At 33.2% G+C, this 66,632-nt stretch overlaps 1 protein-coding gene across 2 annotated transcripts; it reads right to left on the reverse strand.

The window, feature by feature from the left end:
* Positions 1–26,477: 26,477 nt before the first annotated feature.
* On the reverse strand, positions 26,478–59,056 carry LOC134708410 (caspase-3-like). Of its 2 annotated transcripts, XM_063568924.1 has the most exons (8): positions 58,889–59,056; positions 41,609–41,825; positions 37,672–37,968; positions 34,638–34,949; positions 32,588–32,884; positions 31,393–31,551; positions 29,898–30,007; positions 26,478–26,777 (listed from the first exon to the last, which is right to left on the reverse strand). In XM_063568924.1, exons 5-8 carry the CDS (start codon positions 32,772–32,774, stop codon positions 26,631–26,633), a joined length of 603 nt encoding a protein of 200 aa, XP_063424994.1. In that variant the 5' UTR covers positions 32,775–32,884; positions 34,638–34,949; positions 37,672–37,968; positions 41,609–41,825; positions 58,889–59,056; the 3' UTR covers positions 26,478–26,630. The 2 variants fall into 2 exon arrangements, with proteins under 2 accessions (XP_063424994.1, XP_063424986.1); XM_063568916.1 differs by lacking the exons at positions 26,478–26,777; positions 29,898–30,007; positions 31,393–31,551; positions 32,588–32,884 and having other exon boundaries at positions 34,647–34,949.
* Positions 59,057–66,632: the final 7,576 nt, after the last annotated feature.

The following is a 66,632-nucleotide window of genomic DNA, read 5'->3' on the forward strand; positions in this document are numbered from 1 at the left end:
GATGACAGCTACGCAATATTTAAACACAAGGGGACTTCAAAATTTTGTCTACATCAATTAAGAGTGCCATGCTGTCCTCTTTGTATCCATAATACTAAACCGTCACTAAACTATTCAACGGAATCATCCAAAACGGACATGACTGATTCATTTCCTTTATAATTATGAGTATGTGAAGTTCTCTTCTTGGAATAGTATACTGTTAAAATATTTTGTATGTGGACTTATTCTGTTTATAGCCTTATGTCCAGTGGCAAATATTTCATTCATGTTCAGATCGAGTTATTTTTTTCAGACGTCCAAGATATCATTTATAATCGTTTTGGATAAGTCGGTCTAAAATGACAAGATGGTGCAAATGTACATACTTATACAACACTTTATTAATATCCCTGTATAATTTAGCATATTGTAGTATTTGGAGGGTTAGTTTTAGGTAAACAATATTCGCACAATTGTGACATCAAACCAGTCTGTGTTTAATAAAGGTGGAAAGATTAATAGCAATTTAATATATCTAACGCCATCATCCGAGGAAAATTGTGCCAACAAACTTGTCGGATCACCTATCACGACTCTCGTAACACCGAGAATATGTGTTAAACCAAAATTGAATCAAACATCATCAAATCATCGAAAAATACCGAGAACGATCTACAGTAATTCGTTTAATAAACTTTCTCTTATTTCGTTAAATGTCCACTCAGTGAAGAACAAATCGACTTCAATCTGAGATTTTATGCAATCTAACAACGCCGACCTACTTGCACTTACGGAAACGTGGCTATGAAGCGCAATAGACAATTCGGTCATATCAGAAATTACTCCTGATGGATACCAAATCTTTCATATACCACGGGAGAATAAGCTAGGCGGTGGCCTTGCTCTGATCCATAGGAGCAATATCGATGTAAAACGTTCTAAACATTTACAAGCTTACTCACATTTTGAAATGCTAGGATGCAATGTTGTCGTACTGAAGAATTGTTTTCGTCTTTGTGTAATATATCATCCTCCTCCATCTAGAACAAATAAACTCAAAAACTCTACGTTCTTTGAGGAGTGGAGTGAGTTCCTCGGCCGTCTAATAGTCTCACCGGAAGAGTTGGTTATCACAGGAGATCTTAATTTTCATCTCGAGTATAAAAACAATTGTGATACCCGAAAATTTCAAGAGACACTTTGAGACCATGGTCTTGTACAACATGTACGAGGTCCAACACATAACCATGGTCATACACTTGACGTGGTACTTACAAGGCAAACCAGTTTAATACGTAAGACAGTACCATCCGTCCAAGATCCTTTCTTGTGCGATCGGAAAGGAAATCCATCCGGTGATCACTTAGCATTATTTTCAGCGTTGAAAATATCGAAACCTCCAAGAGAACGCAAAGAAGTGACTTATCGAAAACTGCGTAATATCAGTACAGATGATATAATTCACGATTTGGTCAATTCGGAAATTTTTCAGAATCAAGAAAGACCTCTCGAAGACATGGTGAACTTATATTCTACTGAGCTTAGTTCCATACTTGATAAACATGCACCATTAATATCTAAAAACTTATTAATACGACCTAATACCGAGTGGTATACAGACGACCTCCGTGTCGCTAAAAGAAACCGCCGCAAAGCAGAACGACGTATGCGGAAAACGAAACAGACTATTCATCGTCAAATGTTCCGACAGTCTTGCATTACAACAAACAAATGCAACTTCTTATAAAATGCAAGAAAGACTATTTCTCCAGTAAAGTTTCCGAAATTGGACACGACCAAAAACAACTGCATCGCTTGACTAATGATTTGATGGGAAATAAAAGAGAAATAGTTCTACCCGAGCATGAGGATGACAAGTTACTTGCCGACAAGTTTTGTGAATTCTTTGTTGGGAAGATTAGTATAATTCGTGACAGCCTGTAAACAACAAACACCTCCTCAAGTGACAGTAATCCTATGGGAGCTGACATTAAATTTGAAGGTAATCAACTAACATCACTGTCATCAGCATCCAATGAAGAAATACGGAAAATAATTCTAGCGTCTCCAACAAAGTCATGTGAACTCGATCCATTACCAACCCAACTTCTAAAACAGTGCTTGGACTACTTGTTACCAGCTATTACAAGTATAGGCAACAGATCGATATCGGAAATGTGTGTTCTAACGCCTTTTAAACAAGCGGTGGTGAGACTACTATAAATAATTGAAAAGAACGAGTTTAGACAAAGAAGTGTTAAAAAACTATTGGCCGGTCTCAAATTTACCATTCATATCCAAGATAAATGAGAAAGTCGTTGCCACTCGTTTTGAGAATCACATCACGTCTTATTCTCTCTATGATCATGTTCAGTCAGCGTATCGTGCCAGCCATTCTACGGAAACCGCTCTCTTGCGCGTCCATAATGATATTGTGTGCGCACTTGATAATAACTGTTGTGTCGTCTTGCTTATGCTTGACTTATCTGCTGCATTTGACACTATCGACCATACAATACTTCTCAATCGTTTAGAGTTTTCATTTGGGATAACTGATGAGGCACTAGTACTGTTGTGGTTGAAATCATATTTGACAGATAGAACTCAGCGTGTTTCTATCGGATCGGTACAATCGGATGATATCAAACTCGGCTTTGGTGTACCACAATGCTCTGTGTTGGGACCAAAACTATTCTGGATGTTTGCCAAACCAGTCGGAGAAATTTGCAGGCGACATGGGATGTCTTACCATTCATACGCTGACGACACGCAAGTGTATCAAGTCATTACACCTCTTGGAGACTGAACAGACCTCTCCAATCGTCTTGAGAACTGTTTGTCGGATATCAGTACATGTATGAGTATCAACATGCTTAAATTAAACCAAGACAAAACCGAATTAACTGTGTTTGCACCAAAACAACAACTAATGCAACAATCCAGTTTCCAACTAACATTCGATGGAACTATATTGACTGATGCTTCTTGTGTGAAAAATCTTGGGTTTTGTTTTGACAAAACACTCAGCATGGAACAACAAGCTAGTGCAACCACAAAAGCATGTTTTCATCAGATTCGAAATATTGGTCGCATTGGATCCCTGATTACAGATGAGGCATGAAAGACTCTAGTGCGCTCACTCGTTACATCACGACTGATTATGGTAATGCGCTGTTATATGGAACAAATAGCTGTGTAATAACAAAACTACAGCGTGTGCAAAATACAGCAGCACGGCTAATAACGCGCAAGAGAAAATACGATTCAATAACACCTGTTCTCATTTCATTGCACTGGTTACCGGTTCATTTTCGTTGTCAGTACAAACTCCTGCTGTACATTTTTAAAACAATTCATGGCAAGGCACCATCATACCTACAGGAATTAGTTGAACATTACAAACGTGGTAGAGCCTTGCGATCGGAGAAAAGCATGCTGTTACGACTACCAAACGATGTCAGGACAAAACGCTATGGTGAACGACGGTTCGATATTGCCGCACCAACTCTTTGGAACAGCTTACCTTCATCCTCACGAAATGAACAATCTCTTGACGTTTTTAAAAAGGATCTTAAGACATATTTTTTCCGAAGTGCTTTCATTGATTTTTTGTAAATTTTGAAATTTATGAACAATTTGTTTTACCAGTTGATTGTATTGTGAACTTTTACTTAATAATTTTTAATACTTGAGTCACTGTGGTTTAATGCTAATCATTATTTTAAATTTATACAGAGGAAATTTTAAATCATATTTTACAAAAGTACCAGGATTATAATTTTATACGCCAGACGCGCGTTTCGTCTACATAAGACTCATCAGTGACGCTCAAATCAAAAAAGTTAAAAAGCCAAACAAATACAAAGTTGAAGAGCATTGAGGACCCAAAATTCCAAAAAGTTGTGCCAAATACGGCTAAGGTAATCTACTCCTGGGGTAAGAAAATCCTTAGTTTTTCGAAAAATTCAAAGTTTTGTAAACAGAAAATTTATAAAATGACCATATAATTGATATTCATGTCAACACCGAAGTGCTGACTACTGGGCTGGTGATACCCTCGGGGACGAAACGTCCACCAGCAGTGGCATCGACCCAGTGGTGTAAATAGTTATCAAAAGTACCAAGATTATAATTTTATACGCCAGCCGCGCGTTTCGTCTACATAAGACTCATCAGTGACGCTCAAATCAAAAAAGTTAAAAAGCCAAACAAATACAAAGTTGAAGAGCATTGAGGACCCAAAATACCAAAAAGTTGTGCCAAATACGGCTAAGGTAATCTACTCCTGGGGTAAGAAAATCCTTAGTTTTTCGAAAAAATCACAGTTTTGTAAACAGAAAATTTATAAAATGACCATATAATTGATATTCATGTCAACACCGAAGTGCTGACTACTGGGCTGGTGATACCCTCGGGGACGAAACGTCCACCAGCAGTGGCATCGACCCAGTGGTGTAAATAGTTATCAAAAGTACCAGGATTATAATTTCATACGCCAGACGCGCGTTTCGTCTACATAAGACTCATCAGTGACGCTCAAATCAAAAAAAGTTAAAAACCCAGTGGTGTAAATAGTTGAAATTTTACTTTTCTTTCATTTTGATTAATTTTAAATTTTTGATATTTTTTGTGTGGGTTGTACATTCTTTTATATTATTCTATTTAACCGACAATCAATGTTTTCATTTTACACGCCACTGCTCAGAAATTGTATTTATGTGATTGTATATTTTGCTTTTACCTTATGTAGCTTATTTTTTTATTCATGTAAAGCGCTTAGGGTAATTTTTCAAATTATATAATGCGCTATATAAATATTGTATAATAATAATAATCAGACAGACCATCTAGAGATGTCCGAAGCACTTCCCAGAAAGCATCCGGTTGAAACTATTAATGGCTACAGACGATAATATTCACTAGAAGAGCTATCGACCGTTTCTGACTGCAGGAACGACCAATCAAGGTATATATTGTTTTTAAGATATACTCGGGATCACAACATTGGCGCTGCGAGCAATTAGCGGGCAGTGTAATTGCTTGAAGGGATATTTTTATGTTTTTGTCGTGCAGGTTGTGAACGGCAAAAATAGTAAGACAAGAGGGGAAAGTGATTTGGTTTATTCCAGCGAGGGAATAAGTCATTTCAGGCACACGTGGAGTATTTTTGAGGAAAACTTCACGGTTGTTTAGGAGTAAGGATTGTTCAAGTAGACGTCAGGTTACCTTGCTGACCCTGAAGGGACAGCTGGGTACCAGTCATCGATAATCGCAGACCAAAAGGACGGTTAGCAGTCGTTGTTTTATTGTTTGTTTTTTTTTTGTTTTGTTCACTTCGGTAACCGCAGACCAGAAGGACGGGTTACCCGTATTTGTTATTAGATAAAAGAAAACTTGTGGCATATTAAATGTGTTGTTTTTTGTTTATTAGTTAAATAATTAAACTTTGTTATAAATTGTTGTTCAGTGATTTACAGTTACAAATGTCGGTTGTAAACCTAAACACTTTTAACTTTCAAGAGTTATTCCAGCTCCCAGGTATAGGCGTAAAACTGGGGAGCAAAAAATTGACATTAGGGAGAGCAACGGCTTTGTGACCGAGTCGGACTTTACCACAATCTCCCACTTACGAGTAACAAGGAGCCTCTTATCCAGGCTGGACTTCAGCTCAAATGGAGGTGGCCAAAATATTGGGCCACCTCCTCAGGCCCAAGGCAGGCATGGTGAGATGTAAAAAAAGGGCACACATTGCCCCACAGGGCACACCATCCCAAGTACAAGGCCGATCTGCATTTAGGCAAGAAGCATGGCACCAGGGGCAAAGTCCCGGGCCCTTGAAAGGGCCCACCCAGATGGACTCTGCCTTCCTTGAAGATCCAAACTAAGGAAGTCCCCCTCACCACACGTACAAGGGTAGTATTGGGAACAAACCGTATTGGCCAGGTAAATACAGTACGTGGGAAAAACTTACCCCAAACTATTGGGGCACACCTTCACATCCCATGGGCCATGCATGCGACTATGCAGGTCAGGGGTCAGCACCCTGTACCCAAACAGCTTACACTGGTGGGGGACAGTATGAGATGGCCTGCAGTAAGTATGACAAGAAGCAAGATAATAGGTGTGCGGACACTAGACAATTCCCACCTCATGACTATAGGGATAGGCAACACAAGAACCAGTATAACCAAGGGTATACAGCGGTGCCTCCGCAAGGGGTCACAGCAGGAGTGAGCTATGGACAACAGGCCTACCCAGTACCATATAATGAGGATAGGCCTATGGAAAACCCAAGGGGACCTGACAAAAGAGATGGGGCACGAGGAACTTTAGGTCGCGTCCCTTAAGTTACCAATGCCCCAAAAAATATGAAGTAAGACGGGAAGGGCAACTGGCAGTCCTTTTTCACATAATTTGCAAGGTACACAGAGGTTTGTGAATGGGATCCCCAGGAATGCAACTTTGCTGGTGCATTGAGGGAATTCGAAAGGCCAGCGAATATTATGCCCTCATAACAGAAAGAGACAGGGAGGTGGGTAAGAGAAGCTTCACAAGCGCTTTAGTTTCAAGGCACTCTCTAAGACCGCCCGGGTCCAGTTTAACAATGCCCGACAAGCCCCTGAGGAGGCTCTCGGGGACTGGGCTGATCGGGTGTTGTCCTTGGCCACCAGGGCATTTTGAAACCTCCCTGACGACTATATATATGAGCAAGCCGTTATGCGGCTGTGCCAGGGTATTGAAAACAAACAGTTGGTAGTGCAAATTTCTAACCTTCAACCCCAAAGTATTGAGGAGGCCATAGATAAAATACGGCTATTCCAACACAACACACAGGCAATATATGGCAAGTCAAATAGGCGTGAGGTTAGGCAAGTAACTGATGGGCAGTATGAATCCCACCATGAGGCCTTCCGTGAGTATCAGGGGCACCATGTAAGGGATACAAGGGCCCTCAAGGGGGCCCCGGACGTCAGTACATGGAAAGTGAAGTTAGAGAAGTCTAATAAGAAATTTGAAAACAAACTTGGTCAAGTCAAAAATTAGATAACATGATGAACCAATTCAAGCAACTTCTCACAAGCCCCATTTCAGGAAGTTGCTCACCTAGCAGACAGCTGACAGGGACAGAAAGTTGCCACCAAAATGGAATGCCCAAACTTGAGAGGTAAGTGTCTTAAGCCTGGACCAATTAAAAAGGACTGTCTGGATTTACAGGGGAGGGAAAGAACTGTTACCTCCACAATTCAGCCAAACAGAACTGCAACAGGACCATTAAACTTAAATGGGACTACTCAGGAGGCCGGAGTGAGTCCCCGCAAATGATGTCAGGCCTCTCAATAGTTAAATCTGTACCCAAAGCCAGAGTAATTGAGGCAGCTATAGTGGCCCCAGGGGTAGGGGCCAATGACAGAGATTGGAACAGAGAACCCAGTGTGTCGGATAAGGATATATCAGAAATTGAGTCAGAGCAATGCTCCAATTCTGACAAAGAGGCAGCTCCTGCGGGCGGATTGGACTGCTACTTATTAAAATGTCTCGCGAACATATTGAGGCATGAGAGATAACTTTTGCAATTGATGAGAAGGCCCAAGAAAGTTGGGACTTCACCTCAGACAATGAGGCAGATGCCACTGTGGTAGACGGGGCCAGTAATAAGAAGATCACAGTTTGCTCACAATACCCGGATTCAACGTGTCCTACTCCTGTTGTTGACGGGAAAATGACTGAAAATACTAAAAAAGGTCAAACACCCATCTCTTTTGTGGACCCTCTCTCAACTGGAGAAAGGTCATAGTGTCTTCAACGGGAAAAATTGACAGAAAGGCCACAACTGAAAATAACAGTCAACAAAGGAACAGTCATTAGTGTAGAATCTTTAGGTGACAAGGAATCTGCATCCGTTAATCCAGAAAATCTAACTTTAAGTTTGGGGTCACTCATTTAAAAAGGGCATACGATACAGTAGAGATCCCTCGTTGATTTTTTCTTAAAATTTTAATAGAAGGTCAATTTCAATGTGTACTTTTCAAATATGCAAAGAAAAAAGTACCTTCATGACTTAGTTTTTGAGATAATTTGGTTTGAAATTTGCATATTTGGAAGAAAATCCCTGAAATTTCATAGATTATGACTTTTAAAGAAAGTAACAATACTTTTGAACGAAAAGTCATAACTTAACCGGGTTTTTTGTAAAATGTTCCCTTGATCCATGACATCAACATACTGAAACAAGTTTAAGGTTTAATCAACTCAACATGTTCCGGAATTAGATTGCTATATCCGAAATAAAGAAATTGATCATATTTTTGCGTCTTTTCGGAAGTGCAGAAACAAATTTATCGTTGATTTTTTTCTGAAATTTTGGCGGAGTGTTCTTGAAACAGTACTTGATTGATTGCAAAAGAAAAAAAATGGGGTCCATGTGCTTGTTTTTTCAATAAAAGCCATATACCATAATTCTTTACGATGTCTGTCAGTATGGCGCTACATTACATTAAATTCAGTTTTAATCGCAACAACGTCGTGTAATCATTCCCGCCGTACACGAGTTCGCTGTCGGGTATATGCAGGTGTTTTTCAAAGCGTTGATACTTATCATAAAAATTTATAAGATGGTTAATCATAAAATGGAAAAAGGATTCTAGCAGATTGTTTTGTCAGATGTATTAAAGGTGCATCTCCGTCCGACATTAGTTCTAAATTGCTTCATGTACTGTAAGACTTAGAGGATAGACAACATTATTGACATGACAAAATGTAAACCAACTACAAATTAAGTGAGGCGATAACATAAATTGACAACAGTATAACCTTCAACAATGACAAAACCGATACCGTATCGTCAACTTTAAAAGGTCCCGACGTACTTTGATTTTTTTTTACAGTCAAAAGATAACCATCTTTCAAATTCAAATTTTAAGCAGTACTTTTTGTTTTATAATAAGAGCTATTTTGTGGAATTTAACTCATGTCATTATTGCCTCAATCGACCGAAAATGAAGTTGCAATATAATATTTCATAGGAAGTACAGCAGCCGGTATAAGAGAATAATATTGAACGATGTCTTTATCAATAGATAAGTTACATAACCTTTTTTTACGGCGTATACGTAGGAATATTGGCGTGAAAGAAGTAGAGCTATATTGAAAACACTTTATTCGTCTGTCCGATAGTCTACCTATACGACGAGTTTTAACGTGTGTACACTTTCTGATCTGTCTGTCTGCAATTAAAGTGTACATTTGCCGATACTTCAATTTTATTTCTCAATACATTGAATTACAATCTGGACATGATAATACAAATAAAAAGAAGTGGTATGATTACCAATGAGGCAAATCTCAATCAGAGACCAAATGGCTCAACGACTATAGGACATCGGACAGCCTTCAACAATGAGTAAAACCCATACCGCATAGTAAGCCATGAAAGACTCCTACATGACAAATGCAAAACAACTCAAACGGGAAACTAAGGCCTGAACAAAAAAAATGAACAAAATACAAATAGGATGAACAATACCAAACGACACCATTTAATTACAAGCCCTTTTAAGAGCATGTGAACGGGCGTTTTCTTGTTTTGGTCTATTCATACATCCAGTTTCATATACAAAAAGAATACAACCAATTAAACAAACTAACGTGTGACAATTCTACATCTATTGGTAATACTTTGCTTAAATTCAAACAAAAAACGACACCAATATATTTTTTGGAAATCTTTTTAACGGACTTTTATTGACAGTTTTTCTACATACACATACAATATTATATGTTTTTAAAAACATCAATTAAAATCGGCATTTTTTTTTATGTACCAATTTCAAGTCCAGAACAGGATGAGACACTCTCTTTATTTATTATTTTATTGATAAATAGGTGTGTTATATACGACCTTGTCCACCAATGAGGGTCTCGCACATGCAGTCGGTTTTGTTATTTCATTGATGGTCTGTTAAATTCGGCCTTACAATGACAATTCTCCGTAAAATTTGGAAGCTGCCAAATGCTAAACAAGAAAAGAAAAAAAGACACAACCTTAACTATTTTGATTCTGATGTTTTTCAATTCAAGATAGTATTATTTACTTCGAATTCATTATTAATAAATGAAAATAACTGTTCTCGTCATGAAAAATATTGCACAGCTGTACAACACGCCGTAGTAGTGACTTTTGTGTATGGATTTCAACTTTTGACCCGATTCGGGTTTTGTTAAATTTTTCTCATTAATCATTGGTTCTTACGTTTTCTCATTTCTTTAAGTTTCATTAAAATTGCATTTAGATGTCATAAATGTGCAATTAAATATTTGCCGCTGGACGTTAAGCAGCTAACAATACTCATAATTACATGTAGCTATTGCAGGTCTTTTTGTTCCGAATTGTGTTATTGGTAAAATGTTTTTCAGCATGTTGCAGTTTAAGCAACGAATAGTAAGATAGACCCCACATCCTTGCAATTTTCCTTTCTCTACGTTGAGCAGTTTTCGCTGGGCCGTGAAGTTTTGGCAGTTATTCAGTGCCAGACTAAAAAGCTCCACAATTCTTCTTCCGTCTTTCCATGCATGTTGTACTGTCAGTAATCTCTTCTGTGTCTATCCCCATTTCTTCAATTTCGTCATGCAAAATTGTATTTGATTTATTTTTGTACATCTCAAGTATTTCCTTTAATCTCACTGCTTTTCGGTGGATTTCTCCGTCTTTTAGAAACGGCATGGCCACTTTTTTAGCAGGTACTTTTTTGAAATTCGCGCAACCAAAATTAATGACGTCAGTGAATATTCTGCGAAATATGACTTCTTTTAAAGCGACGTCGCGAAATGTTAACGTTCTTTTTAGAAACATCGCGAAATTACAACGTTCTGGTAACCAACGTCGCGAAAACATCACGAACAGTTTTGAAAACGTTATTATCTGCCCCTGCTACTGTATCGTATTCCCTTAAGCAGATACTGTGGGCACTAGGTATTGTAATCTGCAAACCCCTGCAGTAGACAGTGTGACAACAGTCTCGTGCGTGTGACCATTGCCACAGTTAGACGGGTCCCGACAGAAGACAGTGGGAGCCTGGAATTCCTGTCCTGAAAGGTATAAAGCCAATACAAGTAAAGAAGGAGAATGAAGGTGGATCAGCACAATATCCTTGGTCCAACAAGGACTTGCTGCCCTTAAGCGTCAAGGGCTTAGTTAATTTAATGGAGAGTGGAAGTTGGTGTATGATCCAGAGAAGAACAATTCACAGGTGGCTGGGTTCCCATTTTGTCGGGAACCCATTGTACTAACTTTTAGGGTATCATGATCAGTAGACCCATGAATACAAAGGTTCAGTTTGGGGGGATAGGTTGTATACTTTTTTAAGGGCTAAGTTAATTTCATGGAGAGTGGAAGTTGGTGTATGATCCAGAGAAGAACAATTCACAGGTGGCTGAGTTCCCATTTTGTTGGGAACTCATTGTAATAACTTTTAGGGTATCATGATCAGTAGACCCATGAATACAAAGGGTATGTTCGGGGGGATAAGTTGTATACTTTTTTTAAATTGTTAGGGGGATAGTGTATATACTTTTTTTTAAATTGATGCATATTTTCTCTAAACTTGGTATTATTTCCGTATTTTAATGATTTTGGTCGAAAATCACAAGGCCCCCATCAGTAGAGGTGGCATTATTAATAAAACTATGGGGAGTGTAGTATTCGGAGGGTTAGTTTTAGGTAATCAGACAGACCATCTAGAGATGTCCGAAGCACTTCCCAGAAAGCATCCTCTTCCGGTTGAAACTATTAATGGTTACAGACGATAATATTCACTAGAAGAGCAATCGGCCGTTCCTGACTGCAGGAATGACAATCCAAGGTATGTATTGGTCTTAAGATATACTCGGGATCACAACAATATTAATCTTATGTAAAACAAAAATCATAATATTTAATAAAATTTGTAAATTTAGCTAACAAAGTCTCTATTAGATAAGATTAGATATTGTTATTCCAATTAAAGGGCCCCATAAAGAGCAAAGCAATTTAATACAATGATTTTTATAATTGTTACAGTTATATTTGTATAAAGTAACATTCCTTTATAGTGGAAAATGATTTTAACGTTAAAAAAGCTACAATTAAAAATTGGTTGTTAGTCCCTATCTGTGATTAGTATAAGATAACTCTGGTTAATATCCCAAATCAATCTGTCATGAAGGGGAGATAAGTAATTCCACTTTCAATTATAGTCCTTTTCAAAACTGATGAACGATTCTTTATATTGGTATGCACTTTTTAAACGTTTTAAATTTAGGAAATTATATTCGTACATCAATGTTCTTCATACATCAATAACAAAAAATGAAATATATTAAATTGTAAATTTGGTTATTATTTAAAATTATATCATAAACCTATACTTAATTATAAAATAATGAACCTGTTAACGGGAGACAATACTCGCAAAACTTTTTCGAATCGGCACATAATACAAAGGAATGTCACTCTTGCATACAAATGGCACATCGATATAATTAATTAACTGTTCATTCGTGCTCTACCTTCAATGAAGATTATAAATTAGAAATATAACCAAAAGTTGTTAATCTATAGGATAGTGAAGACTAATGAAAGCTTACCCACTCTAAAAAAAAACTTTCTTTGAAATTTTTTAAAACTTCATCAGAAAAATGCTTGAGCCACTTGACTTTCATAGTTCATAATTGACATTTTTGGACAATATTTTAATAAAGTAGTTAACGATTATTTGCTTCTCAAAGTGTAAGACGCAATAAAAATCGTATGCTTGTATTATCTTTCCCAAACACAGATTAAATTAAGTCCTGAACATTTCGACATTTGTTTGTTTATTTTTAAATTAAACCGGGTTTTATAGCGCTTACCCTCTCACTTTGATGACAGTCTCATCAAATTCCGTTATATTTACAATGATGCGTTAACTAAACAGACACAATGAATAAAATAGTCAAAATATGAGTACAGCAGTCATCATCGTGTAACAATTTTAAAAGGAACAATTTAACAGAACACAAAAACATCTGTCTACAAACGCATTCTTTGATTTGCGAGTCTGACTTCAGAAAATTTTATACGTCACATATAGTTGTTTCAATTTTTAAAATTTCACATAGACAATGTTAGCATACAGGGTTAAAAAATCAGAAGTATGTAAGAATAAATTTCAAAAATAGACCAAGATTTATAACAGTCCAAAAGATATATAGAATTTATAAGAATCCACAAATAGTTAATTCCACTACGCGATTGAATGATTTTGACGTTTGTGGTTCAACGTATTTTACAATTCATAATAAAAATATATCATAATGACATAAAACAGAACAATATCATACAGACGGGATCTTTTAAATTACAGAGTCACGTTGTAAGAACCACAGAAAAGTCGCATATACAAAACACACAATAAAAAAATTAAAGAAAATACAAACACATTGACGGGATGTATACGTACCGAGCCACGTTAAACGGATATCACATAAAACAACTCAACAGTAAAAGAAATATTAATAATAAAACAAAAACAAACGAAAGAACAAAAAAACACGTTGTAAAGATAATAAACAGCATCAGTACGCAGAATCTATACATCAAGACTATCATGTTTTATTTGTGAAGTTGATACGGAATATTTAACAACAAGGTCTTTGTACCTTCCGATGAACTTTATTTTTAGAAAAAGGACGAGACGTTCTTTGACATTACTGGAACTGATTTTTGGTAATTTAATGAAAGTTAATATTTCTAATTAAAGAGTGAGTTTGAAGTGTCCTTGTTTGAAACACATACACGTAAAATATTAAGATAAAAGTTGTTTTGATAAAATTAATGCATGTACAAATGAACACGAAATTTATTTCTTAATTTACACAATCAGTTAACGCGAAAAGTAAACGTGCTTTTATTTTCAAATGTACGTAAAAATATACACATAACAACTGAAATATGTAGTAAACGCTAGTTTACTTTTAAGTGCACGTAAACATAAAATTGTAAAATCTGAAGTAAACGCCCGTTCACTACTGACAAAACGGACACAGAGTAAACACCCGTTTACTCGGGTAGACATTAGAAATGTTCATTTTGACCGCGTTAACGTAATAACTTAACGCGAATATTGAAGTTAACAATGTAGTTCAATATGTGCATGTTGCGTTAACTTGCGTTTTCTTTATGTAATGTTTGGTCTGAACCATACGGTACATGTATAGTTAGAAATTCAAAAAATGGTTTAAACTTAACATTAATCGAAATTCGTAACCGTCAATATCTATCAAAAAGTTAGGAAACTGGATAGGAATCGCCAACTACGGGCATTTCAATAACCTTATAAAAGAAAGACTTGTAAAGATTGGTCGATCGATCTCCGAGCGCGTCAGAAGGTCTGGCATTGAAATTTTAAGAATAACTTTATACGTTTTTCACATCTGAGAGGAAATATCAAATGTGGAATGAAAGTGCATGAGACAACAATCAATATTAAAAAAACACAAAACCAATATAAAATCACAAGCTCGTGTATCAAGCTACATTTTTAACTCTTATTTATTTTCACCTGTATTACTATTAACTCAGTTATTACGACAACAAACAGTAAACCATAAGAACAATCTGTTATATATTGAAGAATGAGTACAATATTTTTATTCAGTAGATAAATTCACCGGCTTTCGCCTGTGACTTCTTAAAGAGTGTGACAACAGTCTAACTTTCCCATGATTCTTTTGTCAAATAGGTTAAAATATTCATGACGAAAAGGTGACTTAGATTGCTTCTTAGCGACATAGAAGAAATCGACCACACTTTCTGTGTGCAAAATTTCGATATGTTTATGTCGATAATTCAAATAAATTTTATTGACATGGTTTATATTATAGCATTGTGTTGACATCTTTTATATCGATAACTTAACTTGTTTATGACAAGTCAATATAATCATATCGACATGAAATTTAAATTTTATTTCTTCAAAGAAAATCGCCATTAATCGATATAACTGATGTTAACACCAATCATTGCTGTAAACATTACGACATAAATAATGTCGTAAAATCTACATATATTTCGTTTTAGTGCATATGATTTTTAGTCGAGTTGTTGCGAAACAAAATATTATTTCGACAAAAATATGTTGTTTTATGTCGACAAACAAAACACATAGATATCATAGATACGTTTCCATAATATGTCAAAGATACGTTTCCATTTTAGAGTTTCGTATACATTATCATGGGTAGCAAGGTCGTCATATCGAGAAGCGTTTAGTACAGTGATTGTGTCATTGTTTGGTTAAGTTGGACATGGTTGTACTATGTTTGTTTTTATTTACAAACAATGACACGATATACACATTTATCTTTTCGCCTAATGAAACTGTAAATATAGATTCAAGCTGGTAAGCAACTTGTTTTTGACTAAAATATTAGTACATTAACGTTTTTTTCATATAGTTATAGTTTGACACAGGATAAATTTTGCGTATGTCAAAATTTATAAGTTGTTGTTCGTTTCTTATGCGTAAAATACAGTGATTTCTTCACTGTCTGTTATATCACATACGTATATCGTTATGGTAGAAATCATTTATAAAATGACCTACATTTGCACACAATTTAAGATTACAGGAAATTTGATGTCATGGTTTGGTTCATTAGTGTCAAGGTTCAGTTGTGTGATTCCTGTCGTGAATGATAAAAGTGTAACGATCAAAATAAACAGACATTTTATCGTGTGTTTTTCTATGTTGTGATGTTATGCTATTGTTTCAGAAAAAGGGAGATGGTTTGGTACCTTTAAAACGTTTAATCCCGCTGCAAATTTTTTCACTTGTCCTAGGTCAGGAATCTGATGTACAGTAGTTGTCGTTGGTTTATGTAATTTATACGTGTTTTTCGTTTCTCGTTTTTTTTTATATAGATAAGACCGTTGGTTTTCCCGTTTGAATGGTTTTACATTAATTTTGGGGCCCTTTATAACTTGTTGTTCGGTGTGAGCCAAGGCTCCGTGTCGAAGGACGTACATTGACTTATAATGGTTAACTTTTATTGGCACATCTTCCTATATCTATATCATGTACAACAGTACTATGAAAATGCTGTAATTCAATATTTTGGCTGATATGTTTTTGTGTTTAACTCATATTTTGAGGCAAAAACCTTGTCGCAATTTTCTTATGTTGTTGTTTTGTTCCAAGACAAGTAGGTCTGAGTTTTACATATTATTGATGATTTTCAACTCGCAAAAATACATCGCTCGAGAAAAAAAGTCGCCTACATTAAATCTAAGATATTATTATTGTTATCATAATTATAGAACAAGCACGTAAATAGAGATCACTAAAGTATATTTAAATGCATTTCAATTATTAAAATAGCAGTATTCTTTAAAAAGTGTAGTATTCGGAATACAACATGACCTAAGAAAACACTTAGTTTTATATAATTAATAAATGCAGTACAGTTTGACTTCCAATAAGATAACTATCCACCCTACACCAAATGACGTAAATGTTAGGTCACAGTAATGCCATTGGCGATTAACAAAACTCATACATCTTTGCAAGTAATTAAAGGTTCCGGCATCGTCAAAGGTAAAGCAATTCAAATAAGAAAACTAACAGCCTGATTTATGTTCACAACAATAAGCAAAAAAGAAATATGATGTTCAAGAAAAAAAGGCAGCAAGTGCATTACAGACCGTAGTCTGTATACAAGGTCAGACAGAAGGAGGCGTGGTTTAAATGTTTGCGGGTTCTCAACCTCTCCTTGTCCTAACCTGGACATGTGTGATTTCTTGTCGTGTAAACAATGAGGTGTATATTGGAAAGACGCCACTTATCATTTCTCAAGATAATAAAACACGATAGAGTTCATCATGGACGTATGGAGAAAGGATTCTAGGTGAAACAGAAGCAATGCTCTCTGATTTTGTATTCTTTTAATACCGAATGTCAGTTATAAAAGCAGTTGCTACATATATATTATATTATTTTGTTCTAATTTCTTCCCGGTTGTCCAAATCTCATGTATCTAAGGTACAAGGGCAGTTACTAAAAGAAAAGTCCGTTAAATCGTTTAAAATCGTTTAATACTATATTAACAGAAATGGAGGCTTCAGGGTAAAACAATGTGAATTCCGTTATAATTTATATTTTCAAGGGATATAACTCATTAACAAGATTTTGAAAAAGTGTCAAAAACATTGCTGGAAAAAACCTTCGATATACACCTGCATAAAATTCTGACAATTACTGTACACATAAGAGCAATAGCATTTTTATTTCTAATATAATCAATATTTTTAAGTGCATAAGTCTTCATTGATCGGTACTGATTTTGAAATCTTTTTAATAAAGATGATACAAAAATCGTGCAAGACTGGTATACATTAAAGCGCTGATATGGCAATTTTCCAAATGATTAATAGTCCCAAGGGGCATTACTCTTTTGAAAACACTGAATTTCGAACTAACACAAAAAGAAAAGTAGGATATTAGTTTTATAACAAATATGTCAAAAATTGTACATGTGCGACCTCGCAATACATTACGCAGGGTACAAAAGTATATAAACGTACCATTTGCCGATTAAGCTCACCAAATTTGGTAAAAAAGCTTTCTTTCTCTTAAGTCAATTAGTTAAAAGTACTACTTTAATTTTTTACAATCGACTCCAAACAAACTATCAATATTTTAATATGTCACAAATATGTATTTGTTTTCATCTAAACCATGACAAATATAATAAAAAGCATGACGAATTTCTAGACTCTTAACTAAACCATGTCAATCGTTTAACCAATTTCGATATTTTGGTTGTCCTGCGTTAATTTTTGAAAACAACACTTTTAATTTAGATCGTTTGACTAACAATATAGATGCAAACATAAAAATTGCTTTGTATGTGCCCATTTGAAGAGATCTGAGGCAATTGTTTTGGGAAGTAACTTTACTGATCCATGACCAACTTAACCAAACTATGACAAAATCACAGTACTACACGCTGCTCGATATGACTTCCTTACTTTCATGTTGTTTTAAATCAACCGATTGTGTGATAGACCTATCGTAACTGCACAGTATATAGTATGTAAATATTGAAGAATTTAAATATCTAAAATGCAATAAAAATAAACACAATATTTTTCTAAACAAACTAGATGTATTAAACTTCTGTCTATTCAGGTGAAATTAGACAAAGAAACATTTGCAACTCCTTGTTCATTTTGTCAATAATATCTGATCTTGCGGCGTAATAATTAAAGATGATGCTAAGACAATAACAATAAAAAACAGTGAGTAAACAAAGACTTACAAAACAAAAGGACATTAACATCAACAGTTATAAATTAAAATTAAGAAACAACACGAACTCCACTAAAAAAAGGGAGTGAAATCAGGAGCTCCTGAAGGGTAAACATTTAAGTTATTCAGTTTGATTTACGAAATATGTGGCTGAATGAGGTATAAATCAACATAAAACACCTCTGACATTCGTTACCCGGCAGAAACAATGAAAAAGTTGTCACTTTTTGCAAAATAACTGTTGATTCTGGTGTTAAACTATCACAGACTGTCTCCTCACAAGAAATTTTTGCTCACAGAAACTCCATTTTCAGGAAGTTACTCAAATTATATACACATGGACAATAGTATTGAAACACCTTGATTTTTTAAACCTCGAAAAATCAGCCTAATATTTTGGATTGCATATGATAAAATAATGAGACATAGTTAGTGATAACATTGGCATCAAAAAAACGAAATGAAATGTATCCAAACAAAAGTTTTATCTAACCACTGTTTTGATAACAACATGAAACTTTTTTTGTACAAAAAAATGCAATTTACAACTTTTACTGTAGTCGAACTTTACAATGTCAGACATTTCAAAATTAATTTTAGGATGATTGTTGACATCATGCATATGGTTAATCGTCATACGTCAGTGAATTCGTACTGTATGCAGCCTCCGTTCAAACGGTCAACTGCCTCTTAACATCTTCTGATTCGAGCGCCAACAATCGACTAATTTGTGATTGAGTTAACTGCAACCACTGCTGATGACGGGCATTGTTTATTTCATGATATGTTTGAACTAGGGGTGTCCGTTCGAGCATTTTGCGCCAAATAGTGTCCCATATATGCTCGATATGGTTCAAATTCGGGGTACCATCGGACCAAGGAAGATGAACCAAATTCCATTCCATTCTACGATTTATTTCTAGCTTTGGCGAGCTCTGCACTACATTAAATATGGACCACTTGATGTCTGTTTGCATGCAAAGGTACCCGAAATGGTCTTATCGCACGATAACCAGTGGCGGTAAGTCGAACTTGAGCAATTCTTGTTTTAAGTGTCCTGTATTGCAACCACTTTCTCTTTAGGATTGTAATGTTTGCAATTGGTTTCCTTCTGAGTAACCTTATTTATGCTTGATAAACCCTAGCATATGTTATAGGGGGTCTTTTTGATCTAGGAAGGTCTGTAACATCGGTTGTTGCCTGATTTGTATTCTCAAAACGACTTATAGTGGAATAGTGATAATCAATAATACGAGCAACTGTCACAGCGACATACCTGCTTCTCTCTGCCGATAATCTGCCATCTTGTTGCATTTGAAGACCGGGGATGACCTAGAAAATCTTACACCCCTACAGCAATTAAACCTATTTGGATATGGGCGGTCTTTAGATAGATAATAAATGTAATAAACAGCTGATGGTGATAATGTAAACAATAACACATGTTGAATAGACAAGAAATAAATGTAAATAAAATATTTTACTGTACACATTATTTACATATCTGATAACCAGATTAAATATATATATAAAAAATAAAAATAAACAATTAAATAAAATTAATCAACTTTCTTTATTTTTTGTCATAACTCCAATTTTGTTTGTCATACAATTTCATATTTTATGTAGTATTTTATAGTTTAGAAAACTGTCATGTCTATCAAAATTGTGGTCACAGATACATGGAGTCTATTTGTCTTTTCCATATATTGTTCCTATAAGAGTAAGATGGAGGTTTATAATTTTTGTTTCCTTTCGTGCTTCTTGGTGCATTTCTCCTTTCAGGATTCCAAATAGATGTAAAGCCTCTGTCCACATTTTCATTCCAGTGACAGACAGCTAAACAGGCTCGTGCATTATAATTTGCATCACTAAACACAATTCTCTTATCCTGAAACATGTTCATTGTATTGTTAAAACTTTCTACATATGATGTATCACGTGCAAGAACGAAATGATCTGGACTTTTGAAAACTACAGATTTATGGATTACACTTAGAAGTAGTTTTTCTGCTATTGCTTTATTGATGGTTGACCTTTTAGGTCCATAATTTACATCCCTTTTACATCTGGAGTCTGGGTGACATTTAGTATGGTTGTTTTTGTAATGTTCCACAACATTAATCAATAGGTCCTTCAGCTCTTTTGGATTTTGTTCGCAATTACGAATTGCCCAATGAAAGTGGGTGGCTACTGAATCTACCTTGTCCTCAAGCTGTTCAGACCACGTTTTACCTTGTAAATATTTAGGTCCAGAGGACACTTTTTTCATTGCACTTTTCACTGCTTTTATTCCATGCCATGAATCATTCTGGTTTACTACTCCAGATTCACGTACCAACTTGTTTATACTCATGTTCCTGTCATGCGAATGAATACCAACTTTAACATCATTATCATCTAAGTACTGGTATATTCTTTGAGTTCCAAGTTTTTCGTGTCTCTGTGATACAAAGTCGTCTGCTTTAGTAATATGTTCGCATTTCAGAACTTTGTGCATTTTCTCGCCTATGGCTACAACACTTGAATCCTTAGCATTTTTCCTCCAGCCATGTCGGGCATCAGTCATAATGTCAATACTTGTTAAGTCTTCATACATGCCAACTTCTTCCATCAATGCAGTCTCAATGCTGTCGTTGTATATTTTCGTCTACAAACCGTTTATATTTATCAAACATGTAACTTTGTTTAGACTTATTGATATGTCCAATATTGGCCCCTGTGAAAATCGGTTGTAATGTACCGGTAACATTCCACTACATTCATATCCGTGAAAGATTCTCGAATTAGCCATATATTCTCCATTTGTCAAATACGGAGATGATGACCAAAGTACAGAGTGATGCTTATCCTTGTCACATGTAAATCTAATCGCGGCTACATGTCCTTTTAGAGTTCGTTTTTTTAATTTAAAGTGACCTGTACAAAATGATGAATGATTTTCGGAAACACTGACCAATTTCTGCAATGAAGGTTCAGCTATCACAAAAAGTTGCTGATCAACATCTTTTTTCTCCACCTGAATATATGTGTTTAAATTCATATTTTCCATTTTGGTCTACACTGTAGGTAGAAATAAATTCATCCAGTACTTTCTCCAAAATGTAAGCATTATTTACAGGGCGGTTCATCTATTTCACTATAATACTTCGTACATGTTGTAGTTCGGAGGACGTGTTTTTCAACAGACTTTCGGCATCCCAATGGGAACAAACTGTGCCCCTCTACTTGCTGACTTGTTTCTTTATTATTATGAGGCTGACTTCATGCAGGAACTTCTTAGGAAGAAAGATAAGAAGTTAGCAATATCCTTTAACTCTACTTTCCGCTATATAGATGACGTTCTTTCACTAAACAATTCAAAATTTGGTGACTATGTGGATCGCATCTATCCCATCGAATTGGAGATAAAGGATACTACAGATACAGTTAAGTCGGCTTCATATCTTGACTTACATCTAGAAATTGACAATGAGGGTTGGTTGAAGACAAAACTTTACGACAAAATAGATGATTTCAGCTTTCCAATTGTGAACTTTCCATTTCTAAGTAGCAACATTCCAGCAGCACCTGCGTACGGGGTATATATCTCCCAATTGATACGATATTCCCGTGCTTGCATTTTCTTAATAGAGGGTTACTGCTCACAAGGAAGCTATTAAACCAAGAGTTCCAAATGGTGAAGTTGAAATCCTCCCTTCGTAAATTGTACGGACGCCATCACGAGTTGGTTGACCGTTATGGAATAACCTTTTCACAAACGATATCGGATATGTTCCTTACGTCGTAACTACAATCCCCGTCCCTTTCATGAATTTGACCTACCGAATTAAACTATTTACCGGATTTGTAATCACATAAGAAACACGACGGGTGCCGCATGTGAAGCAAGATCTGCTTACCCTTCCGGAGCACCTGATATCACCCCTAGTTTTTGGTGGGGTTCGTGATATTTATCTTTAGTTTTCTATGTTGTGTCATGTGTACTGTTGTTTTTCTGTTTGTCTTTTTCATTTTTAGCCATGGCGTTGTCAGTTTGTTTTGATTTACGAGTTTGACTGTCCCTTTGGTATCTTTCGTCCCTCTTTTATCCAATACATCTTTTTTCTTACTATCATCACCAGGTACAGATATTTTAAAACAAGGAGGTCTTTTAGATTCTTTTTCCATCATTTAGGTATAAACAAATTGCACAAAATGGATCTAAGTCCAAGAGGGGAAGTTGATACCTGCATGATGCGTGAGCCTGTATCATCAGGTGTTCTGTAATCTCATATAAAAATGACCTTATATACTTATTGAAATTTATTTTTTTAACTTTCCCTCTATCTTTAAATAAAAAGAATATGAATTATAATTGTAATATTAAGAATTTATGAACTATTTGAAGAAAAAGATAAAAGAACAGAAATAACTAATTAATTTATCCTGTACTGACCCCTAGGTAAAATGCTACATAAAAATAGCTGCAGGAATCTCAGCATGACAGAACCTATTATTTGTCTTTTAAATTGGTTGATTAATTTCTTCATGTAAAAGTTACAGATAAATGTCTGATTTTTATTATGTGTGGGGAATATCAGCTGTTCTATACGGTGGCAGAATGCGGCCATGAAAGAAGTAAAAATTATGTCGTTCCCTCAAGGTACTATGTCGTTCCCTCAAGATTCTATGTCGTTCCCACAAGATAGCTATCTTGTTCCCTCAAGATACTATGTCGTTCCCACAAGATAGTTATCTCGTTCCCTCAACATAGCAATTTCAATACAAAGATAATATGTCGTTCCCTCAAATTACTATGTCGTTCCCTCAAGATGTTATGTTGTTCCCTCAAGATACTATGTCGTTTCCACAAGATAGATATCTCGTTCCCTCAAGATGATATGTCGTTCCCTCAAGATATCATGTCGTTCCCTCAAGATATTATATCGTTCCCTCAAGATACTATGTTTTTCCCTCAAGATGATATGTCGTTCCCTCAAGATGCTATGTTGTTCCCTCAAGATAGTTTTCTCGTTCCCTCAACATACAATGCAGCAATATCAATGCAATTTTAAAACTATGTTGAGGGAACCACAAAGTATCTTGAGGGAACGACATAAAATCTTGAGGGAACAACATAGTATCTTGAGGGAACGATATAATAGATGTCAATCACATAGTTTTATCAACTTGGTTATCTTAAGAGTTGAAAGCTATGAAGATAAAAACATCTGTTTTATTATTTACGAGTCGATATTAATTGATTAAGCTCAACTGGTGAGATTATTTAATGTTAAGTAAGTTCAATTTCAACAAGTTATATCACAACAAAAAAAGAGTGTTTTACTAGTAGTGGCCAATTAACGTTTCAAACTTACCTAACTTCAACAACAAATTTCGGAATTCAAACTATAAATTTGAATGTAATTCATATTGTTGTACGCAACAAAATTATATCTTAACAAAATGGAACATATAAAAAAGAAGATGTGGCATGATTGCCAATCAGAAAACTGTCCACAATGATCCAAAATGACACAGATATTAACAACTATAGGTCACCGTACGGCCTTCAACAATGAGCAAAGCCCATTCCGCAAAGTCAGCTATAACAGGCCCCAATAAGACAATGTACAACAAAAAAAAACGAGAAAACTAACGGCCTTATTTATATAAAAAAAAATGAACGAAAAACAAATATGTAACACATAAACAAACGACAACCACTGAATTACAGGCTCCTGACTTGGGACAGGCACCTACATAAATAATGTGGCGGGGTTAAACATGTTAGCGGGATCCCAACCCTCTCGCTAACCTTGGACAGTGGTATAACAGTACAACATAAGAAAGAACTATAAAAATAAGCTACCAAAGTTGTTTTGTTTATCTGCATCTGATTTTACCTTGACCGATGAAAGCCAGGGGTATATATATATATATATATAAGACGATGTGGTATGATTGCCAGTGAGACAACTATCCACAAAAGACCAAAATGACAGAAACATTAACAGCTATAGGAAACCGTACGGCCTTCAACAATGAGCAAGGCCCAAACCACTTAGTCAGCTATTAAAGGCCCCGATAAGACAATGTAAAACAATTCAAACGAAAAAACTAACGCCTTGTTTATGTAAAAAAAATGAACGAAAAACAAATATGTAACACATAAAACAAACGACAACCACTGAATTACAGGCTCCTGACTTGGGACAGGCACATACATAAATAATGTGGCGGGGATACACATGTTGGCGGGATCCCAACCCTCCTAACCTGGGACAGTAGTATAATAGTATAACATAAGTACGAACTATACAAATCAGTTGAAAAAGGCTTAACTCATAAGATAGACAAAAAATACAAGTGGACGTGGCCGGGTACTTATACATCCTGACACAAAAAGACATAATGAACAGATCTGAGAGTACTCGCAGTTATCTGGCAGCTAGTTCAAAGCCACTAACAACTAATAAAAAAATAATGCATCTAAAACTAAACAATCAATCCGTACATATCCAACATCCAATGGATTAAGTGTAACGACGTCATAAACAGCCAGAGAAAAACATGACCCTGTGCAATGCCAAGTTACAGGTATTGACAGATTGTAGATCCATGAATATGTATATGTATATAACATAGGAGTAATATTTAGTTAGCTTTTAATCTACTGATAACAAAAACAATATTCATACCAATAAAAACAATACTCAATGATCTTATTACAGTGTTTAATAGGTATCTTTTAGAATAAGTTTATTTAAAGGAGCGACAAAGTTACATGGATCATTTCTAAATTTTCGGGCACGGTTAACAACATTTTCGTAAAAATGAGGATGTGCTATCCCGTTTGAAATAAGTTTTCTACAGGTACAACAGAACTTCAAAACCAAATCTTTATATCTATGGAAAATTTAGTAAAGGTTTTAAGTAATTTATGGTAACGATATCCCTGGTTTAATAATTTACCAGTATTACATAGGTTGTGTTTGTTAAAATCAAAAACGTCACAACAGACACGGGCATAACGAACAAGTTGTGAAATATAAACACCGTAATATGGTGCCAAAGGAACATCACCATCTAAAAATGGAAAATTAACAATCGGGAACGAAACATCGTCTCTTTTGTCGTAAATGTTAGTGTGTAGTTTGTTTGTCTAGCAAAATATTGTTTTTTTTTTTTTTAATCGTATTGTAAATATTTCTGCCACTGCTGTTAGGCGTTTCGTCCCGATGATATCACCAGCCAAGTGTTGACATGAATATGCATTATACGATAATTTAAAAAAAATCCCGTTACAAAACTTTGAAATTTTGAAATCACTCAAGAAATTTTATGGTCGCCATCATGGGCTGATTGGCCATTACGACAAAAGTGTGTCAGAAATCATATCTGATATTCTTCCTCAGTTTTAATAACCTTCCATCAATACCGAACTTAACAAAGAAATAACACGACGGGTGCCGTAAACGGTGCAGGAAATGCTTACCCTTCCAGAGCACCTGATTTCACTCCCGGTTTTTAGTGGAGTTCGTGTTGTTTCTTTATTATTATTTATAACTGTTGATGCAAATGTTCTTTTGTTTTGTGAGTCTGTGTTTACTACTTGGTTTTGATTGTTAATGTCTTTTGAAAAACTAAGGATTTTCTTATCCCAGGAATTGATTATTTTAGAAGTATTTGGCACAACATTTTGGAATTTTGGGTCTTTAATGCTCTTAAACTGTGTTCTTGTTTTAATTTATAATTATTTGGATTTGAGCGTCACTTATGAGTATTAAGTAGACGAAACGCGCGTCTGGCGTATTAAATCATAATATTGGTACCTTTGATAACTTGTTAATACTAAAATAGCTACATACTAAATAATATTGTTAGACAGTTCATATATTTAAAGATGTTTTAGTTTTAATTTGTATTAACAAAAAAGATGATTAGTGCAAAATTTTAAAAACAACATCTATGATTGAAATATTATTATAACTTAAGATCGTTCGGTGCGAATCAACAGTTAGCGCTTTAAAGTATCTACAATTAAGTGAAACTTACAAACCCCTGAAAAAAATATCAAAACAATATTAAAAGCAATACTAAAATAAAGAAGACAAAACAAAACGCAACACTATTACAAAAATAAAACAAAACAAAACAAACAAACAAACAAACAAAAACAAGAATATAACAGTTGGAACAAAACAAAATTATTTTTTTATTAAATTTTTTTTTCAATATAACTACATTTATTTATATAAGATTGATTATATGCATGTGATAACTAGCAAACTAAAATGAATATTATTATTTGTTTGTTATTTGCTTCCAAATTACTCTCCATTAATAAAGATTGTTATTTTTGAATTCTTGCGGTGGGTTGCCATAGACGCCTGGGAAAAAGAACACCTTTTTTCTTAAACTTGATTTCACCTCAGCAACGGTCTTGTCATTCGACGATGTACATCCTGTTCCAACTAATCTGTTCACCTATAATTAAAATACACATCTATATTCTGGAATTGAAACATTATATAAACAGTAGATTTTAAATTCCCTAAAATGAAAAAATTGCAAACTATTTTTATATTCTGTTAATTTGATCGCCAAACAAAAATATTTTTATATGATGTTATTGCAACAATATTGCTTATATTCATAAAGATGTATTAATAAACAGTTTTTATTGAAATTAAAATTCATGTATAGTTTCTGAACACTTAAAAAAATACAAACAGAAATGAGATCTTTCCTAAACATGATATCTAAATAGACATTTCAAGGTTAATTGAAACTTCAGTAAAATACACATACCTTTTCTGATACGTATTTTATGATTTTATAGAAAAACAGAAGATGTTGTATGATTGCCATTGAGACAACCCTCTACCCCATGCCAGAGAATTCAACAACTATAGACCACTGTAAGGCCTTCAACACTGTGGAAAATCCCACACCGCAATAAAAAGACCAACTTAATACAGTAGGTACGTTATAATAATAATTATGAATTATACGATACAGATATGAATTTCAAAAATAACAAAACAGGATATCAAAAACCTTCTTAGGTCAATTCAATGTGTTAAATTTGTAATTTATCAAAACCACTATTGTCACAAAACTTTATTAGCGAGAAATTGTGAGAAATAACACATTTGGAAATAGTTTAAAAGAACAATGTTGAATCACAGTAAAACGAACCAGGTCGATGCTTTGATGCTCATACCTGGATCTACTTCTTCAAGGTACCCTTTTTTGAGGATCTATCAATCTAGAGATATGCAAAAACTAAGGCTATTGTTCATTTTCATATTACGGATATGCACATGTTGTTTAGAGCAAGTATAAAGATGGAAAAATTTGCTAGATACTTCATACGTTTTTTTGGTAATTGTAACAGCAATTATATCAGATTTCTGAACCTTTGTTGAACGATAAAAAAAAATCGATACAAATATTGTTACCCTATCATTATTTTACCTCATACAGTTAGAACCAACAACAGTTAACCGATGTTGAAATTTCATAAATTCATTCAACCTATTGTACAAATCAAAACTATAACAAAACAAGGGATAAGAGCATTATAACGAAATGGAGTAGGACATAGTGCGTCGACAAATGAAGTAATGTTCCCTGCTATGCTTTCGTCACCAGTGCTTATTCAAACTTTCTCAAACAAATCACGGCAGAAAATAGGATTCAATCTGTAAATGTTAATAACAAGCGTCTTTTCCGGTGTCTCTAATTTCAAGATGATACAAACACGTCGTTTGTGAAATAGCTATATATCAATCTTATTGGTCAATCAGATTTTTTTTATGGGGAATGTATAATAATTTTATGTTAATTTAGTTATTCTTTCTCATGTTCTTGTCAGGAATACTGCTCTGTTAATGAAATCTGTCAAATTAAAACATATCCACGTGCGTAAAATACCAGTCGAGATAAACATCTGTATTAGCCATATGATTGTGTCTACTGAGAAATGAGAAGTTGACTATTGATAAGTACAATCGTCACGTTCGTCATAGATGCAAGTTTGAAGTCATCCATCTGAGGCGATATTAAGAAAACACTTCTAAAAGAATAGTGACCTCTATTTTTGGAACTATCCAAATTGTCATCAATAGTGGAATATTAGAGATCCAAATATTCACTTTAACGTGTGTTATAGAGTGACATAAAACAAGATATATAGAATAAGTCATATGTTATTCCATTTTTTTGATAATATTGTATAATGTTTTGCTATTCTGACTTTGGATTGAATGTTAAACAAATATCAACCTTTGATTTACAATGCCGTTTACGTAAACCCCAACACAATAATTTAAAAGGCCACTTTTATAGTAGAAAGAATTGTAAACATTACAAACGTATTACATGTATAAGGTACTTGTATGATTTAGTCACTCAGATGGGATTTTTTTTTTTATATAATAAAGATTAATTCCACAATAAAACAGAAAACAGTTAAGAACGTTTCATAACTTGATCTACATCTTCTGCTTGTGTTTCTTCTCATGCAAACTGACAAATTGACATGATAGTTTTTCCCTTTAAAGGTTAACGGACCCAGTGTGGATCTAGTTTACTGTTATTGATTATCTGTGTAACATATGACAATGGATACGTTCCATTTGTCACCTCAGTCCCGTCCCCTTTTCCTCTATTCTGATATAACCAACTTGTCACTGGCAGACGGTTTCTTGTATTGAGTTAAGAGACAGATGTCACAAGAAGACAAGGAACTCTTCCGGAGCACCTAAGTTAACCGGAGTTTGGTTGGATTCGGGTTGCTCAATAGTTCGTGTTCCTTTGGCAATGGTTTTATATGTTATTACTAGATAATAATTTTTATGTCCCTTTGTATCTTCTGCCTGTTGCTATATGCTTTGTTAACAACCCTAAGTAAGCAACTTAAAAAAAAATCTTGTTTTGCAACTTCTTCTTAATTCAAATGTACTACGGTATTTTTTTGTAAAGTATCTTTGAGCACCATGTGTTTTTTTGTACCCCTATTTGTGACATTTTGTTCAAGCATCATTGTCTATATAACGGAAATTGATGCGACTGTCGTATAAGTGACAGGTTTAGCGCTACAAATCTAGGTTCAATACACATTGTTCTATGTTTTAAAATACCTGTACCAAGTGCGGATATGCTAGTTGTTGTCCATTCGTTTAATGTGTTTTGTCAATTGATTTTGCTATTTGATTAGGAATTTTCCGTTTTGAATTTGTCCTCGAAGTTCAGTATTTTTGTGATGTATCTATATTTTGCATCATTCAAATATTCCACAAATTTACCTACCCTGCATTGTTTTGTTTTCAAATATAAGAAATGGATATTTTGTTATGTATTAAATTCAATCATCTCTTGTATAGAATCGCTGTATATTTTCAGACACTTAACCGTTGTTAATAACTGAATGCCTTTTTGAATTTCATAATTATAGCTTTATTGGTGTTTCTTTGATGTAAACCAAACATGCACAGAGTACAGCCCTGGTAATGTTGAAGGGACGTTCATTCATTTCATATAAATTGGTTCTATTGTTATTTACTTGCAGTTTGAATAATATTAAATGCATGCTGAACATACCCTGAGAAGTAAATGTTGTAATTCATCTTCATGTGCATGGTATTTAAAAGCCCAAACAATGGCATTTATAAACCAAGAACCGTTATGAGTATGCCGCCAAGCTTGAGAACCTGCATAATAATAAAAATATATTAAGTATAAACGTCTATGATGATTGCATCTTAAGATGGAGTGATGAAACTTAATTCAGAACAAATTGAAGCTCTCTTCCCAAAAACGACCCACACAACCAATGTGTAATAATAAGGAAATTGTTATGAATCCATTTCAAGCTGAAGGAAGTATCTACAGTCAAACCTGCTATAAAGCACATCTGTTACATGTAAACAAAACCTCGTCTGTTTTGATCAATTACCAGAAAATAATTTCCCGCTACAGCAAAACCTATGCTTGTAAATAATAATTCAAATATCATATCTGCCGTACAATCAGTTTGTCACTGGTGAATGCTAGAATTGTACTATGGTCTTGAACAGCGTGGTATAAACGATGTATAGTCGTAGTGGAAGCGTTGTTGGGTCGTGGTGAGAACGTAATGGTCGTAGTGAGGTCGTAATGATGTCGTTGTGAGATCGTAGCGCAGTATCTCCGAATACAATCACGCGTTTGCTACGTTCTCACTACGTTGGTATTGTGAATTTTGCGATCTCACCACGACATTTCTACACACTTACTACGACCTGATTTCGCCACGACCACACCACGATTGTTTTCAACATATTCAAAGTTTGCCATCTTGAAGACCTAACCACGACCGTGACACGACCTTACTTCGATCTACACGATCGCAGTACTATCGTCAAAATTAAAAAAGGTATTTACAATATCAGTAGTGCATTCGTGGCCTGGTGGGACGTACTGCGGTATTAGAAAACATCACTTTTTTTACTCATAAAGTAAATGAATAATAAGGAAATCGTAATACAATAATGAAAATAATCATTTGAAAAAAAACCAAAATGTAACGTTCATCATATGCAGAGGATATGAAGACAACTAATTGTCTTTATCAAAACCTTAGGTAAACGTCTTATAAAGCATATGATAAAAAAAAGAGGGAAATGTAAACATTCTTATTTGTAGGGAACAATTAGGACGCATATATAAAGAATAAATCACGCCATAAAGAAATCAAATGATTTTTTTACATAATGATCAATCATGACAAATTAAAAAAAGTATTAACAATATCAGTTTTTGTCAGAAAGGATATTTGTCATAAGTTTATAGAACAGGGCCTTGTCAGACAATCGGCGGAAGCTTAAGTTTACATTTAACACACTAAAGTTCGAATCTTGTTGGTTTTAACGTACGGTAGTAGCTATGACATGATTGTTTTCAAGATTCCACCTAATTCACAATTGTACTTAGAATAAGATGAGGATTGTCTTCTTCAGGAGAATGACAACATTTTTGGTGTCATTTATCACATTGATAATATGAACATCTGTTGGTTTTTTTATATACTAATCGGATGTTAAAGAGTATCATTTACCTTCAGGTGTAGCATATGCAATTAAGAAATCTGCAGAAGTGTGATCAGGGATTGAACATTTAGGTGATTTTTCGTCAGCGTTTTTTTGTTGATAAAGTTTGGAATCCGACTCATAACGTGGTCCTATGGCATTTGTTTCTGTGATATCATCCTCTGCGTCTGAATTAAAAAAACCCACATTATACCACATTTATTTAAATTTTCTTTTTGACATACCAGTTTCAAATAAAGGTGACCTTGAACTTTGAATCCTGGTTTCTATGAAGAGTTTATTCATAACCTATAATATTGCACATGGTCCACAATTTTAATCCGATTTTTTTTCTTCACAATCATGGAATGAAGACGGGAATTTGAGCTGCTTCTAGGGAAGTTTAGTCGACACTGCAGTAAAGATAACCTTAATTGACCAACCAAGTCATAATGGCCAATAAAACATTTTAAACCTATTTTTTTTTCGAAACTATTAATCATATATGGGATTTTATCATATATACTCAGTGATATCGTCAGCACGAAACATAATATGTTCGTATTAATTACGGAACTTAAAATTTTCAATAATTACAAAATTACTGGCTATTGGTCAGATGGTATCATTGGAGGTTGATAACAAATTTGTTTTAAGCACCAGCGTGATTCTTATATGTCCCACTTATACATGTAGTTGTCACAACCTCGTCCGCCTTATCTGATTTTGCTTTCCGTTTTTTTTTATAATTTATAATCTTTGATTTCTGCACGGCATTAGATACAACTTGGCAACGGCGAACCTAAGATGCATAATAATAACAAAAAAATACCGCTGACAATATACAGGAACAATAATCTGTAAATATTTAAGACATCAAAGGAGTTTGAATAAAATGTCAACAGTGCCAGAAGGATGTAGACGATTAGAATACCATAGTTACTAATTTCTTCGAATTTGAAAGGATGAAATATGATAAGAGAAAATATTTGGACTCTGAAATGACAAAAAAATAATATTATCATTTAGCTTTTTAAAGATATGGCAACATATACCACTAGCAACGACGATAAGTAGATTTATAGAAATAACAAAATATACAGGAATAATCATCTGAACCATACCAATACCGAAGTAATCGTTACTAGGCAGATAGCACATCAGCAGCAATACCAACCAAGACGCGAATAAACGAATGATAAAATAATTCTTAATCATGCGTACCGTGTTTTACATCCACTTCAGTAATGTTACTTGAGTACTTGGATTCATATTTCACAATACATCTGTACTTTCCTACATCAGAGATTCCAACATTCTTTACGATGAGTATTCTTTTTTTTCCATCGTGTTTTAAGAAATATTTGTTGTTGTTTTCCCTGATTTTACGTTTAACGTCTCCAGTATCCATTTCCCAAAACACTTTTTGTATTGATTTTTTAGTTTTGACAAAACATTCGATTTCCACCTGTCCACCAGGCTTAACTTTGTTAATAGTTTTCTCTATTGAAGCTATCTCAACTAAAATTAAATAATGTAAAACTTTTTATTTATTGTTTTCAATTTGATTTCATCAATTAAAGGGCAATCGCAACTTAAAAGTTTTGGGGCAAGGTATGACGATTGAAAATCATATCGAAGTTTTGATGTGCTTTACCTGACACAGCATTATCATATAAGTTCCAAAAACAGGTGCCCTCTAAATGCAAAAACTATAGCAATTAAAGACCTAAATAGAGTATAAAAACCGTAATCAGTGACAAAAGGATGTGGAAGATTATAATATCATAGTTACACATGTCTATGAGTTTGAAAGGTTGAATGTGATAAGAGCTACTATTTGGACCCTGATATGTCAAAATAGCATTATTATTCAGGTTTTTCAAAGTTATGTTTCTTGTATTGATACTTGACAGGCTGATTTAATCTTGAACTGTTTGTGCATTTGTACTGTAAATCGTGCGAATATACATGTTTGACCTAATATGAGCTGAAGACATATAGTTTTGGTGAATATAGATATGCGCAGCCTTGTCCAAAAAGACATTTTATTGAGCCTATGCAAATAAGTAACACATATACAAATAAAAAAAAAAAACTTAAAATACGAAAGACTTTTTACGTGATTTTTAATTCTACTTTTTTAACAGTCCGCACAAATTTAAGCACTACCTAAACTTTCACTGGCAAGATTTGTTCAACTATTGCGAAATAGTTATAACTGTTTGGTGTTATGAATTGCATTTAACAAACAATAAGACAATGTATTACAACCAAAATGATTTAACTCCAAGCAAGCAACTTTGTATTAAAGGTCACCTGCACTTTTACAAATACACTGTTTCGATATTTTTAAATCATCTTCCTATATTGTCTCGCGTACAGGTGTAATTTGACCTTCACCAAGTCACTGTGTAATATGGCAAGACGTAAGTTATCTGTGGCTGACAGTTGCAAAGCAACTGGCATGTAAAATGTCGGTAGAAGCACTAAAAGCATTTGTAATCATTTCAATGTTAATCACACCGTCATTTTCAGACTTTTACTTTGTCACACAGGTACTGTAAATGATAGACCAGGGCCGGAAGACCCCGTTTGACATACAGGAATTTGTTGCTCAGAACCATTGTAGTTCCTCATTTCAATAATAATTTACATGCGTCAAGACCTTTGTTCATGGACAACAACGCTAAACCACATAGGGCAAGGATGTAACCAAGTACAAATGCAAAAAGGCATTGACACTATATTTTGGCCTTCCATGTCCTCAGACATGAACCCTACGCAAAAAATATCGGGTGATTAAAGAGTGGCTAATGTTGATGAATGGAAAAGAATCCCTCAACTAAAGTTCAGAAAGCTTGTACAGAGTTATGGAACTGTACCGGATGAGAGGTGGTTACACATCATATTGACACAAATATTGACAGTAAATTCGCCAAACATATCGAATCTTATTTGTAAAGAATTTGAATGATATCGAGTGATTAATTGTTGTAATTTGCACTATTTCTACGAACGCAAAAATTAAATCAATAGAACCTCCATAAGTGACCTAACTTAAGTTATGGTTTGTTTATGGTATGTGTTAGTAACATTGCTTCTTAAATGTTTCTCTTTTTCTGAGAAATAACTATTTTTTTTCTAAATAAAAAAAAAGCTATGCTATAACAATTGGTTGAGCTTAACTTTTGGCGGACGGTATAAATCGAATTTAAACAATGATAATGCCTTTTTTTTCAAATTGAAAGGATGACCCATTACTGACACTTACCGTCTTGAATATCTACGTCCACTTCAGTAAAGTTACTTTGGTCATTTGATCCATCGTCATAATTGACAATGCACCTGTACTTTCCTTTGTCCCTGGCTACAACATTCTTTATTATGAGTTTGCAAACGCCTTAGTCCCTCTCTATGGAATGTTTGTCGAAGCTGGGTCTATTTTTGATAGGATATATATCTCCTTCTTTTTCCCAAATAACGTCTTTAACTGTTTTGTCAGGTTTGATCATACATTCGATTTCAATCTGACTAGTACCAGGCTCAACTGGGTAAATACTTTTCTTTATTGAAGCTTTTTTAACTGGAATTTAATTTAACAAAATGAAATTTAAAATTATTGTCATCTTATTTATGTCAATTGTATGTAGGCATTCCAATAAACATTCGCAAACCAAAAATAAATCTTTTTCATATTATGTCAGGAACAAACCATATTTTCAGTTTTATAAACATATCATGAGGCATATTAAAGTGACGCAATATCGAATATTTTGTGATATTTTATCTGTCACTTTAAGTTGTAATAATGTTCGACGGACAATATGAATAAAGCTGCATAACGCATGTTGTGATGAGTAAGCTATTAAATAGAAAATAATAGTGCATTGACTTGACATATCAACGATATAAGTATCAGGCTTAGAAACGGAAAATGCGAGGCCCTGTCGAGCTTTTTCTCAGTTTCGGGCCGAATCATAACATCTTTGATATGTCAAGTCAACGCACTATCATTGTGTATATACTGCAATATAACAAGAAAACATTTTCAATTGTTGTTTTAATAATATAATGTTATTATTTGATTTAAATATTGGAATACTTCCCCATAATATAAAAAGGTTTCATATCATGCAGGCGGAAAAATATACAACACAGTTAAATGAACATTACCTGTTGAAACCCGCAATCGATGGTGAACGCATTTGTTTGAGTATGGACTTAAATATCCACAATAAACATAAAACATAATGATTTATAGTTTGCAAACCAAACATATTAACAAGTGAAATATGCTTGTTTTTTAAATTGCAAAAGAATAAGTTTCAGTCGTTTTATACATTGGAAACAAGAACAGGTTGATAAGGTCGTATGCATAATTAATTGTAATTTCGCTAATTTCTATTTAAATATTCATGAGGAAAAATGATATCGGGCCAGTGACTGTATATGGCATAGACATATACGGTCAACACATTTTGGCTGCTTAAATAGAACGAGTGAAGTGTAAACCACGATATAGATTTCTGTACCCAAATTTCTCACATTTTTACATATTATGTATGTTTGTTTTGTTCACACAAAAAGTAAAATAACAAAAATACCGAACTTCAGTGGTTTATCTATTTATTAAACCAGTTTTAATCCACCTTTTCTACATGAAATCCTTGTACCAAGTCGGAAATATTACAGTTATTTTCCATCGTTTGATCGTTTTTATTTTGCAATTTAATAATGGACATTCCGTTTTGAATTTCCTTTGGAGTTCGGTATTCTTTTTATTTTACCTTTTCCTCCAACTTTAGAATAAAATAACACGAACGATGTACAAATATAAACTCAATAAGAATGGACCTTAGGAATATCATCGTCCAAAAACGCTAGGTTAGCAAAAGGGAACGTTTTTTCCGTGGTAAATTTAGTATCAAAGTTTCTTGTTTATACATGTAAATTGTGTATACTTATCTTAATCAAGAACAGGACAATGAAAAACTTAAGCAAAACAAAAAATTAAAAAGTAATGAATTTATTTCACTGTGACAGGTTAATATGTTTGGAATTGTCATTTAAAGTATTTGATATCGATATATATACAATGTCAACTTTTTGAGATCACTTAACTACGGAACTTTTAAAAATTTTGTTTGAATTCCTATGGTTTGTTTTATAAAACCCGCCTGTTGGGCAGTAAACATGCGCAAGGTAAGCTTATACTATGTCTTACAAAAACCAAATATCACAATCGCACACTTTTAGTAGTATTTGACAATGTAATACATTTGTAATATCATGAAATTCCTGCAGAATATAATTTAAAACTCGAAAACAATTAAAGAGTTACGTCCATGTACATTTACCATAAACGTTTGTCATTCTGATCTACAAAAAAGAAGATTTTGTCGATTGCTGTGCAACTTTAAAGTTAATTGTTTTGAAAAATCATTGTCTTAATGAGACTTGAAATTTGTAATTTTCATGAGATTACTTTTTTGATTTCACGAGGATATACAAAAACGAAGAATAAGTGAATGCTAAACATGTTTCATTCAGAAAAACAACATTTCAATCTCATTCTTAAATTGGAGGTTTTGTTAATTTTCAAATTGTCAGTTAACAGCACAAACAGTACTCCAAATGCATCATTTCACGAAGAACGACAAACATCTTGTCATTTGTGGGAAATAAATTTAAAAAAAATGACTCTCTGCTTATCAATAGTATATGAACTAGCAGTCAGCACAATATAAGGATTCTAGCTGAAAGCTGGAGAAGGAGTTACCCTGACAAAAATGTACCAACATAGTATTACATAATTTTATACAAATATGACAGAATTCAGCAACATGTCATTTGTGGAACATTGAAAGAAAATCGAAATTCTGATAATATAGCTTTAGTAAATGTTCTAACTAACATTATGGGTTAAAAACTGGAGGAGAGTTAGCAAGACAAATATTTTGGATCTTGCAGAAGAGAAAGATCTTATATTTGAAATTTAAATAAACATGATAAAGGAAGCCTTGTATTTAGATCAATTCAAAAGTTGTCTTCTCTGCGTAAGCCTCCAAGTATTGTCAAGAATTAAAAAAAAAACCAGCCTAAATTATATGTTGATGGATTTTGTAAATTTCCTGCTCTCTTTGGATTTTCCAGTATAGTTTTTAAACAGTATGGAAAAGAGCGGTATATAAATGTAATTGAGTGGCAAAAGATACTAAATGGACATTCAAGCTCATAAATAAAAACATAAGCTGACAATTCCATTGCAAAAAAAACCTGACAAACAGACAAACAATAGTAATTACCGTCTTCAATATCCAGTTTTATTTCAGATTGATTAGTTCGATACTCGAATTCATAGTTGACAATACAATGGTACTTTCCTTTATCACCGTCTTCGACATTATAAACTTTGAGGCTTTTCACGCTTTCTGTGTCTCCTTTCTTATATTTGTTGAGACTAGTCTCCACTTTGATACATTCTGCATTCTTTATCCAAGACACGTCTAGTATTTTCTTGTCAGTGTTGACAAAGCATTCAATTTCAAACTCCCCATGATGCTTGACTACGTGACTTGTTTTCTTTATAGAAGCACTTTCCACTGGAATTAAATATAATCAAATAAAATTTTTACATGAATGTTGTATGATACCGGCAATTTGTTTTCAATATAAAGTATATACATCACCAGTGTTAATTGATTCGGGAAGAAATGAACGTCTTACAAATTATCAAAAGACAATAAAGATAACTGATTTTGAATGGCGGTTTAGTTTTTAAAAAAGAAGAAATGTTTTCTTTCTGAATTAAAGCCTCCATAAATCTGACATCAATGGAAACACATGCTGGTGACCTTTATTTTATGAAACTGGAACATAATGTATTAATATAAAATATTAATATGGTCAGTGTTGATTGATGCAAGCACTAAGATAGCAAGAGTACTCATTTTAATTTCGGATCAACATTTTGAATTAAAAGAAGAAAAATAAGCACTGATTTAAAACCGAACAGATGTGTTTAGTAACTACATTCACTTACATACAGACTGATTTTGTTTTTCAAATCAAAGTGTTATGCGTAGTGTTAATGTTTACCGAGAAACAAGTAAATGTTAAGACATTTTACAATCGATACAAAGTGGTCTTGATGAAAAGATAACTTAGTTCGGAGCAGACCAGACTTAAAGTTAATCCTAGAACGTGTCTTGTTAATTGGAGGTGTCCGGTCGAAATTGATTTAGGGCTGACTTGTATCAAGTTAATTCTAAGTAATTAAAAAAGTCTGAGGGCCAATTGCAAGTTTGCTTTTATATCAACTTGACTTTCATTGGTTTTATAGGTCGGAGCAGTCATTAAACTTTTTTAAATTTTTTTCCCTTGCTTTATACTTTAACCTAATCATCAAAAAAATTAATCCTGAATAATTAGGTCTGTTTCCTTGTTTCCTTCGGATTTTGCCCAAAGTGGAAAACAGACTGTCAAAGATTAGACGAGTTTCCTTTCAAATATCTTGAAATTGATTGGTCTCCAAAATTCTCCACAAACCTCTGTATGTATTAGAGAATTGATAAGAAGTAGTGGATTCGTAAACGATAATCAACGAGCGACTTTAGTCGCGAGTTGATTATGTATTTGCTTTCCAAATTGGACATTACAGCAACTGTGATTACGGGTGTCATTCGGTTTATCGAGAAACATGATCGTGACAGAATATATAACGGTGGTCAAGCATTGCAAGACAATCGTGAAAGTTCTGGTACGGGATCGTGAAAGAAATCTAATCGAGAAAATATATGAAATATCAGTAAAAAATTTAATTTTATGAATTACATGGACAAATTTTCAACAAAATAAAACTGTCTCTTAAAATGGTTCAACATTATGATCAGCATGTTAGAAAATCCAGTTTTAAAAGTACATAGTTTTTACAAAACAATAAAAACCAGATTCCTCCTCGACATTTTAATGACATTAAAAATGTAAACAAACATGATTTTTTTTCACAAATTCGAATAACATTAACTACTTCTCCGAAAAGGGGCATTCTATTGAATGTATCAAATAGTTCTCATACATGTAGGTATTTTGTATAAACATAATCTGAAATTTGATAAAAAAAAATATTTCCACAAAAAGGATATTACTGATCGTGAAAAATCACGTACCGTATTTTGAAGATTTAATACCAAGTAAAAAACAATTAACTTGCTGCAAAGATGGTAAACCACAAGATGAAGTGCTAAATATTTTACACTATATCCGGATTTCGACAAGTAATGTCTCTTCAGTGATGTTAGGGATCGAAAACAAAATAATTTTGTATATTGTCGAAACGTATAAAATTTATTTGTATGAGCTTTAGAAACAGGACGAAAAGCAATGCTCGCCGAGCTTTTTCGTCCTGTTTCGTCGTGAGTTGAATTGTGTACGTATATTGTTGTTATCCTGCGATTTACACCCAGCACTTGAAACTTTTTAACAAATTATTATTTGTGCATTTTTGAACAATCATGAAAGTTATGTTATTTTTATAATAGTTGGCAGATTGCATAATTAAGCTTTTTATTGTCATGTGAAGTACTCACTTATCACGAATTACAGGATAACTATTTTTTGTTTACTGGACCCTATAATCTACATGTCCGTCAGACAACATTCACCTGACCTCGACTGTGCCTCATTTAATGGATAAATGTTTATGTGTGTGGTCATGTCCGTATCGTTAATTTGTTACATTGTAAGCTAAAGATTAAATGTGTAATGTTCATTTTACTAGGTTTGGCCTTTTGCTTAAATACCTGTATACTATCGGACCACAATATTTGATGTTTGATGTAAATGTTTGTCTGCATGTTTCATATCTGACGTCAATTATATTTGATATATTGAATGATAGTAAGATGTCTATATCTGGCTGTCAGTCAGGATTCATATACTTTTTACGTTATATTCCGAATTAAGTAATTAATTAAGACACTGTATGCATCGGAACACCTATATTTATATAAGTTTTTGGTTGATTGTTATTTTTTTGGTTTAAACGTTACATTCCCATATTATTGGCTAAAGAGTGGTAGTTTGCATGAATTGTACTAGACCGATTCTGAAAGCTAATTTTTTCACACTGATTTAGACACGTTTTTTATGTTGATTTTTAACTTTCGAGGTAAAGAGTTAAATTTAAAAAAAAGGATAGCTTTAATGTTCGTTCTTATCAAAACAGTTACAGTCTTCAACCAGTTGCAGGTATATCGAGTGGTAAAAAACAAAATGATTTTTGATTATCAAGTTTGATTACGTTTTATCTTTCACGATCAAAATAATGCGTTGCCTGATCTTTCACGATCAAGTTTTCTAACAAAAAAACAAAAATTAAGGTTTTCATAAACAAATGAACGGTTTTAAGAGAAAAGCATACTTTTTTTACTGTACTATCGGACACACCGAAGATTAAATTTCAAAAAATATCATGATATATTAAAATATGCCCATTATAGGTACAAAAAGCGTGTTTTTTTTTATTAATTCCATAGACATGCATTATGCCTTTTGTGTTTTTCATAAAGTACTGAATATTTTCTTTATCTATTACACAGTAATGTTGAGGAAGTTAAATCCTTTTGACAGACATATTTTTTTGTTCGGATTTGTTCCGCGTTTTAAAAAATCTAAGGTTCTAAGGTAGAATTTGCATTTTATTAAATTACCGATCCGGTACCAAAGCTTTCATGATCGACTCGCAATACTTGACCACCGTTAGATACACCTTACAATCCCCTTAAGTGTGCAGCTGGGCAAAAAGTGTATTCTATATATGTATGTTCTAACAAATACATAAACATTTGATCGGTATCTTTGTCAATATACTTTCAACTACATCAACCTTTTTGTCTCCGTCTATGTATGCCTCTTTGAATTTTTTAGTCAGTTGTGCTGTATGTCTGTGGGGTATGTTTTGCACAGTTCTGGCTGCTGGATCCCAATTATTCTTTTCGAATTTGCCTTGGAATTCTTTTTCAAAATGATCCATAAAGAATGATTTTAAAAACTGCATAAAGAGAATGAGAACTAAAGGTGTCAAAGCGAAATACGTAATTCCTTAATCATTAATGTAGTATTTTGAACGGTATTTTCAAACGTACACATTTTCGTTATGTTCCATGTATTAGATATGCAACCACTTTACGTCCAGAAGGTAAATATCAATATTTTAGTTAAAGCAACATTTCATTTTCTTACCAGAACGACAAGCCTGAACAAAAACCAGCCTTGGTTTTCCATATAGTGTTGAACAATTATCAGATGAAAAATAGTCGGTTAATGTTTTCAGCTCAACTGGCATGCGATCAACTCCATACACTCTTGTTCCACCACCGTGACTCAATATTATCAAAATAACACAGTCTGTGTCGTCTTTCAACGCTCCAGCCTCACTGCATAGGTAATTTTTCATTTCCTGACATGAAAAAAAAAATCGTTCAAACATTAAATCTGAAGCCATTGTATACGGCTGCCTTTTTTGTCAAATAGAAAATATAAATATTGCGGCAGGTACACAACACAATGTACACTGACACTTCAATTAGCTGGTATGCTTTTATGTTGATTTATTAATGAGTAATGAATATGTCACTGATAATTTATTGTAATATTTCACCAATACAATCAAGTCAAATAATTTCTTACCGAGTTGGATATTTGTTAAAACTAATTTGCCTTTCAAAAACGATTCATTAACATATACCTGAACGTCCCCATTGACCATACGTACCTAAATAGACATTTAGTTGTATAATGCAATACCGACATGAAATTATATTTTCCTGAATACAGATCTTGTTTTGTAACCGAGAATGTCGTCAGCTCAACGGAGTCAGTGCTTCGTCAATGACAGGAACATGATTTTTTAAACACTTTGTTTTTTCTTTTTAATTTTCAGTAGATAAAAGAGAGGAATTCATTAATAAACTAAGATTTTAAGACCAAATTTGACTTCCTGTGGATTAAGCTAATCCCTTGTTGTCCATTTTTTATATACTAGCTTCTCACATTTAAGTATCGAAACATCTATGACTGTTAAATAAATAAACTTGTAAAGTATTAATCATCTCTAATTTATTGTTATATTAACTTTATAGAAACATAATTGCAACACTATTGTTATTTTACTTTCAAGAAACTAGAATGATTTGAAAAAATACACTCGATTGTCATTGCCTGCAATTGTGTGCGTTGTCACTTTTTTTTTAATTTAAAAGAGGACACATTTTATCAAATCTTTCAGTTACATTTATACTGTTTTAGAAATACTCACACACCTGTCGTATATCATATGTGATGGAACTGGGTGTATCATAATCATAATAGTAATTATAATTATTGTGCAATAAGGCAGTTAAGAGTTTGATTATATCTGCTTTAATTGCTAGGCAACATAAATCAATCTGCTTGGAAATGGCGAACTGGTATTGGAAATTTGAGGTTAGAACTGAGAACAAACAGATAATGCACTTGTACATTTTAGTACATTTTTGTTTATTTATTGAATAAATGTCCTTTTTCATGCAAGCTGAAATCCAATATACAATATAAAGCTTTTAGATATAACATAAACACAAAGAGATGGGGCATGATTGAAAATAAGACAACTTTCCATCAGAGATTAAATTACGTAAAAGCAACGTAACAATACTCATGATCGTTTTAAATGGACAGACCAGAACATATTTTTATCAAAGGTTAACGGGAAATCAGAAATGTAACGAATGCTGTAATAAAACCTGCATCCTAAATTTAGTTTAGCAGGCGCTCAATTATGTTACTACGTTCTCACAAGAATTCATTCAATATATGCAATGTCATTTTATAAACAGCAATATTTAATGTTTTTAAAAGAAACAAATCAATGTCTCAAATTAACAGATCATTTTTTTAATTAATTGTCAAACTTTAGAAAGTTAACTCTGGTTATTCCTTTGCTCGAAATATAACGTTAGTGAGTTGAGGTCTAAAAAGTTTTGTCGCATAAACATGTGCCTGTCCAATGATAAAAACCATGCCGTGTGTTGTCCTAATGACATATATGTTTGTTTTTGCGCATAATGCAATTTGATGATATAGAAAATCTTTGAAAGACAATGCAATATGTATTTCCTACCAGTTCAAACTCGAGCTCGAGACTATAAAAAGCTCTTTTACATATTTTTACTATAGTTTTAATAGAAATGGAGTTTGATTTATTTTATAAATAAAAAAAATTCACTGTTGTCGTCATGTCACCAAAAATTATAAGTTAATGTTAAAAGAGATTATATAAAATACTACAATTTGATATAGAATTGAAATAGCTATTATTTGACATTTTTCTTCAAAAGATTTACAAAAGCTATAAATTAGAGTCTAATATATTATCTATTAACGATAGCAAATATTATGTAACCTTTAACAATATGTTGGATTAGCATGTCCGGATTAAGACTACACTATCGTAGATTTGAGCTCTTAGGTGACATGGGGCCAGTGACAGGGTTTATGAGATATTTTCCTTTGTGTACATAATTGTTTTAGCTTAATTGGGCCTCACCTGGGAATCAAACAAAACTTGTATTTTATGAAATTGTGGTCAATTGAACATTGACCAGCAATTAATAAAGATCTTTTATTTTACAAAGAGTTGGTTTTTCATTCCAGGTGAGTGCACTTTATGTTTTATTAGTTGATATTTTTAAATAAATATTTTCATGTTTATGCATTGATATTTTAAATGAATATTTTCTACATGTTGAGATATTAGAAACTAAAAAGGGTATAGTTGCATTCGTAACAGCTTAATTGAAGTTAAAAGAATCTTTTTACATTTACAGAATTTTCTAATGTAAATAGTTATTTTTAGAGACAAAGTCTTACAGTTTTCTATTATTGAATTCAGCATTTTTATCATTCTTTTTAATAACTATTTAATTGTAATGTTTAAATAAAGCGACTTTGTACATATTTGGATAGTTCGTAATGTTCAAATATTTGAAAGACAAGACTTATTATATTAGTTAATTGCTTTATCGTGTAAATATTATTTAACGTTGGTATTTCTTTTGAGATATTGAGTAGTTATATTGAATATGATCATAAAGCTCAAGTAGTTATAGCACGTTTCATTCCATTGTATATGTCAATTAACATAGCAGTAGAAAGCTATATCTATAAGAGTTACCTCCCATTTTTAAGAATAAAATAAACAGCGTCAAATGCAAAATTACTGAGAATGTATGTATGTATGTATGTACTCGAGATTCCGCCAATTTAGATGCACCCCTTGATTGACTACAAGGGTACAGCGGATCCATGTACACTCCCTAAGGATGTATGGAGATGTGTCCTTACAATATTATCCCACCACCAGAACAATCCCCACCCAACACCGCCCAAGGGAGCGTGTAGGAAACCGGTAAGTCTATTATTATGGTGGAGGAAGCCACAGTACTCGGATAGAACCACCGGGCCACTCGGTGGAAACAGACAAACCAGAGAGATATCAGAAGATTGATCTCCAAGTCAAAGTAAGGGACAACTTTGACCAACCGAGGCCCTCAAAGTATCAATTCTAGTTTGAACTCCGGTCTGGGTACCAGACATGTATGTGAGAGGGTGAAAATTACCCTTCTGATGTACTGATATTTTTAGCACCCCGATCGAGAATCGAAATCGAGACCTTCTGCACTGTAGCCATCGGTCTTAACCACTAGACAACGAACTCACATAGATAATGTGTATTTTATTAACTATGAAGGATAAAAGGTAACAACCAGAGTTATGTATATTGTTTTAATAATTTAAACAGTTTTAGTATGCATTTGAATCATATATAAATGTTTCTTTTAAAGTCAGAACTAGAAATGAAAATAAAGCGCATTTCTCTCCTTGTTTCCATATGCATTTTATGGTCCAGAATCCATTGTTCTTTAAAATAAAAATGGTTTTATATTCTTGTGTTTAACGTTATAATGTTCTGTTTACGCATCATAAATTTAACCTTGTTTTAAAGTGAATAAATTGGTTACCATAGCAACACTTTATTTAAATTCAAAAAGAGGCCCTTGTCTCATATTGACATTATTTGGCATCAGCACATTAATTTAATTGAGCTAGTTAGCTCCCCCATTTTATCTTTATTATTTTATAATGCGAATAAATATTTTCAATCATTATATTATTCTGCATTCAATTTAAATGACTATTGTTTATTTCAATTATATATGTATGAACTTATTATTTTTTGTTTATCATGTATACTCTTGAACATTGACCAGCAATAAACAAAGATCTTTTATTTTACAAAGAATTGGTTTTTCATTCCAGCAATTTTAGCCAAATACCAACAAACCAACAAAAACGAAATATTCCACGTTCACAAATTGGTAGAGGACTGACTCTTTCCTGTTACCTAGCTCTACTATCTACATGCCATACAGAAACACAGCTGGTGCCAAGTCAACGACAGGGGCAACACCGTCCATTTACAATACAAGGGCCATAGCACAAGCCGCCGAGGACATATACTCCCCCATTTTATCTTTATTATTTTATAATGCGAATAAATATTTTCAATCATTATATTATTCTGCATTCAATTTAAATGACTATTGTTTATTTCAGTTATATATGTATGAACTTATTATTTTTTGTTTTTCATGTATACTCTTGAACATTGACCAGCAATTAATAAAGATCTTTTATTTTACAAAGAATTGGTTTTTCATTCCAGCAATTTTAGCCAAATACCAACATACCAACAAAAACGAACTATTCCACGTTCACAAATTGGTAGAGGACCTACTCTTTCCTGTTACCTAGCTCTACTATCTACATGCCATACAGAAACACAGCTGGTGCCAAGTCAACGACAGGGGCAACACAGTCCATTTACAATACAAGGGCCATAGCACAAGCCGCCGAGGACATATACTCTGCAAATCTAGAGGAGATTCTGCTAAACATAACAGAACATCTACAAGACAGGGATCAAACAGAGATTGCAGATATTGACAGCATAACTGAACAGGAACCAGCAGCAAATAACCAAATAGATTTGCAAAACACCGTACAAGCAGAAGCAGAAATAGAACCAGAAGCTGAACAACAAATAGTGTCAATTATTCCAATAGGTTTGACAACTAATACAAAAAGAGTAATGTCGAGTATAAATTTAGCTAATTTTCATGATGAAACATGCCAGGGTCCTGCCATTTAGTGAACCATGTTTGTAAATTACATCAAGCTCCAAAATTATCAGAATGAGGCAGCTATAGCTGCATTTTCATTTCACGTTGAGGGACAAGCCTCAACATGGTATTATTTATTACCTACAGCAACTAGTGATGATCTGACAAATTTGAAAGCTGCTTTTCTAGACAAATTTAAACATCATAACACAAACAATGAGTTGTACCGCCTTAAACAACATCCACATGAGACCGGTATACAGTACCTAACTAGAGTGCAAAACCTAGCAAGTGGTGCACAAAACATTAGTGAACAGACAATTGTTGGGTTATGCAAAAATGGGCTTAACCCATATATCAAACCGTTTGTAGTAGGGAAAGATCCCAAATCAATTAATGAATTAAGAGACGCAATCTACCTTGCAACTTGTGTAGCAGAATGTAAAGCTAGTGATTTTAACACAAACAATACGAACATAACTACACAAAATGTTCAGAAATTAAATGTAGAAAGTGTAAACAATGTACATTCAATTAATGATTTATGTTCTTCTTTAGTAGAGGGTATTAGATCAGTTTTTCAAGAACAAGTGATGGCAGTGGGTGTACCTCATCAGGATCAAAACAAGCAAAATTACAGTCCAAATTATAGATGATCAAGGCAGCAGTCACTGACCAAATGCACATTTTGTGGTAAGTCACTTGTATTTGATAGGAGAAAATGCCCAGCATACCAGACTTGGGGTCAATTACATTGGAATGTAATTAATTAAATTACACATTACATTGCAAAAATGATCAATTACACTAATTACACATTACACAGTTTTGGAAATGTAATTAATTAAATTACAATTACTTTACAAAAGTAATTAATTAAATTACACATTACATTTCATCACAATATTTTTTAACAATATTATACATGTATATATAATGCATGTGTAAAATATTCATGTAAGTATAGTTTAAGCCTTGCATTTAATAATCATTAGTTATTTTAATGTTATGTCATTTATTCTGAATCTCTCTGGTCTGAACGTTTAACACTGACAGCAATTCTAAATAGTCTTGCGACAGGAGCTTATAAGGCAGATATTGCTTGATCAGAACATAGAAGTTCCATGATGAGAAGATCATCAAATTGATAGGAGAGGGAATTGGTTCCTTTTAACTTTCCAATACATGAAGGGGTATTTTGAAATCTCAGAAATGAAGTCCTTTAAAGTAAACATAATTATCATGATTATAAATAAAAAAATTAAAAATATTTTTTTTTACTTTAAAAATATAATAAGTGTGCTAGTTACAATATTGAAATTTTTTTTTAGTACAAACAATGTATATTATGTCTAAATATTAGCAATATTTTGCTAATTAGATAAAATACATGTAATAGTGGCATTGCCCCTGGACATTTTAATCTGATTAATTGCTGTTTGTTTTTACAGCTGTTGATTTTTATTTCTATAATCCTTTTGTGTATACTAATTTGACAAAATGATTGTGTGCAGTGATTTTAAATTCTAAATGAACTGTCTAAGAAAGATTTTTCACAGTGACACATTTTTTTGTTTGTGTTTAAAGGTGATTAATTACTTCTCAATCTATTTTATAGTTAAAAGGTATCTTTCTTAAAAACTGAACAACCCTAACATATGTTCCTCACATTTTTTTTAAATTATAAGACTATTAAAAATAATATGTAGGTCAAATAAATAATATAAAAACTTCAGAATAAATTACAGACTTCATACATTAAAAAAAATGTATGTGATATCAATATTTGAAAAATAAATATAATTTAACCGTTTATATTATTAAACACAAATCCTTATCTTTAACACAATAGAAGTACATGTAATTGAAATGTAATTTAAAAGTAATTGAGCATTACATGCCTGTTTCAATGTAATTAATTAAATTACCATTACATGTAATTCAAAAAATGCCCAATTACACATTACATTCAATTACATAGAAAATTGTAATGCATTACACTTAATTACCATTACATTTTCAATTACCCCATCCCTGCAGCATACAATGTTGAATGTTTTTATTGTCACAAATTTTGTCATTTTAAAGAGGTATGTGATAAGAAAGAATTAGATGAACGAAAGGCAAATTCACAAAACTGGCAACCAAGACAACAATCTAATTCACTAAACTGGCAACCAAGACAACAATCTAATTCACTAAACTGGCAACCAAGACAACAATCTAATTCACAAAACTGGCAACCAAGACAACAATCTAATTACAGGATAGGTTATTGACAAACAAAACAAAGGCAAGAGAGACAACACCAAAACAGAAAACAAACACATAAAACTGAAAATTTTAAATTACCAGAAATTGCACAATTGTCAAAAATAAATGGCAACACAGTTCATGTTACAGTTAAAGGTAACAATGTAAAAACTTTGGTTGACACAGGAGCAGCTATTAGCTGTTGCTCAGTAAATTTACTTAAATCTCTAAACATTGATCTTAAACAAATTCAGCGAACAAGAATACAAGATGCTGTAGGTTTTGGGGTGAACACCATCCCATTTTAGGACTTCTCCTTTTGCCTTTTACTATACAAATATTTCTTTTGTCGATTGTTTTCATGTCTTCTCCAAAATGCAACAGAGTATGATACTTGAGTTTGACTTTCTTACTTAAAATGGAGCAATCATTGATTGTCCCACTAACACTCTGTTTATCCCAGAACCACACTGATGAAAAACTTGTACATTCTGTTGAGTTAAACAATGGTTTAGCTCGCACAAAAAGACACATTAACATCAAAGCATTACGTCAAGTTGACATTTCAGTCAAAGTATCCAATTTACGAAACCAAACAGCTCTTTTGGAACCTTTGCACACTTTACCAAGTCAATCATTAGCTGGGGCAAAGTGCATTGTTCAACTTGATGACACTGGCAATTATTACATGAGATTAATGAACACTACAGAAAAAAACTATTCATTTGTCAGCTAATTTTGTTGTTGCACCAGTTTTTGCAGTTGACTCTCAATATATCACTTCTTTAAAAGACACTCAAGTTGATAAGAAAACTCAGAATTCTAAATCTGATGGCCAGGGTGACATCTTTGATTTTAGTGATTCAGATCTGTCTGATGATAAAAGAAACTATTCTCCAAGCATTTATATCTAAAAATAGACAAGTGTTTGCCAAAGATCTTAGTGAACTAGGTAATACAAATCTATACAAACATACAATTGACACAGGTGATGCGCCACCAATACGAAAAAGATTTTAAAGACAATCTCCACCTTTTATAGAAGAAATGAACAAACAAATTGACAAAATGCTTGAACACGGTATCATAGAAGAGTCCACCAGTGAATGGGCTGCACCTGTTGTCATGTGCAAAAATAAATCTGGGGAACTAAGGTTCTGTTGTGATTTTCGCTCGCTTAAAAAGCAGACATGTCCCAAGTTTTTTCCTTTGCCTCGCATGGAGTATGTTCTTGACTCCTTCGGACGCTCACAAGCGCAATTTTTCACAACTTTTGATCTTTTGACCGGATACTGGCAATGTCAGTTAGACCCAGCTACAGCTCATAAATCTGCTTTTGTCACTCCCAGTGGTGTTTATCAGTGGAAAATGCTTCCTTTTGGTTTATCAGCAGCACCATCTTCTTTTCAACATCTTTTGACTCAGGTTCTTCATCGTCTCAATTTCCAAATTGCTCTAGCCTATGTAGATGACATACTTGTCTTTAGCAGAACATTTAAGGATAATTTAAAACATCTTCAGCTGGTTTTTTACAGATTGAAAGCTGCAAACCCCACTCTTAATCCTAGCAAATGTCAGTTTGCACGCACAGAAAGGATTAATCTAGGCCATAAAGTTACAACGAAAGGTGTTGAAGTTGACAAATCTAAAATTGAAACTGTAGAAAATTTCCCAGTTCCTAAAACTGAAAAACAAGTCAGAAGTTTCTTAGTTCTATGTAACTATTACAGAAAATTTGTTCAAGGTTATAGTCACATTGCAGGTCCTTTGCATAATCTGACTAAGGACAATGTACCTTTTAAATGGACAGAGGATTGTCAAGTTGCTTTTGATAAACTCAAGAAAACTCTGATCTCATCTCCTATTCTTGCGTATCCTTACATTTCGAAAGACTTAATTCATACCACTGATGCCAGCGGCACAGCTATTGGTTATTTTCTTGCTCAATTAGATTCTGCAGGTCAAGAAAAAGTTATAGCTTAAGGTGGTCGAAGTTTAACGGAAGCAGAAAGGAAATGGTCAGCTAGTGAGCATGAATGTCTAGCTATATTGGAAGGTGTCAAAACTTATCATGTTTACCTAGCATACAAACATTTCAAAGCCTATACAAATCACAATGCTCTCAAATTTCTGAACAACATCAAACAATCTACTGGTCGCTTAGCCAGATGGTCAGTTTTGTAACAAGGTTATGACATGGAAATTTTATACAGACAAGGTAAAACCAATGTCGTTGCTGATTGTCTTTCTAGACGTGAATATCCAGTCACAAAAGAATCTGATATTCCTGAACCTGAAGGTGTCATACCTTCAATTCACGCTATTGACCAATCTGAAAATCCTTTTCTGAAAGTAACGTTTGTCTATTCTAATCAGCCTAAAAGCACATCAACTTTAGTTGCAGAATTAACAACAACTGATATCATACCAATTGAAATTGGCAAACTTTCAGAGTGAATAGATACAGGAAGATGTGGTGTGAGTGCCAATGTCCAGATTTGTGTCACATATATGAATATGTTAAAAACAACACACTTCCAAATGACAAGAAAAAAGCACAAAAGGTTGTTTTTGAGGCAAGCCAGTATATCATGCAAGATGATCTCCTGTATCATCAGTACCAACCAAGACAAAAAGGTTTACGAAAAATCAAAAGGTTCATTAAACAACTTGTATTGCCACGTACACTTAAAAATGACCTAATGAAAGCATACCATGATCACGGACACTTTGGTTTTGATCGTACATACAGCCCGTAACAGAGAAGTGATCGAATTGATGTTCCTTTACCGTCAAAATTAGCTACGTTATCGACAAACTTAATTGAGTAGTGACCGAACTATTGGTACTTTAACGTTAAAAAGATTGACAATGCTGACAAACTTTCATGTGTCGATAATCAAGTTTAATACCGACAATATTGAAAAAAAAATTAATAATATGAAACAAAATATGTCCATGCACCATTTCGATTGGGCGAAAAGTAGTCATTTCTTCAAAATCAGAACAGAAAAAAAAGATTTATGGAAGGACGTCTTGATAAGTCAAAATCAGGGTCAGAATATTGTTTTCTAAAACTACCAGGCCCCTTCCCCCATGAATATTAAATGGTCCGTGGCAAAAATCAAAAATTCCCACATGTTCAACTTCAAAATTTGACCAGATCTATTCTTAACTGTCGGATAATATACTAGGATAACATAGAAAATGTCCTGTATGGGACGATTCTGTACTCATACTTCACGCGTAGTTGGGTACAAGTGTCCTCGTAGTGAACGCAACCGACTACGCATGCAGTAAAAAGTGTACTCTTACGTCGGATACCGGGCAGTTTCTTTGTTATATCTGTACTTTATCAAATACATGTACATGTTAATATTTACTTAATATTAAATAGGTAAAAATTATTGCTGAAAGCCTGTTCAGGGTTTCTTTCTTGTGTATGATTATATAATTTTTCACATGCCTGAACTCATTGACGATAATGTAAGGTGCTCTATTAGAAAAAAATTGATTTCTAGTTCGAGTTTGAAAAAGAAAATTTGGCTTTTCTTGAGCCTGTTTTGTACATTTAGTTTAACAGATATGATCCAATGGAAATTTTCACATGGAACCTTCGGTAAATAGGAAAATGAAAAGATATGGGGAAATTTACAGAGAGACCACACTCCATCCATGAGAAAAACGGGGGGAATTTAAAAATCTAGAGGTCTCCCCAATGTGTACATACATTTGGTCATCAAGAGATTCTGGTTTCTCTTTTTGTGTGTCATAAACATTCAATTCGGATTTGAATTTAATTTCCCGAAACATTTCCGTACATTAAATCTAAGGACGGTCAGAACATTTTAAGGACGCAACAGATCGAAGTACAATTTTAAGTAGTACATACATGTAGATGTGCAATAATTCAGCTTTCTGTACATGTTCATGAAGTTCTCAATTTTGAATGTTGATTTCTTTAAAAAAAAAAACACCATTGTTTTACAATAAAAAATGTCAAAATGTCCGTTAACAATGAAAAAGTTTGACCATGAAAAATCACATATCTAAGAAAAGCAGTCGTTTAATTGATTATAAGAAAGTTTCAGTATATCATGTCAAATTTCTTTAATTTCAGAGTTTTCCTTTAGTTACAAATGTAGCTCCATGTATGATGGTGAAATAAAAATGAATGTCTCAGAAAGTGGTGAATTAGTTTCCATAAATGAAAGATGAATCGGGCCAAGCTTAGTAACTTACAGTAAACAGACTACTGTAACATTGACGCACTCGTCGAACTGTTTAAAAGATTTATGTTTATGACCAAAAATTTATATAAAACTTCATTTATAAATTAATCTGAATTTCATAGCGCGTCGTCACAATAACGAAAGTTAAAAAAAAAAAATCTATAACCAGCAGATCTATACTTCTATAAAGAAAGTATTCTTGTACAAAAGGGTATTTATTATAAAATGGTCCTAATTATAGAATATATAGTTTACCACAGAAATCTTAAACGGAAGTTTCGACAATTTTGAACAGAAGAGATTTGAAAATAAATTTAACTTTAGATAAACACTGAAATAATTTTAATACCTCGAAGGTGTAAAGAATAAACCAACAATCTCAATCTTTAAAAGTGTCTTCATTGCACTAACCGACGAGTTCATGTTTACAGTAGAAACAGTGGATGTGACTCCAATAAATTCATTATCGACTCCTAGGATATTAAGAATTGAACGATGCACAGTAAGTGCGTGAATTTTTCTTGCTACCTGATTGGAAGATATAACGAGACGTGAATAATCAAAGTTTATTGATTGGTTAGAACAATCCAAACATAGTAAATGTCCTTCAATCCCGTAGAGTATCGGATTTGTCCTCTCTATTTTAGCAATTAGATTTTACACAGGTAACTTTTATCTATAAATAGTCGAATCTTCTGGAGTAAACAACAACGTTAAACGATATATACTTAGTCTACTTCATTACGTGTGACCTCACGTGTGTGGTAAAATTTGTTGATTGATGCACGTGGCTATTCTAGTAAATGAATTAATCTACAAAGCGAGAGCACTTTCCATTTTCATCAGCTAAGAGTCGACTATAGCCCTTTTTGAAAGGCTAACGCTTGTTATCATTGTAGTCATGAATATTTATCGCTTATATTAAATTGATAAAGCTTTTATCGAGGTCGCACCAACTGTTTCTACAGCTAAGATCAGTTACATGTAACATGCATGATCTCGTCGATTCGCACGACGAAGCCATTGTTTATGACAGAACACACATTCTAGATTATGTATTTTTGTTTCCGTCAGTTCGAAAGTATTTGATCATTTCAACTCCTTTGTATTTCATAATATGTGTCATGAACAAAGACATATGTTCGATTGAATAATGATTTCCTCGTAACAAATGATAGAAATTTCGGAGATCCCGTATTTGATCCTTTACCGTTTTAAAAAATGAAAATGCCAATGACAGAGGTTGATTATAAAAAATGTTTCACTGTGTTAAAAAAACTTCGACTTAAACAATGAAAACTTACACGTTAGACATGAAATATTTTGTCAATGAAGAAAATTAAATTATGTCACTTCTGAAATAAGTTTGTCGATAACGTAACTTATTCTGACGGTAAAGAAACGCGAATTCGATCACTACTCTGTTACGGGCTGTACCAATCTATTCAAGAAAAGTACTATTTTCCACGCATGTACCAAGTAGTTACAGAATACATTAGAGGTTGCGAACTATGTCAAGAAGCAAAATATCCACCACATTCCAAAAGAGTTCCAATGACACCAATGCCAATTACAGACACATTTGCTCGATGGCACATAGATGTTGATGGTCCTTTTAAGAGAGAGACAAGCGAAGGACATCGCTTCATTTTAATCATAGTAGATTCTTTCAGTAAATGGGTAGAATGTTTTTCTGTTAAGTCAGAAAATGCAGCAGAAATTGTCTCTGTATTGCACATAGAGATATTTACAAGATATGGCAGCCCAGTATCAATCTGTACAGATCGTGGTCAAGGATTCAAGAGCAAGCTTGTTGCAGCAGTCAACCACATTTTCAATGTCAAACATTCCTTCACAAGCTCTTACCATCCGCAAACAAATGCAATTGCTGAGCGTACCACCAAAACCATCATACAATGCATTAGAACTGTCATTAATGAACAACAATCAAACTGGCCAGAAATATTGCCTTGTATTCTAATGGCTTTTCGTATGACTTCATCTGCTTCTTCAGAGTACTCTCCATTCTATCTTGTTTTGGCAAAACATGAACCTTCCTTTGTTGTTAATCTAATTCCAAGGGAAGATCTAACCACAAACCTGAAAACACTTATCGATAACATTCTGGACAACTTGAAAATAGCTAAGGCAATAGCTACAGAAAACTTAAACCATGCTCAACAAAAGCAGAAAACTAATTATGACAAACGAACAGAATTGCCAAAGTTTGAAGTAAACGACCAAGTTTTAGTATTTACTCCAAAAGTACCAGTTGGATATTCTTCCAAACTTTACAAGAAACAAGATGGACCATTCTACATTGTTGACAAAGGTTCTATTTACACGTACAAATTGCGCAGATGTAGCGACCATAAATTACTAAAAAGTATGATCAATGAAAACAGGTTAAAACTATACCACCCACATGATCACAGACAATATTTAAATGGACCTCCCAGGGATGTGCCTCGACCAGATTTGCCAATGCCAGTTCAGCCTCAAGTACAACCTTAACAGGAGGCACAACAAGCACCTATTGATGATGACAATGACAATTATGTAAATCCAAAGGATCAAAATGATGACCAGGAGTACCCAAAAGAAAGAATTATTAGGTCAAGGACAGTTTATGGTCAAAAACAATATTTAATTAAATGGAAAGGTTACAGAAAACTTACATGGCAACTCTCCAACGATTTAAGTGATGACATTATCAATAATGTCCATGCTACCAAAGCACAACAGGGGAGAAGACGCAAACGCCCACAAAGGAATCCATGTTTTGTAAAGATATCTAGAAAGATTTTCTTACAATTGACTTTTATGAGATAGATTATTACATATAGATATATCTTTTACGGTAGTGAATTTTAAAATTTTACATATACATATCTAAAACGTCATACATTGGTCAGCTAGCCATCTGTGAAACATTATATGAGGTTGTTTGCATAACTGAACACTCTTACTATAAAATTCTGTCTTTGCTTTCTGTGTAATGTTTGTTAAAAATTATGAGCTTATGCTCATGTTACTTAGTGCTAAAAGAGGCATGCAACCACTTACCCAATAAACATTTCACATTCTATCAATTTCCTTTTCTCTGTTTTCTATAGGAGTTATAGGTCTTGCCAGGATTTTTATATGGTTGTGGATAATGATATGTGTGTCAGCTGACAAGGTGCACCAGATACAGCGTATCAATTATGGAGTAGTGTTTGAGAGACAACCAAATTTACTTTCGGGTCGTGAAAATTGGCTTCACACTTTCAAGATTCCTCTTCCTAGCAAACAAAGTGATGGAAAGTTCAAACAATGTGATATTACACATCAGCATTGTTATATCTTATCACAAAAAATATCTGCTATCAGAACACAAGTGTCATTCCAAGTTATTCCACATATTGATATTGAAGACAAATCAAATTTAGAAACTAGACTAAAGCGTGGAATATTTGACTTTATTGGCTTAATTTCCAAATCTCTATTTGGCACAGCAACTACTAAGGATGTAAATAGATTGGCAAAACATGTGAACATTTTGATTAGAAGAAACAATGAATTTGCTAAAGACATTACACATCACGATAAATTGTTATCATCGTATATGTCAAAAACCAATAAGAGATTTGACAATATCATATTGGGTATAAAAATCAATAATGAAGGTATTCAAAATATCATTAAAGAAACTGCAAAATTCATATCACAATTTGAGAAAATCAGCATCAAATTACAAAAATTGTACTCAAACAAATGAATGAAACAGCTGAAATTAATTAGTATCTAGAAGAACTCAAAATAGCTGTACATGAGTTAGTTAAATTTTCACCATTTTTAATTTCACCACAAAAAAAATTCTCAAACATACAATTCAGCATATTCAATCTATACGTAATGACAAATTCAAAGATTTTTACTTAAATAATGTGAACACATCATATCATTATTCACAAGCTAACATTCTATATACTAGACATCACAAAAATGTATTCATTAGCATCAAATTTCCAATTACAACATTTGTGAATCCACTCACTTTATACAAAATAAATTCGTATCCAGTACCTATAAATACAACCAGCAATCATGCAACTCAATTATTAGATCTTCCACAAATACTTTAGTTATCACATCTGACAACAAAACGTTTCCTTGACTTTCATCTGTTTCACCAAGTTGTTCCTTTGCACTACTATTCAATGACAAAGAAACTGTACATTCAAATTGCAATTTCCGATTCCATACAAATATCATACAGCCAGCAGTCAAGGAAATAACTGACACAAGTTTACTTGTGTACAAAACCAAAACATTTGCTTTTGACTATCCATCAGGACATAAAATTGTTACTTTTGTATTATACATGTGCCATGTATTTGTTCTGTTAAAACAGATTCAGTATTTATACCTGCAAAAATAGGATTGTGTCATAGAAGGAGAACTGTACAAAACAAACGATGACAGAGTACCAAAACAATATTTTACAAAGAATTGTTTTTTCATTCCAGGTGAGTGCACTTTATGTTTTATAAGTTGATATTTTTTAATAAATATTTTCATGTTTATGAATTGATATTTAAATGAATATTTTCTACATGTTGAGATATTAGAAACTAAAAAGGGTATAGTTGCATTCGTAACAGCTTAATTGAGGTTAAAAGTATTTTTACATTTACAGAATTTTCTAATGTAAATAGTTATTTTTAGAGACAAAGTCTTAAAGTTTTCTATTATTGAATTCAGCATTTTTATCATTCTTTTTAATAACTATTTAATTGTAATGTTTAAATAAAGCGACTTTGTACATATTTGGATAGTTCGTAATGTTTAAATATTTGAAAGACAAGTCTTACTTATATTAGTAAATTGCTTTATCGTGTAAATATTATTTAACGTTGGTATTTTTATTGAGTTATTTAGTAGTTATATTGAATATGATCATAAAGCTCAAGTAGTTATAGCATGTTTCATTCCATTATATATGTCAATTAACATAGCGGTATTAAGCTATATCTAAAAGAGTTATTTCCCATTTATAAGAATAAAATAAACAGCGTCAAATGCTAAATTACTGAGAATGTGTATTTTATTAACTATGAAAGTTAAAAGGTAACAACCAGAGTTATGTATATTGTTTTAATAATTTAGACAGTTTAAGTATGCATTTGAATCATGTATAAATGTTGGTTTTAAAGTCAGAACTAGAATTTAAAATAAAGCGCATTTCTCTCCTTGTTTACATATGCATTTTATGGTCCGGATTCCACTGTTGTTTATAATAATAATGTTTTTATATTCTTGTGTTTAACCGTAATATTGTTCTGTTTACGCATCATCAATTTAACCTTGTTTTAAAGTGAATAAATTGGTTACTCTAGCAACACTTTATTTAAATTTTAAAAAAGGCCCTTGTCTCATATTGACATTATTTGGCATCAGCACATTAACTTAATTGAGCTAGTTAGCTCCCCCATTTTATCTTTATCATTGTATAATGCGAATACATATTTTCCATTGTTATATTATTCTGCATTCAATTTAATTGACTGTTGTTTATTTCAATTATATATGTATGAACTTATTATTTTTTGTTTATCATGTATACTCTTGAACATTGACCAGCAATTAATACAGATCTCTTATTTACAAAGAATTGGTTTTTCATTCCAGCAATTAAAGCCAAATACCAACAAACCAAAAAAAAACCGAACTTTTCCACGTTCACACCATCATGGTGACCTCTAAATAATTTTTTGCTTAATTTTTGGGGGTTGCCATCTCATTGACAAATAGTTTATTTATTATAATCTTACATTTGCAGTTAAATTGTCCTGTTGTTGCACACTAAAATGGAGTTCCATAAACAATTGTGTAAGGTTTTTTGCATCCTTATCCGAACCATCTCGACTTCCCAATGTTTCACCAAATTTTACATTGTTGATGATAAAAACTTTTCCTCGACACTCTTTTTGCATGTCGTACAGGCTCTGCAAATTTAAAACAATGAATAACATGGAGTTCAATCAGTAAAACACAGGTTGTTGAGCTGTGCTTAAACCACTTGTTTGGAATATTGAAGTTTTTCAGCTGAGATCAAAAGTTGCCCCTTAATCAGTGTATCCCAAACTCTGTCTGATCGACAAAATGTTGGACAAAAAATGATTCGGTAAGACAGAAATGTTTAGACTTTTTAGTAGACAATAAAGGAGAAAAGGTTAAAAAAAATCGTTCAGACAAATCCTATAACAATTTGACACATACTGCACATAATTACAAAGTAGTAACGAGTGTGGTTTAATATTTGACTAAATCTCGTAGACTGAAAATATATATAGTATAAATTTGCTCAGAATGGTTTGCTACACAGCATTAATAATTATCATCTTAAACGATATTGATCAACCGTTGTTTGTTTGTTGGTGACGTTATCTTATTAGTTACATTACTTAATCTGCAATCCTACAGATTAAAAAAAATAATCATATAATACCATCGGAATAAAAGTGCAAAATAGGTTTGTCCACTGCTAATCTTATATCCCCTATGTTTGATGTTGCAAACACCAAAGATGTTGATGTACAGACATTGATTATTATTGACTGATTCTGTACTGTATTCCAGGACAGTTACTAATAGGTGTATTTTAGAATTAATCGTTTCAGGTATCTGTTCTGTCAGAATATTTTCGAAGTGTAAATTTTCCGCTGCATTTACCCGTCGTACTTAAAATAGGGACGAAAGATATCAGAGGGACAGTACAACTCATATATTCAAAATAACAAATGACGTGCTTGAAAGCACAAAACATTGGCAAGAATCTACTGTTTTGCCTAAAGATCAAATAAAACGAAATAATTATGCAAAATATATGATTAAGCAAACACATTCCACTAAAAAATTAAGATCATGAACATCTATGTACTATAAGCCCTAACAATAGCTTACGTCTTTTCCATATTCGTGAAGCAAAGGACTTTTTAAATCTTCTATCTTGATAACATGATCCTCCATCATCTTTGTTACCTCAGCACTACACGGGGGCCATTCTTTAAAGATCACGGAGAGTATACATATTACTACATACAACGCATTAATTGTAAGAGTTAACAAATGTGGATTTACTTAAAAAAACGAAAATAGCGTTTGCCTCCCACGCAATTTTCTAAATTTACATTAAGCGGGAAAGCTCTAATCTTTACATTTTGAGAACAGGGATATATTAATACGTCGAAACGTGAAGAGCAATGTGACGTAAGGGAATAGAATGTATTGGCGAAAATAATCTTAGGATAACTTGTCCTGAGGGAGTGATCTTTCACATCAGGCTGCTTCTGGTCATTGAGGTACATTATTATTGAGAGCTGATCCTTGTTACCTCATGATCTTATTAAGAAAAAGAAAAAAATACACACCAAATTTTATGAGCAATTGAAAAGTCAGAATGCGAATATTTGTTCAAACTATTTAAGATTTTTGTCTGCTTTGATACCATATTTGCCCTTGAATTTTACTAGATAAAATTTGTGTTCGCAATTGAGATTCCGTATAATTTTGTTTATCTTAAAATTATCGGAATTTCAATGGAGACTAATTGTACACCACTTATTGCGGACCTGTTAATGCATTGTTATGAGTTACAATATCTGACAAAATAAGAAAAGATCCATCAAAACAATGTCTGATACAAAAATTGAAGAACAATTTTATATATTTTTTTCTGTTCGTAATGCTGTGTGATTGGTATTTCTAAATTAGCTAGAGGTAATGAGGGAGGTTTGAAATCTCACAAAACATGTTTAACCTCGCTGCATTATATTTCAACATGATATCAATTTCAAAAAGTAAAGAAAAGAAAACACTTTGCAATAGTATAAATAAACAATTAACAAAAAAGGGAAATGTTTATATCCAATAAAAAGAGTGAAGTAATCTAGTGAGTAAATGTAATGCAAAATTATATACTAACAAAAATCTAGGTTGAACCAGTGTGATCACTGATGTGTTACAATAAAAGTTTCACTGTTTTGGTAATTAAATAATATAAATCTTGAATTAAACCAATTATCAATTGGGTGAAATGAAAAGAAGTCTATAGGTAAATTTGTATTGCCTGTTATGAATCTTTTTTCAATATTACAAAACACAATAAATCATGAATAATTCAAGACATGAATGATAATACATAAATACATGGAGCGGGGATTTTTTCGCTGTGTTGAAGACCCATTGTTGGACTTCGGCTTTTTTTCTGCTCTTTGTTCGGGTTGTTGTTTCTTTGACACATTCTCCATTTTCATTGTGATATTTTTTTTCGATTTGCTGCTGTATGTAACAATATATTTGATATTCATGACAGACATCTCTGTATTACTGATAATTAATACACTAGAGTTTACGATATCACAAAACATTTAATAAATTTGACCATCGGTACGAGGATAAATGTAAATCAACAGGTTTTTCACATCCAGTTGTTTATTGGTAATATTCTATATAAAGCACAAAAAGTGTCGACATTCACCTTAAAATCTAACCAAACATTTAAACAGATTTATTCAGAAGGAATATAGTAGCAATACTAAAGTCAGGTCATTTAGGATGGCATATTTTGTTATTTATAATATTTCACTTATAGAGTCAATGCATCAGAAATAAGCACATTAATTAAAATTTTATTCTTAAACTAATTGTTGGCATGCTTCGGGTTATGCTCTTCTCATATATTTAAAGTTGGTATGATACTAAATCTCTAATGGGAGGGAGTGTGCTTGATTTTCATATGGTGAAGACATATTCCTCATATCAGTTTTATTGAGTTCTGACATTCATTGTTTTTTTTATTATTTTTTTCTTGTGTCCATTTTCAACATTCAACATTCGTTTCAACATTCAACATTCGATTTCAATATTCAAAATTCCACATTCCAATTTATTTTCTTTTTTTTTTCTTGTATCCATTTTCAACATTCAACATTCGATTTCAACATTCAACATTCGATTTCAATATTCAACATCCAACATTCATTTTATCTTTCTTGGATTTCAACATTCAACATTCAACATCCAACATTCTATTATTTTTTTTTCTAACATCCATTTCATCATTCAACATTCGATTTCAATATTCAACATTCGATTTCAATATTCAACATTCAACATTCAAATTTCTTTTTAATTTTATTCTTTTTTTCTTGTATCTATTTTCAACATTCAACATTCAAATTTTTTTTTTCTTGTATCCATTTTCAACATTTAACATTCTATTTCAACATTCAGCATTCGTTTGCAACATTCAACATTCGTTTTCACATACAACATTCGTTTTCAACATTCGATTTTCAACATTCGTTTTCAACATTCAAAATTCGTTTTCAACATTCAACATTCGTTTTTCAACATTTGATTTCCAACTTTCAACATTCGTTTTCAACATTTAACATTAGTTTTCAATATGCAACATTCGTTTTCATCATTCAACATTCGTTTTCTACATTTAATTTTAACTTTCAACATTCGTTTTCAACATTCAACATTCGTTTTCAACCTTCAACATTCGTGTCCAACATTCAACATACGTCTTTAACTTTTGATTTTCAACTTTCAACATACGTTTTCAACATTCAACATTCGTTTTCAACATTCATTATTCGATTTTCCACTTTCAACATTCGTTTTCAACATTCAACATTCAAAATTCATTTTCAACATTCGATTTTCAACTTTCAACATTCGTTTTCAACATTCAACATTGGTTTTCAACATTCAACATTCGTTTTCATCATTTAACATTCGTTTTCATCATTCGAGTTTAACTTTCATTATTCGTTTTCAACATTCAACATTCGTTTTCAACATTCATCATTCGTTTTCAACAGTCGATTTTCAACTTTTAACATTCGATTTCAACATTCAACATTCGATTTCAACATTCAACATTCGATTTTAATATTCAACATTCAATATTCATTTTTTTTTTTTTTTTTTTCTCTTACATCCATTTTTAACAATTTATCCTTGCTCGGACCGTCGACAGACAGACTGACGGACTGAACGGGGTTAAATAATATGCCCAACGACGTTTATTTGGGGGGGAGGGGGGCATATAAAACAAGGACAATCTATTCTTGCAAGTTATGATGTTCTAGATCTGAAACGTTTTCATAGAAACGTGTAGCAGGCATGTATATCGTGTGTAAATCGTCGAATTTGACCAAATAGAGAACGGGTATAGGTAAAGTTTGTCTGGAATCCAATATAATATTAGTTATTTTGATTAGGAAGCGATCGGAGTTAATCGAGTTAATCTGGATCAATGATTAAACAAGATGGCGATGATCGGGAACCGATCGGATATTAGTCGAGAAAAGGTCGAGATGATCGAGTACTGATCGATAAAACGATGACCCTTTCTCGGTCAATTCTATCGCTACTCGACAAATTCCCAATCTCCTTTCAAGTAACTTGCATCTCGATCGCAAATAATTGTGGTCGTATATTGGTATCACGTCGTCGTCGTCGTGCGGACAATATCATTAGTTTAAATGAATGGATCTCTTTGAAATTGAAACACAAGGTTCTAAACCACAAAGGGAAGTTTGTGATTGATTTTGGGGGTAAATAGTCCCAAAAGTTTATGAATTAAGAGCCCGAAAGGGGTCAAAATAAGCATTTTTTCTAGTTTCCAGACAATAACTTGACAATGTGTGATTGTGAATGGATCTTTTTGAAATCGTACCACAAGATTTTATATTACAAAGGAAAAGCTGGGATTGAGTTAAGGGGTTATGGCTCTGAGGGTTAAGAAATTAAGGGCCAAAAAGGGGCAAACATCAAGCAATTTTCCACAATAATTTGTGAAGTATATGAATCCCTCTAAAATTGTAATTCAATGTATCCCAACCCAAAGGGAAGGTTGTGATTGAATTTTGGGGGTAATAACTGAAAGGGAAGTTAAAAAAAATAGGGGTAGGAGGGTGTGTATTTTTTTCCCCAAACGGTCAGGAGTTATAACCAAAACAATATTTTTTCTAGTTTCAGACAATTACTTTAGGTCAAGTGTATGGATCCCTCTAAAATTTTATCATTTTTCCATTTACTTATATTTCTTGTAAATATTGTTGTGCCGATATGGTTAAAAAAAGTAAGGTGTGTGTGTAATAAACAGAGGACCTTTAATATCTGTAAATATTTGTATGTCTGATGAATATATCAGTCAGTAGACAGCAATATAAATAAACATGTGTTACATACAGTAAGCGGAAAATCGAAGGGAATCCGCGTGACGTCATTCGTCCAGAGGTATTGTTAGGCATATACTGTAAGATATTGACTGGTTCTTCTATGTATACACAAGCGGCACCACAGTATATTAACGCAGCAGAGATTGATATGACAGGAAATATAATGTGTAAATTATTATATTAAGTAGTGTGCAATAGCAGGAAATCTTCAATTGCATAGTATTGCGCTATAGGACAGTATTGTGCATTAGCAAGAAATCTATCAACTGCACATTATTGCTCAATAGCAATATATCTTTAATTTCACAGTATTGTGCATATTGCACGAAAGCAATAAATCTTCAATTGATAATTATTAATACAAACATTTCAACCCATTTCAATATTGTCTTCTTTACATGATGTGAATTCTTCTTTACCTGATTTGAATTTTTCGTTACATGATGTGAATTCTTCTTTACAAGATGTGAATTCTTCTTTACATTATGTGAATTCTTTTTTACATTATGAAAATTCTTCTTTACATTATGTGAAATTTTACATGATGTAAAAACTTTACATGATGTGAAAATGTGAAAACTTTACATGATGTAAAAATGTGAAAACTTTACATGATGTGAAAACTTTACAAGATGTGAAAACTTCATAACATTATGTGAAAACTTCATTACGAGATGTGAAAACTTATTACGAGATGTGAAAACCTCTTACATTATATGTGAAAACTTAATTACATTATGTGAAAACTTCTTTACGTGATGTGGTTGTTTCATTACATGATGCGAAACTTTCCGTACGTGCTGTTAAAATAAAAACCCTTGGACATGAATACTTTAGTATATGATGTGAATATTGCAGTACGTGATGCTAGAACTGCATTACGTGATGTGAACGTCGCCTAAAGCCACGGTCACACTTTACCGGATAGCACGAACGGATGCCTAACGGATGAAAATAAAAGTTGTCCGTTGACAAAATTGTTATCCGTTGGGAGTCCGGTACGTTTCCGTTTCTCGTACGTTGCATCATATCCGGTGTGTGTCCTTTATGCGTCAGTTTTATTTGGTCAGTCCGTACTGAACAAATAAAACGGACGCATAAAGGACACACACCGGATTCGATTCAACGTACGAGAAACAGAAACGTACCGGACAGAAAGGATGTCGAACGTACAACCAACGGACTAGCACCGCATAAAACGGACACCTAACGGAAGCGTAGCGGATTAAACTGCTCAACAAGATGTTATACGGAAAAATTCAAGGCGACAATAATAATACATGTAGATCGTATATGTATTCGAAAATTTTCTGTGTAACTGTTTGGTTTGTTCTTCAAAATTCCCCCAAAAGGGTAGTTTCTGGCCTAAATAAGAGCAGCTTGATAGTGAAGATGTGCCCTTACTTAGATGGATTATGAATAATCAAGAATTCATGACACTCAAGAAATCTGACATACCAATAATTGGCATTTCTCACGCGAAATTTTTAATTGACATTTATCCGTTTCAGATCCGTTCATCATCCGTTATATTCGGTAGAAGTCCGTTTTTGAAATTGATTGAAAAAACGTTATCCGTTAGGCATCTGTTCGAGCTATCCGTTAAGGTGTGACCGAGGCTTTAAAGTTTATTTAAGTCATGTTAAATGTATTTTTTTTGTCATTAACTTGCAGATTTTGGTTTAATATTTGGTTTATAGTTTTACCAATTCAAGTTACAGATTAAGTTTAAATTTTGTTCTGATTTGATGATATCTTGCAAATTTATATGACCCTTAGACAATTTTCTGCATATATTTTAGTCATGCTTGTTTGACTACCGTACATTGATTTGATATTTGGTATCTATACTCTTAACATTACAATTTCCGCACCAATTTAATTCAAATTTTGTTGAAGAGAACAATGCATTTTAACTGGAAGGGTACTATGTATTGCCATGCAATACTCTCCTTATATATGCTGGTCTGTGTCCACCTTGTTACCTCTGTCTTTTACTTCTAATAGCCATTATTTATGTATTTATTTTTTAAGTTTAAATAAATTAATAAATGAATTAATTTGAAAGTGAGATATGTAACAAAGTAAATGAGACAATTGTACATGTACCGTATACTTAGTAGCTCATGGAAGTAGGAGAGTTATTTTAGAATATTTTTTGGTAGGGTTTGACAACATTGCCTCTCACAAGTACTATTTTCATAAAATTCACTTGAATTAGGTTCCTATATATATTTATATACATGTATTCAAAAAATGAATGAATGAATTATGAGTGAATGAATTTTATTTCTCATAAGCTACAAATTACATAGAT

Source organism: Mytilus trossulus, chromosome 1, assembly GCF_036588685.1.
Source record: "Mytilus trossulus isolate FHL-02 chromosome 1, PNRI_Mtr1.1.1.hap1, whole genome shotgun sequence".
Taxonomy (NCBI): Eukaryota; Metazoa; Mollusca; class Bivalvia; order Mytilida; family Mytilidae; genus Mytilus; species Mytilus trossulus.

Excerpts from the sequence above, each read along its gene's own strand:
- LOC134708410 (XM_063568916.1), bottom strand. The coding sequence starts at position 59,050 with ATGCAAAAAGAGTGTCGAGGAAAAGTTTTTATCATCAACAATGTAAAA. Across the intron at positions 41,826-58,888 it reads AGGACAATTTAACTGCAAAT|GAAATGAAAAATTACCTATG; the intron begins GTAAGATTATAA and ends TTTTCATGTCAG. Across the intron at positions 37,969-41,608 it reads TGTTCAGGCTTGTCGTTCTG|TGGAAAGTGCTTCTATAAAG; the intron begins GTAAGAAAATGA and ends ATTTAATTCCAG.